The 67,035-nt window shown below is 46.4% G+C and overlaps 13 non-coding genes across 13 annotated transcripts; all 13 read left to right on the forward strand.

The window, feature by feature from the left end:
* Nucleotides 1–32,893: 32,893 nt before the first annotated feature.
* trnae-uuc (transfer RNA glutamic acid (anticodon UUC)) lies at nt 32,894–32,965 on the forward strand. Its single transcript has one exon. It is a non-coding gene; the product is annotated as a tRNA-Glu (tRNA).
* Nucleotides 32,966–36,194: 3,229 nt separating this feature from the next.
* On the forward strand, nt 36,195–36,266 carry trnad-guc (transfer RNA aspartic acid (anticodon GUC)). The gene has a single exon. It is a non-coding gene; the product is annotated as a tRNA-Asp (tRNA).
* Nucleotides 36,267–38,229: 1,963 nt separating this feature from the next.
* trnad-guc (transfer RNA aspartic acid (anticodon GUC)) lies at nt 38,230–38,301 on the forward strand. The gene has a single exon. It is a non-coding gene; the product is annotated as a tRNA-Asp (tRNA).
* A 704-nt stretch (nt 38,302–39,005) lies between these two features.
* On the forward strand, nt 39,006–39,077 carry trnae-uuc (transfer RNA glutamic acid (anticodon UUC)). The gene has a single exon. It is a non-coding gene; the product is annotated as a tRNA-Glu (tRNA).
* Nucleotides 39,078–40,271: 1,194 nt separating this feature from the next.
* trnad-guc (transfer RNA aspartic acid (anticodon GUC)) lies at nt 40,272–40,343 on the forward strand. The gene has a single exon. It is a non-coding gene; the product is annotated as a tRNA-Asp (tRNA).
* Nucleotides 40,344–41,036: 693 nt separating this feature from the next.
* Nucleotides 41,037–41,108, forward strand: trnae-uuc (transfer RNA glutamic acid (anticodon UUC)). Its single transcript has one exon. It is a non-coding gene; the product is annotated as a tRNA-Glu (tRNA).
* Nucleotides 41,109–43,065: 1,957 nt separating this feature from the next.
* On the forward strand, nt 43,066–43,137 carry trnae-cuc (transfer RNA glutamic acid (anticodon CUC)). Its single transcript has one exon. It is a non-coding gene; the product is annotated as a tRNA-Glu (tRNA).
* A 1,188-nt stretch (nt 43,138–44,325) lies between these two features.
* Nucleotides 44,326–44,397, forward strand: trnad-guc (transfer RNA aspartic acid (anticodon GUC)). Its single transcript has one exon. It is a non-coding gene; the product is annotated as a tRNA-Asp (tRNA).
* Nucleotides 44,398–45,101: 704 nt separating this feature from the next.
* On the forward strand, nt 45,102–45,174 carry trnae-uuc (transfer RNA glutamic acid (anticodon UUC)). Its single transcript has one exon. It is a non-coding gene; the product is annotated as a tRNA-Glu (tRNA).
* A 1,194-nt stretch (nt 45,175–46,368) lies between these two features.
* trnad-guc (transfer RNA aspartic acid (anticodon GUC)) lies at nt 46,369–46,440 on the forward strand. Its single transcript has one exon. It is a non-coding gene; the product is annotated as a tRNA-Asp (tRNA).
* A 3,978-nt stretch (nt 46,441–50,418) lies between these two features.
* On the forward strand, nt 50,419–50,490 carry trnad-guc (transfer RNA aspartic acid (anticodon GUC)). Its single transcript has one exon. It is a non-coding gene; the product is annotated as a tRNA-Asp (tRNA).
* Nucleotides 50,491–52,436: 1,946 nt separating this feature from the next.
* trnad-guc (transfer RNA aspartic acid (anticodon GUC)) lies at nt 52,437–52,508 on the forward strand. Its single transcript has one exon. It is a non-coding gene; the product is annotated as a tRNA-Asp (tRNA).
* A 2,726-nt stretch (nt 52,509–55,234) lies between these two features.
* trnae-uuc (transfer RNA glutamic acid (anticodon UUC)) lies at nt 55,235–55,306 on the forward strand. Its single transcript has one exon. It is a non-coding gene; the product is annotated as a tRNA-Glu (tRNA).
* The last annotated feature ends 11,729 nt before the right edge of the window (nt 55,307–67,035 follow it).

A 67,035-nucleotide genomic window follows, 5' to 3' on the forward strand; every position in this document is an offset into this window, starting at 1 on the left:
ATCGGCCACAACTGGAGTATTGTGTCCAATTCTGGGCACCGCACTTTAGGAAGTGCATGACGGCTTTAGAGAGGGTGCAGAAAAGATTTACAAGAATGGTTCCAGGGATAAGGAACTTCAGTTACGTAGATATACTAGAGAAGCTGGGGTTGTTTTTCTTAAAGCAGAGATGATTGACAGGAGATTTGCTAGATGTGATCAAAATCATGAGGGGTCTAGACAGAGTAGATTGAGAGAAGCTGTTCCAATTGGCAGAACGTTCGAAAACCAGAGGACACAGGTTTTAGGTAATGTACAGAACATCCAAAGGCGACATGAGGAAAAACTTTTTAATGCAGTGATGCACTATCAATTACTCATAAAAGACAGAGAGTTAGGAGAGTAACTAAAAGGCTTTTATTAGCAAAGAACAGAGCATGCCTCTCGTGGTTGACTGGGTTCCAAGAAGGCAGGGGGCTGCAGAGCAGTCACCTTTATACCTGGGCCTGTGGGTGGAGCCAGGGGCGGAGCCAGCAGAGACATGCTGAGGCATGCATAGGTACAACAGTGTGCAACAACAACAACAACGGTGAACAACAATAAAAGTGGTTTACCACATTCACCCCTTGTTTAAAATTGAGTCCGGCGGGGTGAAGTGTACTAAAGGTTCGTGTAAGTAAGTCTATCAGGTGGCCTTGTATGCCGTCCTGATCGTCGTGGTGGTGGCGGTGATGGTGCAGCATCCAACGTTGAATCAGGCGTCTCATTGAGTGGTTGGGTGGTCAATGACGGGTCCTGGGGCTGCGGCATGCCGTCTAGCGGGGTTGGGTTGTGGGTAGTGGTGGATGGCAATGGTAGTGTTTCAGGGGCACCCGAAGGTGCGAGATCTCGTGTGGAGGCTGTGTCCTCCCGCCCGTCCGGGTACGCTACATAAGCGTACTGGGGGTAGGCGTGGGTAGTGGTGGGTGGCGAAGGAGGTGTCTCGGGAGCACCTGAAGGTGCGAGGTCTCGTATGGCGACTGTGTCCTCCCGCCCGTCCGGGTACACCATGTAAGCATACTGAGGATTGGCATGGAGGAGGCTCACCCTCTCGACCAGGGGGTCTGTCTTATGGGACCTCACGTGCTTCCGCAGTAGGACGGGTCCTGGAGAAGTCAGCCATGTCGGTAACGAGATCCCCGATGTGGACTTCCTGGGGAAGGAGAACATTCTCTCATGAGGGGTGGCATTGGTGGCTGTACAGAGCAGTGACCGAATGGAATGGAGCACCGCAGGGAGGACCTCCTGCCAGCGAGAGGTTGGAAGGCCCTTAGATTTCAAGTTTAAAAGGACTGCCTTCCAGACCGTCGCATTCTCCCTTTCCACCTGGCCATTCCCCCGGGGGTTGTAGCTGGTGGTCCTGCTTGTAGCAATACCTCTCGCGAGCAGGTACTGACGAAGTTCGTCGCTCATAAAGGATGAGCCGCTGTCGCTATGAATATAGCTAGGGAAACCGAACAAGGCGAAGAGGTCATTCAGACATTTAATGACCGCGGTACTTCTCATGTCTGAGCAAGGGATGGCAAACGGGAAACGGGAGTACTCGTCAATTATGTTGAGGAAGTACACATTGCAGTCAGAGGAGGGGAGGGGCCCTTTAAAATCGACGCTCAGCCGTTCAAAGGGGCGCGTGGCTTTGATCAGGCTTGCTCTGTCTGGCCTATAAAAATGCGGTTTGCACTCGGCACAGATTTGGCAGTTCCTGGTCATGGTCCTGAACTCCTCGATGGAGTAGAGCAGGTTACGGGATTTGATGAAGTGAAAACACCTGGTGACCCCCGGGTGGCAGAGGTCATTGTGGAGGGTCTTCAGTCTATCAACCTGCGCGTTGGCGCATGTTCCACGTGATAGGGCATCTGGGGGCTCATTGAGTTTCCCAGGCCGTTACAAGATATCGTAATTGTAGGTGCAGAGTTCGATTCTCCACCTCAAGATCTTGTCATTCTTGATTTTGCCCCTCTGCTTATTATTATACATAAAAGCTACTGAACGCTGGTCAGTGAGCAGGGTAAATCGTTTTCCGGCCAGGTAATGCCTCCAATGTCGCACAGCTTCCACAATGGCCTGGGTCTCCTTTTCGACAGAGCAGTGTCGAATCTCGGGGCCCTGGAGGGTCCTTGAGAAAAAGGCCATGGAACTTCCCGCCTGGTTAAGGGTTGCAGCTAGGGCAAAGTCGGATGCGTCGCTCTCCACTTGGAAAGTGATGGACTCATCCACTGCGTGGATCGTGGCCCTCGCAATATCTCTTTTTATGAGAGTGAAGGCTGCACAGGCCTCTGCTGTCAGGGGGAAGGAGGTGGACCTGATGAGGGGTCTGGCTTTGTCCGCATAGTTGGGCACCCACTGAGCATAGTACGAGAAAAACCCTAGGCATCTCTTCAGTGCTTTTTGGCAGTGGGGGAGGGGGAGCTCCATAAGGGGGCGCATCCTGTCGGGGTCGGGGCCAATGACTCCGTTCTCCACTACACAGCCAAGAATGGCAAGGCGCGTGGTACGAAACATACATTTGTCCTTGTTGTATGTTAGGTTCAGCCGCTGGGCAGTACGGAGGAATTTCTCTAGATTAACATCATGGTCCTGCTGGTCGTGTCCGCAGATGGTGACGTTGTCTAGATAGGGGAAAGTGGCCTGGAGCGCGTTCTGGTCAACCATCCGGTCCATCTCCCGTTGGAAGACTGAAACCCCGTTGGTGACGCCGAAGGGAACTCTGAGGAAGTGGTCGAGACGACCGTCAGCTTCAAAAGCTGTGTACTGGCGGTCCTCACCCCTGATGAGGAGCTAGTGGTATGCCGACTTCAGATCAATCGTCGAGAACTCCCGGTATTGTGCTATCTGATTGACCATGTCAGATATGCGGGGGAGTGGATATGCATCTAGCTGGGTGTAGCGATTGATCGTCTGTCTGTAGTCAATAACTAGGCGCTGTTTTTCGCCAGTCTTCACTACCACCACTTGTGCTCGCCTTGTGCTGGTGCTACTTTCAATAATCCCTTCCTTCAGGAGTCTCGCTACCTCAGATTTAATGAAGCTCCTATCCCCGGCACTGTAACGCCTGCTTTTGGTAGCGATGGGCTTACAGTCGCGGGTGAGGTTAGCGAACAAGGAGGGGGGGGGAATTTAAGGGTGGAGAGGCTGCAAATGGTGCGCAGCGGGCGATTTAAAAGCTGCTGGCTGCAGACTGTGTGTTGGGGGAGGGTTCCGTCGTACGCTAATGTGACACTCTTAATGTGGCACTGAAAATCCAACCCCAGTAGAATGGCAGCGCAGAGATGTGGCATGACCAGAAGTTTAAAATTGTTGTATTCTGTGCCCCGTACTGAAAGCGTCACTACACAGTAGCCACCGATGTCCGTTGACTGGGCTTTGGAAGACAAAGAGATCCAATGGCGCGTCGGCAGGACCGGGAGAGAGTAACTGCGCACCATGTCGGGGTGGATAAAGCTCTCCATGCTCCCGCTGTCAAAACGGCAGGTAGTGGCGCGGCCGTTTACCGTAATGTCCATCATGGACCTGGACAGTTGATGAGGGAGAGATTGGTCCAGCATCACGGAGGCCAGCGTATGGTCGAGCGAGTCGATGTGGTCGTCAGATGAGGCGGTGGTTGAGTCCGGGTCCCCTGTGGTTGAAGTTGGAGACGTCCAAGATGGCGGACAAAATGGCGGCGCCCATGATGCCGAAACCCACGCGGCTGGGGGAGCCCAAGATGGCGGACAAGATGGCTGCCCCCACGGTTCGCACGCGGCGCTGCTGGTGTTAGCAGTTTTACCTTTGCAGGCGCTGACATAGTGTCCTTTCTTCCCGCAGCCAGAGCAGGTAGCGTTTCTCGCCGGGCAGCGTGCTCTGGGGTGTTTTGCCTGGCCACAGAAATAACATTTATGTGCCTTGGAGATCATAGCAGCAGTTGAAGGTGGCGGTCCCATGACCCAAGGTTGTGGCGTCCATGTTGCGGAGCGGTTAGGGGAGAAGGCGTCCATATTCCTGTGGGCCGCGTCGAGCGAGAGCACGAGGGACACTGCCTTTCTCAGGTCCATTTCTCCCTTTTCCAACAGTCTCTGCAGGGAGTAGTCGGACCTTAGTCCAACAACGAAAGCATCTCGGATCAGTCCCTCCGTGTGTGCTGCGGCTGATACTTCTTTGCAAGCGCAGCCTCAGCCGAGTATCCGTAGTGCCCGTAGGAAGGCCTCCACCGATTCCCCGGGCTGCTGTCTGCGGGATCTTAAGAGGTGCCTGGCATAGACCGTATTTACCAGGCGTGCGTATTGCCCTTTTAGCAGATCGATAGCCGCCGCGTAGGTCGTCGCGTCCTGGATTATTGTATAAACTTGGTAGCTCACCTTTGAGGCCAGGATTTCCAGCTTGTTTTCGTCCAGGGTCACAGTTGAGGCTTGCAGGTAAGCCTCGAAGCAAAACAGCCAATGCGCAAATTTGGTAGCCGAACCCGCTTCTTGGGGGTCTAGGTCCAGGCATGTTGGTCTGAGGGCTCGCAGCAGCTCCTGCTGCTCAGCGTTTGGTGCAGCAGCCTGCTGCTCAGCGTTTGTTGCCGACATTTTGTTTTTGCTAATAAAATTGATTCGCTATCAATTACTCATAAAAGACGGAGAGTTAGGAGAGTAACTAAAAGGCTTTTATTAGCAAAGAACAGAGCATGCCTCTCGTGGTTGACTGGGTTCCAAGAAATCAGGGGGCTGCAGAGCAGTCACCTTTATACCTGGGCATGTGGGTGGAGCCAGGGGCGGAGCCAGCAGAGACATGCTGAGGCATGCATAGGTACAACAGTGTGCAACAACAACAACAACAACGGTGAACAACAATAACAGTGGTTTACCACAGGCAGCGAATGGTTACGACCTGGAATGCATTGTCTTAACACGTGGTGGAGGCAGATTCAATCGTGGCATTCAAAAGGAAATGGGATAAGTAACTGAAGGAAAATCATTGCAGGGCTTCGGAGAAAGGGTGGGGGGTTGGGACTAGCTGAAGTGCATGTGCAGAGAGTGAGCACGGGCTCGACGGGCCGATTGGCCTCCTTCTGTGCTGTAACCATTCTATGGTTCCATTTTGGAAAACCTACTGACTACTTGTTATTATATTTTGTGTTTCTAGATATTTTTCTGTTACACCTTTGAGTAGGGATTCAATTACCTTTCCTACCATCGACGTTATGCTAACTGGTCTGTAGATCCTTGGAATTGTTCTATCTTCCATTTTAAACACAGGAATAACGTGTAAATGGTGAACCACAGAGGCCTTCCCTTCCCTTCCTCGAATTCTCGATCTTCATTTCAAGGGCTAGGCCGTCCACCAATATCTACTTTAAGCCCACCGACTCTCGCAGGAATCTTGAGTAGACTTCCTCCCACCCGGCTTCCTGGAAGGGCACTATTCTATTCTCACAGTTTTCCAACTCGGTTGCATATGTTCTGACGATGCCACCTTCCACACCCGTGCTTCTGAAATGTCTTCATATTTCCTCAGCCGAGTAATCACCTGCATTGTGATTGACAGGGCCCTCGACCATGTCAATCCTCTGTTGCTGCCATCACCCCTTGCCCTCCCTGCTAGAACCTAGTCAGGGTTCCACTTGTCCTCAGCTTCCTCTGCAACAGCCTTCACATTCAACGGATCATCCTCTGCCATTTCCGCCATGTCTAGCTAAGTCCAACAACAAACATATCTTCCCCGGCCCTCCCGTCGCCCCGGCCTTCGCAACACCCTTGGCCCACTCTTCCTTCACCCCTAACATCTGCCTTCTCCAGCACCTTCCTATGCAAGCGCAGGAGATGGAACAGCTGCCCTTTCCCCTCGTTCGTTCCCACCATCCCGGACCCCAAACATTCCAACCACGTGAAAGACTAACGTACTTGTACTTCTTCCAATTTAACACGTCATATTCGCTGCCCACGATCCAGTCTCCTGTACATTGGGTGGACTAAATGTAGATTGAATAATTGCTTTGCTGAACGCCTCCATTCAGTCCACAAGTGTGACCCTGAGCTTCAGGTCAATTGACACTTTAATTCTACATCGCACTCACAATCTGAATTCTCTGTTCTCGGCCTTCTGCACTGTTCCCCTTTTAAACTCATTGAGGAACAGCACTGTATTTTTCGATTCGGCATTTTATTGCCTTCCAGCCTCAACACTCAGTTTACAAACTTCAGATCATAAACTCCGCTCCAGTTTTCTCGGACGACATGCGCAGATAATGGAGGATGGCTCCACCAGAACCACTGAGAGTGGAGGAGGTGTAGGCTGGGGCTTGGGTGGCGATCCCGGTACACGGCCACTGCGAGTGGAGGATGTGTGGGCTGGGGCTTGGGGTGGTGATCCCGGTACACGGCCACTGCGAGTGGAGGATGTGTGGGCTGGGGCTTGGGGTGGTGATCCCGGTACATGGCCAGTGGGAGTGGAGGAGGTGTGGGCTGGGCCTTGGGGTGGCGATTTTGATACATGGCCATCGGGCTAGTCCAAATACCTGCCGTCTACCCAAATTTCTCTTCCACGTGTGCTACCCCTCCCCCTTGTTATTCTGCTGTAACCATTTACACCTCCTCTAGAACCATCTTCTGTTTCTTTAATTGTCCCATTCGCTTTGCACCAGCAGTCATTTTGTCATTCAATCACTCCTGCCCTCCACTGATCTCAATCCTTCATCGTTGTTCTTTCTTGATGCTACCGCACATGTCTCTGAATCTAGCATTGCTTTAATACTGTTCATCTCTGATATCTTCCACTTCTGATGAAACGTCATCGACCTGAAATGATCAGGCTGTCTCTCTCTGCACAGATGCTGCCTTAGCTACTGAGTATTTTCAGCAATGTGTTTTTTATCAGACTTACAGCAGTCGCAGTACTTTGCTTTTGATCAAATACTTATGCATAGTTAATAAGAGGGGTGGGTTACATAGGCGATGACACGCATGGTTTGGGGTGGATATGTAATATCAGCAAGGTGGGGGACGCCGGAGCAGGACCAGGTAGGTCTGATGCACAAATCTGGAGGGGAATGGAGCCTCCAATCCGCTGGTGTGTCCGATCACAGACCAGGGGGTTTCACTGGTCCCAGGTGTTAGACTGAGACCGGGGGTTTGACCAGTCCCGGGGGTTTGACTGGTCCAGGGTTTTGACTGGTCCCGGGGGTTTGACTGGTCCCAGGGGTTTGACCGGTCCCGGGAGTTTGAATGCACCCGGGGGGTTGACTGGTCCCGGTGGTTTTACTGTTCCCAGTGGTTTGACTGGTCCCGGGGGTTTGACCGGTCCTGGGGGTTTGACTGGCCCCGGGGGTTTGACCGGTCCCAGGGGTTTGAACAGTCCTGGGGGTATGACAGGTTCGGAGGGATTGACTGGTCCCATGGGTTTGACTGGTCCCGGGGGTTTGACTGGTCCCGGGGGTTTGACCGGTCCCAGGGGTTTGAACAGTCCTGGGGGTTTGACAGGTTCGGAGGGATTGACTGGTCCCATGGGTTTGACTGGTCCCGGGGGTTTGACTTTTCCTGGGGGTTTGATTGGACCCGGGGGTTTGACAGGTTTGGAGGAATGGACATGTCCCGGGTGTTTGACCGGTCCTGGGGTTTGGTTGGACCCGGGGTTTTGACCGGTCACAGGGGTTAGATCATTCCCGGTGGTGTGTCCAATTCCCAGTCTTGGGGATGTGGGAACCCGGGGTTCTATCCATGGGAGTCGGGCGATGGGTAGAACTTGGGGGAGCGTGGTGAAAGCATTCCAGAAGCCCAGCAAGCCCGGCCAGCCGTAGTTAAACAGGTAAAACAGGTTAAATCCGAAGCTGCCCGCCTCATTAAAAAATGTATATTGTGTACCCGCCTCTTGGGCGCGCTTCATTGCCCCACCCACCCCCAGCTTCCGTCTCCTTTAAACTCGGAAGCGGGCGGGTTGGAGGTGGGTTGGTTCGGGAGGATGTTGTTCAATTTTCACCTCAGACCCGACCCGAACCCAACTGTTTTTGGTGCGTTAAAATCCAGCCCTTACTGTCTGGGCTCATACACGGAGAATGTGTGATCAGTAATTACCAGTCTCTTTTCCCTTCTGTGTTTTACAGTGAATTTGCTGGCGATTGTGATCCTGTCCTGGGGAAAGTGCGGGCTCTCCACCTGCACCACTCGCTACCTGGTGGCCATGGCAGCGGCCGATCTCCTGGTCATTGTCACTGAGGTCATACTGCGGAGGATCAGCATATGTTATTTCCCATGGTCTTTCCAGTCCATCACACCTGTGTGTAGTGTAAACACTGTCCTGACCGCTGCAGCCACAGACTTTTCTGTCTGGTTCACCGTCACTTTCAACTTTGATCCATTTGCGGCCATTTGTTGCCAGAAGTTGAAATCTAAATATTGCACCGAGAAAACTGCGGCTGTGGTTCTAGCAACAACCGGCATTCTGCTCTGTTTTAAAAACGTTCCCTTCTACTTTGCAATTCAACCCAGATGTACAATTGACAACGTGCCGTGGTTCTGTGACTCAATCCTGAGCTATTATACTGAACCCGTGTGGGTGGGATTTACCTGGTTTGATCGGGCTTTAACCCCATTGCTCCCATTCGCTTTAATTCTGTCGCTCAACGCTCTGACAGTCAGACACATTTTAGTGGCCAGTCTGATCCGTAAGGGGCTGAAGGGTGAGAACAAGGGAGAGAAAGCCAGAGACCCAGAGATAGAGAGCAGAAAGAAGTCTGTAATTTTGCTCTTCACCATATCTGCCAGCTTCATACTGCTCTGGCTGGTCTATGTTATAAATTTCTTATATTATAACATTGCAGGAACAAGTCCCCATTATTACAATGGCTCTTTAATTATCTTCAGACAAGTCGGAGTTATGCTGCAGATTTTAAGTTGCTGCACAAACACATTTATTTATGGGGTGACCCAGTCCAAGTTCAGAGAGCAGCTGAAGAGCGCCGTGAAATATCCACTTACCTCAATTATTCAATACATTAATAATCAGAAATAACTGAATGCAGCCCAGAGGCGGCTCCCACTGTTTCCAGCCCAGGAATGTAATATTCAGCCCCAGACTGCCATCCACTGACTTACACCAGCAATCGCTGGAGATCTGAAGATACGGCCAGCGGCGGGGCGAGCACTGTATTTAGGACTCGGCGCTGTTTCTAACTGACATTTCCCACGTTGTCTTTCGGGCAGGAACACGAGTTTGCTGCTTTCACTCTGAGCTCTTCTGTAAAGAGTCCCTTCAGCGACTGAGGGCAGCAATTCATTTGCAGCTTCCAGAGCAACAGCCTGGTCAATAAATAGGCAGACAGAGCTGAGCTGCAGTTCAGAGGATTATATTACATGGAACATACAGCACACAAACAGGCCATTCGGCCCAATCAATCTGTGCTGGTGTTTATGCTCCACACCAGTCTCCTCTCATTGAATCTACCTCACCTCAGCCTCTCAGAATATCTTTATATACCACTTTCTAGCATTTACACGTCTAGTTTCCTTCTGAAAAAATCTAAAGTATTTTCCTCAAGCACTTCCTGTGCTAATATGTTCCACATTCTCAACACTCTCTGAGTACAGAAATTGCTCCTTATTTACCTATAGAATTTATTAGTAACTGTCTTGTATTTATGACCCCAAGTCTTGCATTCTCCCACAAGTGTAAAGAGTCTCTCCACATCCACCCTGTTCAACCCATTCATAATTTTCAAGATCTTTATCAGGCCTCATCAAAGTCGTCTCTCTTCTATAGCAGAAAGGCCCAACCTGTTTAATCGTTCCCGATAGCTGCAATCTTTCAGTTCTGGTGCCATCCAAATAAATATTTGTAAGACCGAAGCTATTCTTCCCGTTCACAAACTCCGTTGCCTAGGCAACGACTCCATCCCTCTCCTTAGCACCAGTTTGCTGTTTGCAACATTGGTGTCTTATTTGAGCACGGGATGATCTTCCGACCAGATATTCACTCCATCACCAGGACGGCATACTTCCAACTCCGTAATATCGCCGAAATTCGCCCCTGCCTCAGCTCATCTGCTGCTCAAACCATCATCCATGCTTTTGGTAGCTCTCGTCTTGATAACACCAACTCTCTCCTGGCCAGTTTCCCATCTCCCACCCTCCCTAACTTGAGCTCCTCCAAACCTGTGCTTCCTGTCACCTAAACCACACCAAATCCCGGTAAACCACCACCCCTGTGCTCCGCTGAATTACATTGGCTCCCGTTCCGGCAATTCCTCCATTTTAAAATGATCATTCTTGTTTTCAAATCCCTGCATGGCCTCGCCCTCCCTACATCTGCAAGCTCTATCAGCCCCTCAAAACTCCCGAGATCTCTGTGCTCCTCTAATTCTGGCCTATTGCACATCATTGATTTTAACTGCTCCACCATTGGCGGCTGTGCTTTCAGTTGCCTGGGCCCTCAACTCAGGAATCCCCTCCCTAAACCTCTCTGCTTCTCTAAATCGCCCTCCCTCTTTAAGATACTGCTTAAAACATACCACTTTGATTAAGCTTTTGGTCATCTTTCCTAATATCTTGCTTATGTGGCTCAGGGTAAGGTTTTGTTCAATAACGCTCGCATGAATCGCTTGGGCAATTTTGCTATGTTAAAGGCGCTATATAAATGAAATTGTTCTTGTTGTAAGTCTTTTTTTGCACGTTCTCCATTTGTTCTATTCCATTTTTATGTCATGGTGAGCATAACTATGCACAGTTCTCTAAGTGTGACCTGACCCGGGTCCTAGACATGTTTAATACTATTTACAAAGTATTTACAGCACAGATACAGGCCAGTCGACTCAAAATTCCACGTGGTGTCCATGCTCCACAGGACCCTCCTTCATCTAACCCAGTAAAAATATCGTTCCATTCCATTCCCCCTCATGTGCTTGTCTCACTCCCCTTTAAATATGTCTCTGCTATTCGCATCAACTGGTCCTTGTGTTAGCAAGTTGCACATTCTGACCAGTCATTTCTTAAACAGGTTTCTCCTGAATTCCCTATTAGGTTTATTAATGATTATCTTAAATCTATGACCCCAAGTTCTGGTCTCCCCTGCAAGTGCAAAAACCTTCATCAATCTACCCTATGAAACCCTTTCGTAATCTCAAAGAACATAAGAACATAAGAACATATAAAATAGGAGCAGGAGTAGGCCAATCGGCCCCTCGAGCCTGCTCCGCCATTCAATAAGATCATGGCTGATCTGATCCTAACCGCCAATCCACGATCCCAGAACCATCTCCTGAATCTAACAGAATCAGGCACACGAAATAATAGCAGGATCAGGCTACACGGCCCCTGGGCCCGCTCCACTACCCACAGGGCCATGACCGATCCGAACCTAGTCTCATGTCCAATTTCCTGCCCGCTCCCCGTAACCTTTAATTCCCTTTACTTCTAGGAAACTGTCCATTTCTGTTTTAAATTTATGTAATGATGTAGCTTCTACAGCTTTTTGGGGCAGCATATTCCATGGACCTGCCACCCTCTGAGTGAAGTAGTTCCTCCTCATCCCAGTTTTGAAAGAGCAGCCCCTTATTCTAAGACTATGCCCCCTAGTTCTAGTTTCACCCATCATCGGGAACATCTTCCCCGCATCCACCCGATCCAACCCCTTCACAATCTTATATGTTTCAATAAGATCGCCTCTCATTCTTCTGAACTCCAATGAGTAGTGTCCCAATCTACTCAACCTCTCCCCATATGTCCATCCCCTCATCCCCGGGATTAACTGAGTGAACCTTCTTTGTACTGACTCGATAGCAAGTATGTCCTCTCTTAAGTATGGACACCAAAACTGTACGCAGTATTCCAGGTGCGGTCTCACTAATAGCTTGTACAACTGAAGCAATACCTCCCTATTTTTATATTCTATCCCCCTAGCAATGAAAGCCAACATTCCATTGGCCTTCTTAATCACTTGCTGCACCTGCATACTAATCTTTTGAGTTTCGTGCACCAGGACCCCCAGATCCCTTTGTACTTCAGTACTTTCCAGTTTCTTGCCATTAAGATAATAACTTGCTCTACTATTTTTCCTGCCAAAGTGCATAATCTCGCACTTTCCAGTATTGTATTCCATCTGCCAAATCTCTGCCCACTTACTTAGCCTGCCTATGTCCCCTTGCAGTTTTTTTACGTCCTCCTCACTCACTACTTTCCCTCCCATCTTAGTATCATCTGCAAACTTTGATATGTTACACTCGGTCCCCTCCTCCAAATCGTTAATATAGATTGTAAAGAGTTGGGGACCCAGCACTGACCCCTGCGGAATACCACTAGTTACTGATTGCCAGTCTGAGAATGAACCATTTATCCCAACTCTCTGCCTTCTGTTAGATAGCCAATCATCTATCCATGCCAGAATATTACCCCCAATCCCGTGATTTTTTATCTTAAGCAATAATCTTTTGTGTGGCACCTTGTCAAATGCCTTTTTGAAGTCTAAATACACTACGTCCACTGGTTCCCCTTTATCCACCCTATACGTTACTTCCTCAAAGAACTCCAGCAAATTTGTCAAACATGACTTCCCCTTCATAAAACCATGCTGACTTTGTCCTATTAAATTATGATTTTCCAAATGTCCTGTTACTGTCTCCTTAATAATGGACTCCAAAATTTTGCCTACCACAGATGTTAGGCTAACCGGTCTATAGTTTCCAGCCTTCTGTCTACTGCCCTTTTTAAATAAGGGTGTTACATTTGCAGTTTTCCAGTCTGCCGGGACCTTTGCCGAGTCCAGGGAGTTTTGGAAAATGATTACCAACATCCACAATCCCTACCGCCACTTCCCTCAAGATCCTAGGATGTAAGCCATCAGGTCCAGGTGATTTATCCGCCTTGAGTCCCATTATTTTACCGAGTACCACTACCTTAGTGATTTTGATCGTGTTTAGCTCCTCCCCCCCTTTAGCCCCCTGTTTGTCCAGTGTTGGGGTATTCTTAGTGTCTTCTACTGTAAAGACTGATGTAAAATATTCATTCAGTGTTTTTGCCATCTCCATATTTCCCACCATTAATTTCCCGGTCTCATCCTCTAAGGGACCAACATTTACTTTAGCCACCCTTTTTCTTTTTATATAACTGTAAAAACTCTTACTATCTGTTTTTATATTTTTTGCTAATTTACTTTCATAATCTATCTTCCCTTTCTTAATCAATCTTTTTGTTATTTTTTGCTGTCTTGTAAAGTTTTCCCAATCCTCTATCTTCCCACTTGATTTGGCTACATTATATGCCCTTGTTTATAGTCGAATACTATCCTTAATTTCTTTACTTAGCCATGGATAGCTGTCTTTGCTTTCACACACTTTTCTTCTCAGTGGAATATATATTTTTGGAAGTTGTAAAATAACTCCTTAAATGTACACCACTGATCATGTATCGTCTTACCCTTTAATCTATTTTCCCAATCCACTCTACGCAATTCCGCTCTCATACCTTCATAGTCTCCTTTATTCAAGCTTAGCATGCTTGTTTGAGATCCAACCATCTCACCCTCTAATTGAATATGGAATTCAACCATGTTATGGTCACTCATTCCAAGGGGATCCTTTACTAGGACATTTTTAATTAATCCTGTCTCGTTACACAGGACCAGATCTAAGATGCTTGCCCCCTGGTCGATTCAGTTACATACTGCTCAAGAAACCCATCCCTAATACACTCAATGAACTCATCTCAAGGCAGCCCTGCCCAATTTGATTTGTCCAATTAATATGATAGTTAAAATCCCCCATAATTATAGATGTTCCCTTATTACAAGCCTCAACTATTTCCTGATTGATACTCCGTCCAACAGAGTTGCCACTGTTCGGCGGCCTATAGACTACGCCCACTAATGTTTTTTTCCCCTTATTATTCCTTACCTGCACCCAAACTGTTTCATTATCCAGATCTTTTGACCCAATATCATTTCTCTGTATTACATTATCTGAATATCCCTCAGTCTTCACTTCCCGAAAGAAAAGAGCCCCAGCCTGTTGAGTCTTTCCTGACAGGCATAACCTTTCATTTCTGGTATAATTCTAGTAAATACTTCGCCTTCGCCAGTCCCTCTGTGCCCTTTTTATAAGATGGAGACTATGCTCACAGTACACCAAGTGTGGTCTAACCAAGGTTCCATACAAGTTTAAAATAACTTCTATTTATTTACAAATCTATGCCTCTAGTAATGAACCCCAGTGCTTTCTTTGTTTTTATGGCCTTATCAACCTGCATTGCAACGTATACTGATTTATATAACTGTACCCTCTCATCCCTCTGTCCCTCAAACCCGTTTAGAACTTATTTTCGAAGGAGTATGTGACCTCTGTATACTTCCTATTAAAATGCACTACCTCACATTTTTCTATATGAGGTTCATTCACCCATTCTGCCAGTTGAATAAAGTCTTCCTGGATTTTGTCACAGTCCTCTGTATTAACTGTGAACCCTCATTTTAGGTGGCATCCACAATATTTGCAATTGCACTTCCGATTCCTGAGTCCGAATTGTTTAAGTAAATGGTGAACAAATGTGTTCCCAGCACCGATGCTTGTGAATCATCACTTCCCACCATTGGCCAACTTCGCTTCTTTTGAATTCTATCACCTTAGAAATAAACCCCAAATCATTGTTAGCATTTTAATTGCTTTGCTGTCCAGTGATACTGCTTTTAATTTTTTGTTCACCTGTAGCCCTACAGCCCTTTGCACTTCTGCCAGGTTCAGTTTCTTATTTTCTAACGTATCTGTGATTATAGAATCATGGAATGATACAGCACAAAAGGAGGCCATTCGGCCCACCATACCTGTTCCGGCTCTTTGGAAGAACTGTCCAATTAATCCCACTCCTCTGCTCTTACCCCTGTATTTTTTTTATCTCAAATATTTTTTCCAAATCCACATTGAAAGTTACTATTGAATCTGCTTCCACCGCCCTTTCAGGCAGCGCATTCCAGATCACAACAACTCGCTGTATATAACAAAAACTTCCTCATGTTGTCTCGGGTTCTTTTGTATTAAGTATGTGTCCTCTGGCGACCCCACTGCCACTGGAAACAGTTGCTCCTTAATTACTCTATTAACTCTATTTAGGCTTATGAACAGACCGTGCACTCAATCGTCTCCACACCTTCTGCGTCTCGCTTATTCAGATAGCCACCACTTTTACATTGTTGTTTCTTCCATTTTTTACAATCTATCGACTGCCCCCCCCATTGCTGCCACTCTCGCACCCACCATCTATCCGCCGTTAAGCCGTTCACCCTTCCAAACTTGCCGTTTGAACCGCACCTGCCATCTGCTCCTGTGATCCAATCCGATTAATATAACATGAATATTTTTTTTCCAATCTAACCTATCCAGACAGTGAAAATACATTAAGACAAGGATAAGCGAAGATCCGTTCTCTATAAGTAGGTGGTGAGCAGGAGTCTGTGTTCAGGATGCGGGTCAGATGTGTTTTTCATTCCATTAATCTGAGGAATGTTTGATTAGGAGGGCAAATATTCCCTTTTATTGTCTCCTCTTATAATTGTGGTAACTTTCACGCTCAATGCGTCAGGAATAGTTCAGTTCAGAGAGCTTTAGAAGGAAGGTCACAATGAGCCACCTCGGCTCAGAATTTTATTACCACAATTGGCACAATTCTCAAATATTTCTCTATGGAAATGGTTGTCGTTCTTTCTACCGTTGTTTTTTTCTTCCCTCAGGCTCGTTCTCTCCACTCTCACTGACTCTCTGCCGCCGGTTCTCCCGTTTTACTTGTTGTCCTCTTGCACTGTTTCCCATCAGGTTCACATTCTCCGCTCAAAATTGCACTTCCTTAGCGCCTTTCACCACCTCAGGGCATCCCAACGCTCTTTACAGCGAATGAAGTAATTTAAAGTGTATCAATATGAAAATAATACATTTTCAGCCTGACACAGAGAGAGGAATGGATTCGATTTTAGGCGTTGTTACTTTTCCAGAGAGCACGAACGATCAGAGACTCAGTAGGCACAACACCAGCCGGCAACTCATTTCTGCCACTGGGAACAGTTGCTCCTTAATTACCCTATTAAACCTATTTAGGCTATTGAACAGCTCTATCAAATCTCCTCTTAACATTCTCAGCTTTAATCTGAACAACCCCAGCTACTCCAGTCTCTTCACATAACTGAAGTCCCTTATCCCTGGTACCATTCTCCTAAATTTCCTCTTAACCTTCTCTGCTCTAATCGGAACAAACCCAGCTTCTCCAGTCTCTCCACATAACTGAAGTCCCTTATCCCTGATACCATTCTAGTAAACCTCCTCTTAACCTTCTCTGCTCTAATCAGAACAAATCCAGCTTCTCCAGTCTCTCCACATAACTGAAGTCCCTTATCCCTGGTACCATTCAAGTAAATCTCCTCTTAACCTTCCCAGCTCTAATCAGAACAACCCCAGCTTCTCCAGTCTCTCCACATAACTGAAGTCCCTTATCCCTGGTACCATTCAAGTAAATCTCCTCTTAACCTTCTCGGCTCTAATCAGAACAACGCCAGCTTCTCCATTCTCTCCACATAACTGAAGTCCCTTATCCCTGGAACAATTCCAGTAAATCTCATCTTAACCTTCTCTGCTCTAATCTGAACAACCCCAGCTTCTGCAGTCTCTCCACATAACTGAATTCCCTTATCCCTGGTACCATTCTAGCAAATCTCCTCTTAACCTTCTCAGCTCTAACCTGAACAACCCCAGCTACTCCAGTCTCTTCACATAACTGAAGTCCCTTATCCCTGGTACCATTCTAGTAAATCTCTTCTGCACACGCTCAAAGGCCTTAAAATTTTCCTAAAGTTTGGTGCCCAGAATGGGACACAATACTCCACCAGAAGCCTAATCAGCACTTTATAAAATGTTCTCATAACTACTGTGCTTTTGTACTTTACTGCTTATTAATAAAGCGAAGGATCCCATGTGCTTTATTAACATACTTATCAAATTGTCCGGCTGCCTTCAAAAATTAGTTCACATACATGCCTAGGTCCCTCTGTTCCTGCACTCCCTTTAAAGATGTGCCATTGAGATCACATTGTTTCTTCTCATTTTTCACTTCACAATTCTCTCTGTTAAATAGAATCTGCCAAGTGCCTGCCTAATTGAATCAGATTTCGGATTATGCTGCATGCAAAGTGATTGGATTCGGAAAGAAACGCCATCAGAGAAGAGCAGGATCATGTCAAGGACGTATCTGAAGCACTCAAAACCTCCAGCCTGAAGTACAGTTTATAAGGGTAAAGACACAGCAAACTTTTCTTGGCCTTTAGATTCTTGCTTTCGGCTCCAATTATATTTTATTCTGTTAATGCAAAATATGTCAGTAAACTGAGTAACGAGATAACTTTATATGCATGAATGAGGGTCAGTTAGAAGGTGTTGCATGAATGACATTTTAACCGAAGGTCAGCCATGATCATATTGAATGGTGGAGCAGGCTCGAAGTGCTGAATGGCCTACTCCTGCTCCTATTTCTTATGCACTCTTGTTGACCAGTCAGTCTGCATCCCCTTGAAGTATGTTACTATCCTCCTCGTTGTGTGCTGCTTTTCTGAGTTTCGATGCCCTATATACTTCCCTCCAGTATGAAAAAGAACCCGTCACCATGACTCTCTGCTTTCTGACCCTTAGCCAATTTGGTATCCATGCTGCCCTGTCCCATTAATCCCATGGGCTATAATTTTGTGACCAGGTATGTCATGTGGTACTTTGTCAAACGCCTTTTCAAAGTCCATATACACAACATCAACCACACTACCCTCATGATGCTTCTATTTTCCTACCAAAGTGCATCGCCTTGCATTAATCGATGTTAAACTTCACTTGCCACTTAACTGCGCAGTCTGTACGTTTTCTAATGTCTATTGTGAGAAGTCATATAGAGAAATGACTTTTCAATATTTGAAGCAAAGCATCAGTGTATTGAATATAAAACAATAATCCATATATATAAAAGGATTGTGGTGTCTGTCTGCGTGTCTGTGTGTCTGTCTGTCTGTGTGTATGTCCGGGCATAACTCAAAAGTTATAGAGCCTACCTACACATATCCTATAACAAAAGAAAGCTTATGATTAGGGGAGTGTCATAGATGTATTTACTTTTTGGCCAGACAAACGTTGTTCGGACAGTATACAAAAAACTTTCACAAAACGGACAAAATCCACTCATTAGCTGTTGACCAATCCTACGGGGGAATCTGCTCATTAGCATTGACTGACGTGAAGGTTGACCAATCCTACGGGGGGAGCGCGCTGCGTCACGGGGGGCGTTTCATGGTGTGTGTGGGCGTGGCCTAATGCTTCAAACTGCCGTTAGTGCCTCACAAAATGGCAGCCACCCATCTTCACCCACAAAATCTGCCTCCGCTCTCACCTTTTACCGGGGGAGAGGCTGGTTTAAATTAGATTCACTCAGTGGCGTCTCTCTTTATCTGTTTTGATGCGGCCCGAGAGACAGCGTGTGGGAGTGCAGCGCCGGTGGGGTGTTTGTTATGGATAAACTCTGCCTCTGTCCGACCATGGGCCCCAGTCCCACCCTCTGTCTCCTCCTCCTCCTTCTCGCCGCTTTCTCCCCTCTCTCCTGTGACCCCGGCCTCTCCGCTCTGCAGGATGTCACTGCCGAGCTCGTCGGGTCAGGGTCCCGGGGAACCATGGCCGCTTTCGGAGACTTCAACTCGGTGACAGGTGAGGAGGGTGTTTGTTATTCACGTTAGGTGGCGGGCCGAAGTGGGAGCTCACCTCAGGTGACTCGGGCCGGGCCTCAGGTGCTACGCCGCCCATGGGGGCTCCGTGACAGCGGGCCACAGTGGGAGCTCAGCTCGGGTGACTCGGGCCTGGACTCAGGCACTACGCTGCCCACTGGGGCTCCGTGGCAGCGGGCCACAGTGGGAGCTTAGCTGCGGTGACTCAGGCCGGGCCTGAGGTGCTACGTCGTGCACGGGTGCTCTGGTCTATCTCCTTCCCTCACTCTCTCCTGCTCTCTCTCTCTCTGTCTCTCGCACCTTCCCTCTCTCTCTCTCTCCTTCCCTCTCTCTCTCTCTCTCCTTCCCTCTCTCTCTCTCTCTCCTTCCCTCTCTCTCTCTCTCATCTCCCTCCCTCTCTCTCTCTCCTTCCCTCTCTCTCTCTGTCTCTCTCCCCTTCCCTCTCTCTCTCTCTCTCTCTCCTTAGCACTCCCTCTCTCTCCTTCCCCGCAATGTCAATCAACAAGGCACAGGGGCAGACTTTGCACAGGCACCGCCGGGCACTCCAGCTAGTAATTAATAAAGGTTGCCATCTAAAACAATGTGTGGTTTTGGAATTTTATCCAAAAATCTGAGGATTTATTGCAGAGAAACCTCATGGCTTCTCACTTTGTACCACTGCATTTCGAAGAAGTTGGTGAAGATATTATTTATATCAAATAACAGAATTGCCCTCCTGTATGCTTCAGCCTCACTTTGTGACTTTCGAAATCTATGTATGCATCGAACATACTAAACTCCTTCCCACCCCAGCTAATATCCGCAGCTCCTCACCACCCCACCTAATATCCTCAGCTCTGCCCCACCACACCTAATATCCTCAGCGCCTCCCCACCCCATCTAATATCCTCAGCTCTGCCCCACCCCATCTAATATCCGCAGCTCCTCCCCACCCCACCTAATATCGTCAGCTCTGCCCCACCACACCTAATATCCTCAGCGCCTCCCCACCCCATCTAATATCCTCAGCTCTACCCCACCACGCCTAATGTCTTCAGCGCCTCCCCACCCCACCTAATATCATCAGCGCCTCCCCATCCCACCTAATATCCTCAGCTCTGCCCCACCACAACTAATATCCTCAGCACCTCCCCACCCCATCTAATATCCTCAGCGCCTCCCCACCCCACCTAATATCCTCAGCTCTGCCCCACCCCACCTAATATCCTCAGCTTTGCCCCACCCCACCTAATATCCTCAGCTCTGCCCCACCACACCTAATATCCTCAGCTCCTCCTCACCCCATCTAATATATTCAGCTCTGCCCCACTCCACCAAATATCCTCAGCTACTCCCGACCCCACCTAATATCCTCAGCTCCGCCCAACCTCAGCTCATATCGTCAGCTCCTCCCCACTCCAGCTAATGTCCTCAGCTCATCCCCACGCCATCTAATATAATCAGCTCCTCCCCACCCCATCTAATACCCTCTGCTCCTCCCCAGCCCACATAATATCTGCAGCTCCTCCCCACTCCACCTAATATCCTCAGCTCCTCCCCACCCCATCTAATATCCTCTGCTCCGCCCAACTTCAGCTCATATCTTCAGCTCCTCCCCATGCCACCTAATGTCCTCAGCTCATCCCCACGCCACTTAATATACTCAGCTCCTCCCCACCCCTTCTAATACCCTCAGCTCCTTCTCACCCCACCTAATATCCTCAGATCCTTCCCACCCCACCACCATCCAGAGCTCCTCCACACGCCACGAAATATCCTCAGCTCCTCCACACCCCACCGAATATCCTCAGCTCCGCCCTACCACACCAATATCCTCAGCTCCTCCCAACCCCACCTAACATCCTTAGCTCCTCCCCAACGCACCTAATATCCTCAGAAGCTCCTGCACCCACCGAATATCCTCAGCTCCTCTCCACCCCACCTAATATCTTCAGCTCCTCCTGAACCCATCTAATATCCTGAACACCTCCCCACACCACCTAATATGCTCAGCTCCTCCCCGCCCTACGTAATCTCCTCAGCTCATCCCCACCCAACCTATTGTCCTTAGCTCCTCCCCACCCCACCTAATATCCTCAGCTGATCCCCACACCACCTAATATCCTCAGCTCCTCCCCACCCTACCTAAAATCCTCAGCTCATCCTCCACAGACCTAATATCCTCAGCTCCTCCCCATCCCAACTAATATCCTCAGCTCCTCCCCAACCCAGCTAATATCATTTGCTACTCCTGAACCCACTTAATATCCTCAGCTCCTCCCCATCCAAACTAATATTCTCAGCTCCTCCCCAACCCAGCTAATATCCTCAGCTCCTCCCCACCCCAACTAGTATCCTCAGCTCCTCTCCACCCCAACTAATATCCTCAGCTCCTCCCCACTAATGTTCCATCGAATCTTTTTGTACTCAGCGGCTGCAATCTCTTTTGAGCTCGACCTTTTCTTCCATGGGCAAATTTTAAAACAACAAATATTAGAGCAACTTTTAGAAAAGCAACTTACCCAACAACGAGGGCAGCAACAACCAGTTAAAATCATATATACAGTAATGAGATATTGCCACCCCACCACCTCAAATCATGAGGCAATCAGATAAGTTTCTGCAGGTTAAACATAACTTCCCTGCTTTTGAAATCTATTCCTCTAGAAATGAGCCCGTGCTTTATTTGCAACTTCATGGAGTTTTAACCTGCGTTGCTACTTCTGATGATTTGTGAATCTATACCCCGAGATACCTTTGCACCTCTACTCCATTTAGACTCTTATTTTCCAAGGAGTAGCTAGGCTCCTTAAACCTGCTACCACAATGCTCCACCTCACACTTACGGATATTGAAATTCATTTGTAATTTACATGCCCATTCTGCTATTTTGTTTATGGTAGAATTAATTAAAAGCTTTTAGTTCGTCATGTACAAATTCTATTTAAATAAAAACTTGTCAGAAATGACTGGGATATAAAAGAACTGCAGAATAATAAATTAACACTTCAGCAACGTCACTCAGTTACACATCGACAAACAATCCAAAAGCTCAACTTGAGCTGAATGAGGCAAATCCATTCGTGCAATTTGTATTAATTTTAAGGTTTTCAACTTATTAGCCCATCCCTCTTGTCACTATAGTAAAGGCTGCACAAGCAGCAGGCGCAATGACTTTCCCATGGCGCTGACGTGCTGTACGTCCTGATATGTAATCAGAATAATAATTACAATGCAACCAGGCAACCAACAAATATGAAGTGCTGTAGTTCTTTAGTACACAATATTAAAAATAATTGAACAAAAACTGGTATCCATATTTCCAAATTCAATCAATCCCATTAATAAACATGGTCTTGTTGAACCGACACACCCCACATGTAACATGACAGAAATGCAGAACTTATTCACAAGTGCAGAAAAACATATACACATTTTGCGTCGCTGAATTAAAAATAAAATGCAGGGAAAGCTATGATTTAGCACAAATAAATATTCATCACTCCTCCTGGACAAGAGAACCATTCAGACTGACTTCGAAATATTTACTAATATGTTGATGTAAAGATGTTAATTTACAAATTTTGCTTCCAATGTTTTTTCTCTCAAACATTCTCCACAATATTAATCCCTGCTCTTATCACGAAAAGTGTTGAATTATTTTAGGTACTTCCCAAGTAAACAGCAGGAAACAAACTTTATTGTTGTCTCAATTTTCAATCTCCTAAATCAAAAATGTATACCTAATCAAAATGACAGATTAGCTGTTTAATCAAAGTATTTTGCGTTTCTTTCTCAATAAACAAGTAATGGTTTCTTCTAAAGTAGCTGCCTCCATTTTTCATACATCAATACAGAGTTCTTGTTTCTATTAACACTCCACTAATCATTTAAGAAGGAATCTATAGTTACGTTATCTCTGGGATTGTTCAGACTATAGAACGACAGACAAAATAAAATCGTTCACAATAGCAAAATACAGCGGATGCTGGAATCTGAAATATACACAGAAAAAGCTGGTAATACGCAGCAGGCCCGGCAGCATCTGTGGAGAGCGAGAGATGAACAAAGTTAAGGCTTCAGGTCTGTGGCCTGTTGTCGCAACTGGATAAAGTTAGAGATTTAACCAGATGCAGAGGCCGGATTTAACCACTGCTGCCTTCCACCATATCACAGACCATCCCCTTTGTTCCTTCCGCCCGCCCGCATTTCGCTGACTCTGCACCTGGTTAAAATCTGTAACAACTCTAACATTTTTCATTTCTGAAGAAAGGTCACAGACCTGAAACGTTAAATCTGTTTTTCTCTCTCTCCACCGATGCTGCCTGGCCTGCTGAGTATATCCAGCATTTTCTCTTTTTATATTATGTAAAATAAAATTGATTGTGTTTTTCCCCATTTTTGGTTCTCTTCCTAAACGTCTTAATTATATTATTATAAAATCAATAAAAAGTAATAAGTTACTCCTCCAAAACCTCCACTACTCTCCCCGAATTCAACTGCATGTTTCTGTGAAGCTACTCACTTCATTCCATTGTTGAAAATCAAATTTTGAGCAATTTCCAATTTAAAAAGTTTTAAGCAATTTAGCGCCTGCTTAAAATAATTCCGACTTCAAGACGCGCTTGAAACTTGTTTAGATGCGGGGAACACTGATGTTTGCTTATTTCTTCCAAAATCATATTCGAAACGTAGGGGTAAAGAAGTGTTTATAACATTTATTTTTTGAGAACATTTCTTTAAAAATCTTTAAATTCTTTCTAGTCACATCGCAGCTATGACAGAAGAAGTTGCTCCAAGTTTCTCTTTCCCTCTTGAAAGCTGTCTTTAAACATGCTGCAATAATATAAAATAAACTCTAATTACAAACGGAGCTCAAATAAGAAAGTGAATAAAGTGGTTAAACTTCCTAAGAAGGCGGTGAGGTTATCTTTCCCCAGTACCATCGTGAACCATCGTCAGAGCTGGAAACAGTTGGAGATGCAACAGGTTTGAAGCAGGTGTAAAGGCAGGGAAAGTGGGGGAGCGGAGGAAGGAAATAAAGGGACAGTCTGTGCTAGGATTGAAGGCAGGAGAGATGAAATGTTGCAAATGGGGATGGCAGAATGATCAACAGCTGCGACCTGCAAAAATAAGTTCAGGGGTTATAGTCTGAAATTGATGAACTCAGTGTTGAGTCCAGAAGGCTGTAAAGTGCCTAATCGAAAGAGGAGGTGCTGTTCCTCCAGCTTGCATTGAGCTTCATTGGATCAGTGTAACAGGCCTAGGACAGACTGGCCTGTGTTGGAGTGGAGCGGCGAATTAAAGTGACAGGCGACCAGATGCTCGAGGTCACCATTACGGACGAAATGGACGTGTTCTGCAAAGTGGTATTCCCAATCTGGCTTTGGTCTCCCCAATGAAGAGGAGACCGCATCATGAGCAGTGAATACAGTATACTAAATTGGAAGAAGTACAAGTAAATCGCTGTTTCACCTGGAAGGGTTGCTTGAAGCCCTGGACAGTGGGAAGGTAGGAAGTAAAAGGGCATGTATTGCTACTCCTGCACTTACACGGGAAGGTGCCGGGCGAACGGGAAGGAGTGTTGGGGTGATAGAGGATTGGACCAGGGTGTTGTGGAGGGAGCGGCCCCTTCAGAATGCTGAAAGTGGAGGTGAGGGCAAGATGTGCTTGGCGGTGGTATCACGCTGGAAGTGGCAGAAATGGCGGAAGATTTTTGCAGGTGGCAGCTGTTGATCCTTCTGCAATCCCCATTTGCAACATTTCATCTCTCCTGCCTTCAATCCTAGCACAGACTGCCCCATTATTTCTTTGAATGTGGAGACTGGTGGGGTGAAAGCTGATGACAAGGGGAACCCTATTGTGGTTCCGCGAGGGAGGGGAAAAGGTGAGAGCAGAAGTGCGGGAAATAGAATGGACACAGTCAAGAGCCGTGTCAGCCACGGTAGAGGGGAATCCTAGGTTGAGGAAAGAGGAAGACATGTCTGAAGCACTGGAATGGAATGAGGCATCGTCAGGGCAGAAGCGGCGGAGATGGAGCAACTGGGAGAATGGAATAAAATCCTTACAGGAAGCAGAGTGGGAGGAAGTGCAGTCCAGACATCTGTGGGAGTCCGTGGGCTTATAGTGAATATAATAGAAAAATACTTCGGATATTGGACATCTTACATAACAACAAAAAACGCTGGAAATACTCAGCAGGCCAGGCAGAATATGTGGAGAGCCGAACAGAGTTAATGTTTCAGGTCTTGGACCCTTCATCAGAACTGGAGAAAGCTGGAGATGTAACAGATATTAAGCAGGTGCATGGACGGGGGAGGGGGCGTGGGTGGGAGGAATGTATTGAAGGAAAATACTGTGCTTATGTAGGAAGCGACTCATGCCCTCATTTGTTTAAAGTAATAAGCAGACAAAAACACAGGTATTTGATCAAAATGAACCCGCAGATGACCACGCACAAATAAACAACCAGAGAGGCAGACAGAGTTGGGAAACACCAGGAAATCGACAAGAAATATTGACAAGGAGTAAAGTGCTTTGCCATCAGAAAATTGCTGGATTTTGATGCTTGTTGAACGGCATCTCCCTAACAAATTTAGCTGATCACAGCATGGCTATCAATCAATTCATTGCCAGTGTGAAAAATGCAACTCTTGATACTTAGCAACGTGTGCAAGACTGGAATGAGAGAGTGCCTGGGCCGTGGTCAGTGATAGCTTATCCTGAGCATCAAGATATTCATTAGGCCTGAGCCCTTGCTGCGTAAGAAAATTCTCCTCATCTCCCCTCTGGGCCTTTTGCCAGTTATGTCCTTCGGTTACCGACCCTCCTGCCACTGCAAACGGTTTCTCCTTATTTATTCTTTCAATGCACCTTGCAATTATGAAAAACTCTATTAAATTTCCTCTTAAACTTCTGAGGAAAGCAATCTCAGCTTCTCCAGTCTCTCAACATAACTGAAGTCCTTCACCCCTCGGACCACTCTGTGAGACGTGAAACCGAGGCTCTCGCTCTCTGTGTGTCTCTCTCTATCTTTGTCTCTGTCTCTCTCTTTGTCTCTGTATACATTTCTGAGGGGGATTGACAGGGTAGATGCACGAAGGATGCTTCCCCTCTTGGGGGAATCTAGAACTAGGGGGCAAAGATTCAGGCTAAGGGGTCGTCCATTTAAAACGGAGGAATTTCTTCTCTCAGAGGGTCGTGAATCTTTGGTAATCTCTAACCCAGAGAGCTGTGGAGGCGGAGTCATTGGATATAATCAAGTCGGAGATTGACAAATATTTGAGCTGCATAGAAACGTAGAAGATAGGATCAGGAGAAGTCCATTCGGCCCCTCGAGCCTGCTCCTCCGATCAATGCGGTCATGGCTGATCATCCAGATTCAGCATTCTGTCCCTGCTTTCTCCCCATATCCCTTGATCCCCTTATCCTTAAGAAATATTTCTAACGCCTTCTTGAATGTATTTAATGAATTTGGCCTCAACTGTCTTCTGTGGTAGAGAATTCCACAGGTTCACCACTCTGGGTGAAGCAATTCCTCCTAATCTCAGCCCTAAATGGCTTACCCCTTATCCTTAGACAGTGACCCCTGGTTCTGGACTCCCGCACCATCGGGAACAGCCTTCCTGCATCTAATATGTCTAGTCCTGTTAGAATTTTATAAGTTTCAATGAGATCCCCTCTCATTCTTATAAACTCTAGCGAATATAAGACTAATCAATCCAATCTCTCTTCATACGTCATTCCTGCCATTCCAGGTATCAATCTGGTGAATCTTCGCTGCACTCCCTCCAGGGCAAGATCATCCTTCGTCAGATAAGGCGACCAAAGCTGCACACAATACTCAAGGTATGGTTTCACCAAGGCCCTGTAGAATTCCATCAACACATTCTTGTTCCTGTACACGAATGTTCTCGCTGTGAAGGACAGCATACCATTTGCCTTCTTAACCGCCCGCTGCACCTGCATGCTTGCCTTCAGCGACTGGTGCACAAGGACACCCACGTCTCGTTGCACTTCCCCTTTTCCCAATCTATTGCCGTTCAGTTAATAATCTGCCTTCCTGTTTTTGCCACCAAAGTGGATAACCTCGCATTTATTTACATTATACTGCATCTCCCATGCATCTGCCCAATCGCCCAACCTATCCAAATCGTACACGCCCACCCAGCTTTGTGTCGTCTGCAAACTTGCTGATATTACATCTAGTTCCCCCGTCTAGATCATTAGTATATATTGTGAATAACTGGGGTCCTAGCCCCGATCCCTCTGCTACCCCACTAGTCAGTGCCGTCAACTCGGAAAAAGACCCATTTATTCTAAATCTTTGCTTCCTGTCTGCCAACCAGTTTTCTATCCAAGTCAGTACATTACCCCCAATCCCATGTGCTTTAACTTTGCATGCTAGTCTCTTATGCAGGACCTTTTCGAAGGCCTTCTGAAATTCCAAATACACCACATCCACTTGTTCTCCCTTTTCTATTCTACCAGTTACATCTTCAAATAATTCCAGTAGATTAGTCAAGCACGATTTACCTTGTGTAAATCCATTTTGACTTTGTCCAACATAACAACAGAAAATGCTGGAAAAATCAGCAGGCCAGGCAACATCCTTGGAGAGAAAATAGAGTCTACGTTGAAAATAGACCCGAAACGTTGACTCTATTTTCTCTCCACGGATGTTGCCTGGCCTGCTGAGCTTTTCCAGCATTTCCTGTTGTTATTTCGGATTTCCAGCATCTGCAGCATTTTGCTTTTGACTTTGTCCGATCCTGTCATTGTTTTCCAAGTGCTGTGCTATTACATCTTTTATAATGGACAATAGCATTTTCCCCACTACCGATGTCATGCTTACCGGCCTATAATGCCCCGTTTTTGCTCTACCACCTTTTTTAAATAGTGGTGTTACATTACCTTCCCTCCAATCCATGGGAATTGTTCCAGAATTTATAGAATTTTGGAAGATGACCAGCATTGCATCTATTCTTTCTAGGGCTACTTCCTTAAGTACCCTAGGATGTAGATTGTCAGGCGCTGAGGATTTATCGGCCCTCAATCCCGTCAATTTCCCTAACATCATTTCCCTACAAATACTGATTTCATTCAGTTACTCCCTTTCATTAAACCTTATGTTCCCCGACATCTCTGGGAGTTTATTCGTGTCCTCCTTTGTGAAGACAGAACCAAAGTATGGATTTAATTTGTCTGCCATGTCTTTGTTCCCCATTATAAATTCCCCTGTTTCTGAATGCAAGGGACCTGCGCTTCACTTTAACAATCTCTTTCTATTCACATATCTATAGATGCTTTTACTGTCAGTTTTTATGTTCCCTGATAGCTTACTCTCATACTCTATATTCCCCCTCTTAATTAATACCTTTGTCCTCCTTTGCTGGATCCTAAACATAGAAAGATAGAAACATAGAAGATAGGAGCAGGAGTCGGCCATTCAGCCCCTCGAGCCTGCTCCACCATTCAATGAAATCATGGCTGATCATCCAAATTCAGTACCCTGTCCCTGCCTTCTCCCCATATCCCTTGATCCCATTGGCCTGAAGAAATAGATCTAACTCCTACTTGAACATATTTAATGAATTTGCCTCCACTGCCTTCTGGTGTAGAGAATTCCACAGGTTCACCATACTGTGGCTTACCCCTTATCCTTAAACTCTGACACCTGGGTCTGGACTCGCTGGCCATCTGGAACATCCTTCCTGCATCTAGTCTGTCTAGTCCTGTTAGAATATTATAAGTTTCAATGAGACCCCCTCTCATTCTTCTAAACTCCAGCGAGTAAAAGCCCAGTCGACACAACCTCTCCTCATACATCATTCCTGCCATCCCAGGCATCAGTCTGGGAAACTGCTCCCAATCGTCAGATAGCAAAATTTTCGATAGTTATATAAAAAGAAAGAGGGTGGCTAAAGTAAATGTTGGTCCCTTAGAGAATGAGACTGGGAAATTAATGCTGGGACACATGGATATGGCAAAAAAGCTGAACAATTATTTTGTATCAGTCTTTACGGCGGAGGACACTAAGAATATCCCAACACTGGACAAACAGTGGGCTCTAGGGGGGGGGAGGAGAAGCTAAATACGATTAAAATCACTAAGGAAGTGGTACTTGGTAAAATAATGGGACTCAAGGCGGATAAATCCCCTGGACCTGATGGCTTACATCCTAGGGTCTTGAGGGAAGTGGCGGTAGGGATTGTGGATGCATTGGTAATAATTTTCCAAAACTCTCTGGACTCAGCAAAGGTCCCAGCAGATTGGAAAACTGCTAATGCAACACCCTTATTTAAAAAAGGTAGTAGGCAGAAGGCTGAAAACTACAGACCTGTTAGCCTAACATCTGTGGTTTGTAAAATTTTAGAGTCCATTATTAAGGAGACAGTAACGGGACATTTGGATAAACATAATTTAATAGGACAAAGTCAGCATGGTTTTATGAAGGGGAAGTCATGTTTGACAAATTTGCTTGTGTACTTTGAGGAACTAACATACAGGGTGGATAAAGGGGGACCAGTGGATGTATTGTATTTAGACTTCCAAAAGGCATTTGACAAGGTGCCACACAAAAGATTATTACTCAAGATAAAAAATCATGGGATTAGGGGTAATATTCTGGCATGGGTGCAGGATTGGCTATCTAACAGAAAGCAGAGAGTTAGGATAAATGGTTCGTTCTCAGACTGGCAATCAGTAACTATTGGTGTCCCGCAGGGGCCAGTGCTGGGTCCCCAACACTTTGCAATCTATATTAATGATTTGGAGGAGGGGACCGAGTGTAACATATCAAAGTTTGCAGATGATACAAAGATGGGAAGGAAAGTAGTGAATGAGGAGGACATAAAAAACCTGCAAAGGGAGATAGACAGGCTACGTTAGTGGGCAGCGATTTGCCAGATGGAATACAATCCTGGAAAGTGTGAGGTTATGCACTTTGGCAGAAAAAAATCATAGAGCAAGTTATTATCTTAATGGCAAGAAACTGGAAAGTACTGTAATACAAAGGGATCTGGGGGTCCTGGTGCACGAAACACAAAAAGTTAGTATGCAGGTGTAGCAAGTGATCAAGAAGGCCAATGGAATGTTGGCTTTTATTGCTTGGGGGACAGAATATAAAAACAGGGAGGTATTGTTGCAGTTGTATAAGGTATTGGTGAGCCCGCACCTGGAATACTGCATACTGTTTTGTTGTCCATACTTAAGAAAATACATACTTGCTCTCGAGTCAGTACAAAGAAGGTTCACTCGGTTAATCCCAGGGATCAGGGGCTGGTCATATGAGAGAGGTTGAGTAGATTGGGACACTACTCAATGGAGTTCAGAAGAATGAGAGGCGATCTTATTGAAATATATAAGATTGTGAAGGGGCTTGATCGGGTGGATGTGGTGAGGATGTTCCCAATGATGGCTGAAACTAGAACTAGGGGGCATAATCTTAGACTAAGGGGCTGCTCTTTCAAACTGAGATGAGGAGAAACTTCTTCAATCAGAGGGTAGTAGGTCTGTGGAATTTGCTGCCCCAGAAAGCTGTGGAAGCTACATATTTAAATAAATTTAAAACAGAAATTGACAGTTTCTTAGAATTAACGGGAATTAGGTGTTACGGGGAGCCGGCAGGAAATTGAACATGAGTCTATGTTCGGAACGGTCATGGCCCTGTGGGTAAAGGAGCGGGCTCAGTGGCCATGTAGCCTGGTTCTGCTCCTACTTCTTATGTTCTAATTATGTGTTAGATTGCAGGAGATGTATCTATTCCTGTTCCTGGCTGGGGTGGAAATCAACTTTTACAGAATGTAAGTACTGTAGAAAATATAGGGACAGTGATCTCCTGGACGAGTTGCGATCGCCCAGATGGGTCGGAGAGGAATTTCCCAGATTTTTATCTCCCAAATTGGCCATTGGGTTTTTTATCAGGTTTTTCGCCTCTCCCAGGAGATCACATGGGTTCGGGAGGGATGTAGAGTAACAGTAGATTTGAGGTTAGGATCAGATCAGCCATGATCTATTGAATGCTGGAGCAGGCTCGAGGGGCCGATTAGCCTACTCCTGCTCCTATTTCTTATGTTCTTTTGTTTGCTGCTTTATCTGTCCAATTGATATGTCCTCTCCTTGGAACTTATGCTATCATTAATTTCCCTTGTTAGCCAATGTTGAGGGAGTCAAGGGTTATGGGGTGCGGACGTTGAGCCGAAGATCTGATCAGCCATGATCTTATTGAATGGCGGGGCATGCTGGAGTGTCCGAATGGCATACTCCTGCTCCAATTTCTTCTGTACTTGTTTTTATTTCTGTCCCTTCTGCCACTTTGTCCCTCTGTTCCCAGGTCGATTATTGCTCTGACAGATTCTGCATCTTTCAGTTCCTCATTAGCATAGTGGTGAGTATCCCCGCCTGTCATGATAACTTAACCTGAGCAGTAAGAAAAACATTACGCCTGAGCCCTTGCTGCGTAAGCCAATTCTCCCCATACTGATTATTTTGTTGGTTATCTTCAATCGGTGTCCTCTGGTTACCGTCACTCCTGCCACTGGCAAGCGTTTCTCCTTATTGCCTCTATCTGATCCCCTTATAATTTTGAAGGCCCCTTATTAAATTTCCTCTTAACTTCTGAGGAAAACAATCCCAGACTCGCAACATAACTAAAGTCCCTTAAATCTCGGGCCAATCAGCAAGACGTCAAACTGAGGGTCTCGCTCTGTATGTCTATTTTTGTCTACCTCTTTGCCCCTGTCTCTCTCTGTATAGGATTCTGAGGATGCTTGACAGGATAGATGCAGGGAGGATATTTCTCCTCCTGGGGGAATCGATAACTTGGGGGCAGAGCTCAGAATCAGTGGTCGCCCAATTAAAACAGAGATGAGGAGGAATTTCTTCTCTCAGAGTGTAGCGAAACTTTGGAATCCTCTACCCCAGAGAGCTGTGCAGGCGGAGTCATTGAATATAATCAAGGCGGAGACAGACATATGCTTGAGATACCGTGGAGTCACGGGTTTTGTGGAGTGGGCGGAAAAGTGGCGTTGATTCGAAGATCTGATCAGCCATGACATTATTGAATGGCGTGGCAGGCGCGACGAGGCGAATGGCACACCCCTGCTACAATTTCTTCTGTTCTTATTCTTATCTCTGTCCCTTCTGCCTCTTGTCCCTCTGTTCACAGGTCGATTTTTGCTCTGACAGATTCGGTATGTTTTAGTTCCTCGTTAGTATAGCGGTGAGTATCCCTGCCTGTAATGTGGAGACAGGGGTTCATCCCCCAAATTTAATCCTTTGGGCAGCTCCTTAAAATGCTCCTGGGAGAAGTTGAACCAGGACAAAATGAACTAAAATAATTTAAAATATGTACTGGCATAAGAAGAACTGTATAACAATTCCCCCATATTAAATTTCCTCCTAACCGTCGCAGGAAAACAATTCCAGACTCTCAACATAACTGAAGTCCGTTATCCCTCGGACCACTCTGCAAGACGTCAAACTGAGTCTGTCACGCGGGGGAACGGGGTTCAATTCCCCGACGGGGAGGATTATTAACATTCCCAATTTTAAACCTTCAGGCAGCTGCTTAAAATTACCCTGGGAAAAGTTGAATAGAACAAAGTGAACTACAATAATTTTAAAATAGAAACTGGCATATGTAGAACTGTATAACAACTCCCAGCACCAGTTCCTCGCTAGTAGCGTGTTCTCCTTCTGATTGCCTTTTGTGTGGGGCACTGAGGAGGGAGACTGAAAATGAGATAACAGCGGGAGAAAGCACGAATGCTCTTTCAAAGAGACAGCACAGGCACGATTGGCCGAATGGCCTCCCACCGTGCTGCCAGCCTCTATGAATGCATGACACTGAGATGGATATCTGAGACATACCCACACAAAGAGAGCACATACGGGTATTTTGTGTGTGTTTGCTGCTTTGTTTCAAGCACTGCATAACCATTTCCTCTACAATGTCGTGGATATTATCATGTTCAGTTTTCAATTCCCCGACGGCTTCTCTCTGACTTTATGCCTCTGACTCTGAGAAAAGCATAGAAGGAAATATATGGCAAATGGACGCCTGTGGCTTAGTGAACATGTCCTTTGTGTTCTCGTCTAAAAGATGTCATCTTGTACGAAAAGTTTGCCTGGCGTGAAAGTGATCTGAATTTCAAAGCAGCAAGGAGGAAAGTCTGCGTTGCTCTGCTTGCTGGCAGGCAGCTTCTTGCAGCTTCCTGCAGCTTCCCTGGTGGTCTAGTGGTTAGGATTCGGCGCTTTCACCGCCGCGGCCCGGGTTCGATTCCCGGTTAGGAAACAGTGCGTTTTGAGGCTGTTTGAAATGCCTCCAATCAATGCACCCGCGCGAAGCAATGCCTGCTCCTGATCAACCTTAGCAATTTCAACACTGCTGCTGCCTCAACAGGTACACAATGCACTTCCTTGCCTTTTGTAAAATGCCTGCTGTTTCAAATTCAGCAGGAAATTACATTTGGGACGAGACAATTTAAACGTGTACATGCCCACATTTAACTGCAGCTGACAGTGTCAGAACAGTCACGGTTATTATCAAACTTCCATGTATTTTCTTGCAGGCTGCACCCCCCTAACAAACTTAGCTTATCACAGCACGGCTATCAATCAACTCAACGCCAGTTTGAAGAATGCAACATTTGAAAGTTAGCAACGTGTGCAAGACTTTAGTGAGAGAGAGTTGGGCCGTGATAACATTTCTAAGCAGTAAGATATTCAGTAGGCCTGAGCCCTTGCTGCGTAATACAATTCTCCCCATACTGATTCTGCTATCTTCAATTGGTCTCCTCTGGTTACCGTCATACCTGCCACTGGCAAGCGTTTCTCCTTATTACCTCAATCAAATCCCCTTGTAATTTTGAAAGCCTCTTATTAAATTTCCTCTTAACCGTCTGAGGAAAACAATCACAAACTCTCAACATAACTGAAGTTCCTTATCCCTCGGACCACTCTGCAAGACGTCAAACTGACTGTCTCGCTCTGTATGTCTATCTTTGTCTCCCTCTTTGTCCCTGTCTCTCTCTGTATAGGATTCTGAGGATGCTTGACAGGATAGATGCAGGGAGGATGTTTCCCCTCCTGGGGGAATCTACAACTAGGGGGCAAAGCTCCAGGATATCCGGTCGCACATTTAAAACGGAGATGAGGAGGAATTTCTTCTCTCAGAATGTCGTGAATCTTTGGAATCCTCTACCCCAGAGAGCTGTGGAGGCGGAGCCACTGAATATATTCAAGGTGGAGGTAGACATATATTTGAGCTGCAGTGGAGTCAAGGGTTATGGGGATCGGGCAGGAAAGTGGCGTTGAGTAGAAGATCTGATCAGCCATGATCTTATTGAATGGCGGGGCAGGTTCGAGGGGCCGAATGGCCCACTCCTGCTCCTATTCCTTCTATTCTTATTTCTGTCCCTTCTGCCTCTGTCCCTCTGTTCACAGGTCGATTTTTGCTCTGACAGATTCGGCACTTTTCAGTTCCTCGGTAGTATAGTGGTGAGTATCCCCGCCTGTCACGCGGGCGACCGGGGTTCAATTCCCCGACGGGGAGAATTTTTAACATCCCCAATTTTAAACCTTTGGGCAGCTCCTTAAAAAGACCCTGGGAAAAGTTGAATAGAACAAAATGAACGAAAATAATTTTAAAATATGAACATGACGAAATTTATAACAACTCCCTGCACCAGTTCCTCGTTAGTAGAGTGTTCTCCTTCTGTTTGCCTGTTGTGTGGTGCACTGAGGAAGGAGAGAGAAAATGAGATAACAGCGGGAGAAAGCACGACTGCTCTTTCAAAGAGACAGCACAGGCACGATTGGCCGAATGGCCTCCCACCGTGCTGCCAGCCTCCATGAATGCATGACACTGAGATGGATATCTGAGACATACCCACACAAAGAGAGCACATACGGGTATTTTGTGTGTGTTTGCTGCTTTGTCTCAAGCACTGCATAACCATTTCCTGGACAATGTCGTGGATATTATGATGTTCAGTTTTCACTTCCCCGACGGCTTCTCTCTGACTTTATGCCTCTGTCTCTGAGAAAAGCATAGAAGGAAATATATGGCAAATGGACCCCTTCCCGCACTTGATGCTGTGGCTTAGTGAACATGTCCTTTGTGTTCTCGTCTAAAAGATGTCATCTTGTACGAAAAGTTTGCCTGGCGTGAAAGTGATCTGAATTTCAAAGCAGCAAGGAGGAAAGTCTGCGTTGCTCTGCTTGCTGGCAGGCAGCTTCTTGCAACTTCTTGCAGCTTCCCTGGTGGTCCAGTGGTTAGGATTCGGCGCTTTCACCGCCGCAGCCTGGGTTCGATTCCCGGTTAGGGAACAGTGCGTTTTGAGGCTGTTTGAAATGCCTCCAATCAATGCACCCGCGCGAAGCAATGTCTGCTCCTGATCAACCTTTGCAATTTCAACACTGCTGATGTCTCAACAGGTACACAATGCACTTCCTTGCCTTTTGTAAAATGCCTGCTGTTTCAAAGTCAGCAGGAAATTACATTTGCGACGAGACAATTTAAACGTGTACATGCCCACATTTAACTGCAGCTGACAGTGTCAGAACAGTCACTGTTATTATCAAACTTCCATGTATTTTCTTGCAGGCTGCACCCCCCTAACAAACATAGCTTATCACAGCACGGCTATCAATCAACTCAACGCCAGTTTGAAGAATGCAACATTTGAAAGTTAGCAACGTGTGCAAGACTTTAGTGAGAGAGAGTTGGGCCGTGATAACATTTCTAAGCAGTAAGATATTCAGTAGGCCTGAGCCCTTGCTGCGTAATACAATTCTCCCCATACTGATTCTGCTATCTTCAATTGGTCTCCTCTGGTAACCTCATACCTGCCACTGGCAAGCGTTTCTCCTTATTACCTCAATCAAATCCCCTTGTAATTTTGAAAGCCTCTTATTAAATATCCTCTTAACCGTCTGAGGAAAACAATCACAAACTCTCAACATAACTGAAGTTCCTTATCCCTCGGACCACTCTGCAAGACGTCAAACTGACTGTCTCGCTCTGTATGTCTATCTTTGTCTCCCTCTTTGTCCCTGTCTCTCTCTGTATAGGATTCTGAGGGTGCTTGACAGGATAGATGCAGGGAGGATGTTTCCCCTCCTGGGGGAATCTACAACTAGGGGGCAAAGCTCCAGGATATCCGGTCGCCCATTTAAAACGGAGATGAGGAGGAATTTCTTCTCTCAGAATGTCGTGAATCTTTGGAATCCTCTACCCCAGAGAGCTGTGGAGGCGGAGCCACTGAATATATTCAAGGTGGAGATAGACATATATTTGAGCTGCAGTGGAGTCAAGGGTTATGGGGAGCGGGCAGGAAAGTGGCGTTGAGTAGAAGATCTGATCAGCCATGATCTTATTGAATGGCGGGGCAGGCTCGAGGGGCCGAATGGCCCACTCCTGCTCCTATTCCTTCTGTTCTTATTCTTATTTCTGTCCCTTCTGCCTCTGTCCCTCTGTTCACAGGTCGATTTTTGCTCTGACAGATTCTGCACCTTTCAGTTCCTCGTTAGTATAGTGGTGAGTATCCCCGCCTGTCACGCGGGAGACCGGGGTTCAATTCCCCGACGGGGAGGATTTTTAACATCCCCAATTTTAAACCTTTGGGCAGCTCCTTAAAAAGACCCTGGGAAAAGTTGAATAGAACAAAATGAACGAAAATAATTTTAAAATATGTACATGACGAAATTTATAACAACTCCCTGCACCAGTTCCTCGTTAGTAGAGTGTTCTCCTTCTGTTTGCCTGTTGTGTGGGGCTCTGAGGAGGGAGAGAGAAAATGAGATAACAGCGGGAGAAAGCACGACTGCTCTTTCAAAGAGACAGCACAGGCACGATTGGCCGAATGGCCTCCCACCGTGCTGCCAGCCTCCATGAATGCATGACACTGAGATGGATATCTGAGACATACCCACACAAAGAGAGCACATACGGGTATTTTGTGTGTGTTTGCTGCTTTGTCTCAAGCACTGCATAACCATTTCCTCGACAATGTCGTGGATATTATGATGTCAGTTTTCACTTCCCCGACGGCTTCTCTCTGACTTTATGCCTCTGTCTCTGAGAAAAGCATAGAAGGAAATATATGGCAAATGGACGCCTTCCCGCACTTGATGCTGTGGCTTAGTGAACATGTCCTTTGTGTTCTCGTCTGAAAGATGTCATCTTGTACGAAAAGTTTGCCTGGCGTTAAAGTGATCTGAATTTCAAAGCAGCAAGGAGGAAAGTCTGCGTTGCTCTGCTTGCTGGCAGGCAGCTTCTTGCAGCTTTTTGCAGCTTCCCTGGTGATCTAGTGGTTAGGATTCGGCGCTTTCACCGCCGCGGCCCGGGTTCGATTCCCGGTTAGAAAACAGTGCGTTTTGAGGCTGTTTGAAATGCCTCCAATCAATGCACCCGCGCGAAGCAATGTCTGCTCCTGATCAACCTTTAGCAATTTCAACACTGCTGATGCCTCAACAGGTACACAATGCACTTCCTTGCCTTTTGTAAAATGCCTGCTGTTTCAAAGTCAGCAGGAAATTACATTTGGGACGAGACAATTTAAACGCGTATATGCCCACATTTAACTGCAGCTGACAGTGTCAGAACAGTCACGGTTATTATCAAACTTCCATGTATTTTCTTGCAGGCTGCACCCCCAAACAAACTTAGCTTATCACAGCACGGCTATCAATCAACTCAACGCCAGTTTGAAGAATGCAACATTTGAAAGTTAGCAAAGTGTGCAAGACTTTAGTGAGAGAGAGTTGGGCCGTGATAACATTTCTAAGCAGTAAGATATTCAGTAGGCCTGAGCCCTTGCTGCGTAATACAATTCTCCCCATACTGATTCTGCTATCTTCAATTGGTCTCCTCTGGTTACCGTCATACCTGCCACTGGCAAGCGTTTCTCCTTATTACCTCAATCAAATCCCCTTGTAATTTTGAAAGCCTCTTATTAAATTTCCTCTTAACCGTCTGAGGAAAACAATCACAAACTCTCAACATAACTGAAGTTCCTTATCCCTCGGACCACTCTGCAAGACGTCAAACTGACTGTCTCGCTCTGTATGTCTATCTTTGTCTCCCTCTTTGTCCCTGTCTCTCTCTGTATAGGATTCTGAGGTTGCTTGACAGGATAGATGCAGGGAGGATGTTTCCCCTCCTGGGGGAATCTACAACTAGGGGGCAAAGCTCCAGGATATCCGGTCGCCCATTTAAAACGGAGATGAGGAGGAATTTCTTCTCTCAGAATGTCGTGAATCTTTGGAATCCTCTACCCCAGAGAGCTGTGGAGGCGGAGTCACTGAATATATTCAAGGTGGAGATAGACATATATTTGAGCTGCAGTGGAGTCAAGGGTTATGGGGAGCGGGCAGGAAAGTGGCGTTGAGTAGAAGATCTGATCAGCCATGATCTTATTGAATGGCGGGGCAGGTTCGAGGGGCCGAATGGCCCACTCCTGCTCCTATTCCTTCTATTCTTATTTCTGTCCCTTCTGCCTCTGTCCCTCTGTTCACAGGTCGATTTTTGCTCTGACAGATTCGGCACCTTTCAATTCCTCGTTAGTATAGTGGTGAGTATCCCCGCCTGTCACGCGGGAGACCGGGGTTCAATTCCCCGACGGGGAGAATTTTTAACATCCCCAATTTTAAACTTTTGGGCAGCTCCTTAAAAAGACCCTGGGAAAAGTTGAATAGAACAAAATGAACGAAAATAATTTTAAAATATGAACATGACGAAATTTATAACAACTCCCTGCACCAGTTCCTCGTTAGTAGAGTGTTCTCCTTCTGTTTGCCTGTTGTGTGGGGCACTGAGGAGGGAGAGAGAAAATGAGATAACAGCGGGAGAAAGCACGACTGCTCTTTCAAAGAGACAGCACAGGCACGATTGGCCGAATGGCCTCCCACCGTGCTGCCAGCCTCCATGAATGCATGACACTGAGATGGATATCTGAGACATACCCACACAAAGAGAGCACATACGGGTATTTTGTGTGTGTTTGCTGCTTTTTCTCAAGCATTGCATAACCATTTCCTGGACAATGTCGTGGATATTATGATGTTCAGTTTTCACTTCCCCGACGGCTTCTCTATGACTTTATGCCTCTGTCTCTGAGAAAAGCATAGAAGGAAATATATGGCAAATGGACCCCTTCCCGCACTTGATGCTGTGGCTTAGTGAACATGTCCTTTGTGTTCTCGTCTAAAAGATGTCATCTTGTACGAAAAGTTTGCCTGGCGTGAAAGTGATCTGAATTTCAAAGCAGCAAGGAGGAAAGTCTGCGTTGCTCTGCTTGCTGGCAGGCAGCTTCTTGCAGCTTCTTGCAGCTTCCCTGGTGGTCTAGTGGTTAGGATTCGGCGCTTTCACCGCCGCGGCCCGGGTTCGATTCCCGGTTAGGGAACAGTGCGTTTTGAGGCTGTTTGAAATGCCTCCAATCAATGCACCCGCGCGAAGCAATGTCTGCTCCTGATCAACCTTTGCAATTTCAACGCTGCTGATGCCTCAACAGGTGCGCAATGCACTTCCTTGCCTTTTGTAAAATGCCTGCTGTTTCAAAGTCAGCAGGAAATTACATTTGGGACGAGACAATTTAAACGTGTACATGCCCACATTTAACTGCAGCTGACAGTGTCAGAACAGTCACTGTTATTATCAAACTTCCATGTATTTTCTTGCAGGCTGCACCCCCCTAACAAACATAGCTTATCACAGCACGGCTATCAATCAACTCAACGCCAGTTTGAAGAATGCAACATTTGAAAGTTAGCAACGTGTGCAAGACTTTAGTGAGAGAGAGTTGGGCCGTGATAACATTTCTAAGCAGTAAGATATTCAGTAGGCCTGAGCCCTTGCTGCGTAATACAATTCTCCCCATACTGATTCTGCTATCTTCAATTGGTCTCCTCTGGTTACCGTCATACCTGCCACTGGCAAGCGTTTCTCCTTATTACCTCAATCAAATCCCCTTGTAATTTTGAAAGCCTCTTATTAAATTTCCTCTTAACCGTCTGAGGAAAACAATCACAAACTCTCAACATAACTGAAGTTCCTTATCCCTCGGACCACTCTGCAAGACGTCAAACTGACTGTCTCGCTCTGTATGTCTATCTTTGTCTCCCTCTTTGTCCCTGTCTCTCTCTGTATAGGATTCTGAGGGTGCTTGACAGGATAGATGCAGGGAGGATGTTTCCCCTCCTGGGGGAATCTACAACTAGGGGGCAAAGCTCCAGGATATCCGGTCGCCCATTTAAAACGGAGATGAGGAGGAATTTGTTCTCTCAGAATGTCGTGAATCTTTGGAATCCTCTACCCCAGAGAGCTGTGGAGGCGGAGCCACTGAATATATTCAAGGTGGAGATAGACATATATTTGAGCTGCAGTGGAGTCAAGGGTTATGGGGAGCGGGCAGGAAAGTGGCGTTGAGTACAAGATCTGATCAGCCATGATCTTATTGAATGGCGGGGCAGGCTCGAGGGGCCGAATGGCCCACTCCTGCTCCTATTCCTTCTGTTCTTATTCTTATTTCTGTCCCTTCTGCCTCTGTCCCTCTGTTCACAGGTCGATTTTTGCTCTGACAGATTCGGCACCTTTCAGTTCCTCGTTAGTATAGTGGTGAGTATCCCCGCCTGTCACGCGGGAGACCGGGGTTCAATTCCCCGACGGGGAGAATTTTTAACATCCCCAATTTTAAACCTTTGGGCAGCTCCTTAAAAAGATCCTGGGAAAAGTTGAATAGAACAAAATGAACGAAAATAATTTTAAAATATGTACATGACGAAATTTATAACAACTCCCTGCACCAGTTCCTCGTTAGTAGAGTGTTCTCCTTCTGTTTGCCTGTTGTGTGGGGCTCTGAGGAGGGAGAGAGAAAATGAGATAACAGCGGGAGAAAGCACGACTGCTCTTTCAAAGAGACAGCACAGGCACGATTGGCCGAATGGCCTCCCACCGTGCTGCCAGCCTCCATGAATGCATGAAACTGAGATGGATATCTGAGACATACCCACACAAAGAGAGCACATACGGGTATTTTGTGTGTGTTTGCTGCTTTGTCTCAAGCACTGCATAACCATTTCCTCGACAATGTCGTGGATATTATGATGTCAGTTTTCACTTCCCCGACGGCTTCTCTATGACTTTATGCCTCTGTCTCTGAGAAAAGCATAGAAGGAAATATATGGCAAATGGACGCCTTCCCGCACTTGATGCTGTGGCTTAGTGAACATGTCCTTTGTGTTCTCGTCTAAAAGATGTCATCTTGTACGAAAAGTTTGCCTGGCGTTAAAGTGATCTGAATTTCAAAGCAGCAAGGACGAAAGTCTGCGTTGCTCTGCTTGCTGGCAGGCAGTTTCTTGCAGCTTCCCTGGTGGTCTAGTGGTTAGGATTCGGCGCTTTCACCGCCGCGGCCCGGGTTCGATTCCCGGTTAGGGAACAGTGCGTTTTGAGGCTGTTTGAAATGCCTCCAATCAATGCACCCGCGCGAAGCAATGTCTGCTCCTGATCAACCTTTAGCAATTTCAACACTGCTGATGCCTCAACAGGTACACAATGCACTTCCTTGCCTTTTGTAAAATGCCTGCTGTTTCAAAGTCAGCAGGAAATTACATTTGGGACGAGACAATTTAAACGCGTATATGCCCACATTTAACTGCAGTTGACAGTGTCAGAACAGTCACGGTTATTATCAAACTTCCATGTATATTCTTGCAGGCTGCACCCCTAACAAACTTAGCTTATCACAGCACGGTTATCAATCAACTCAACGCCAGTTTGAAGAATGCAACATTTGAAAGTTAGCAACGTGTGCAAGACTTTAGTGAGAGAGAGTTGGGCCGTGATAACATTTCTAAGCAGTAAGATATTCAGTAGGCCTGAGCCCTTGCTGCGTAATACAATTCTCCCCATACTGATTCTGCTATCTTCAATTGGTCTCCTCTGGTTACCGTCATACCTGCCACTGGCAAGCGTTTCTCCTTATTACCTCAATCAAATCCCCTTGTAATTTTGAAAGCCTCTTATTAAATTTCCTCTTAACCGTCTGAGGAAAACAATCACAAACTCTCAACATAACTGAAGTTCCTTATCCCTCGGACCACTCTGCAAGACGTCAAACTGAGTGTCTCGCTCTGTATGTCTATCTTTGTCTCCCTCTTTGTCCCTGTCTCTCTCTGTATAGGATTCTGAGGTGGCTTGACTGGATAGATGCAGGGAGGATGTTTCCCCTCCTGGGGGAATCTACAACTCGGGGGCAAAGCTCCAGGATATCCGGTCGCCCATTTAAAACGGAGATGAGGAGGAATTTCTTCTCTCAGAATGTCGTGAATCTTTGGAATCCTCTACCCCAGAGAGCTGTGGAGGCGGAGCCACTGAATATATTCAAGGTGGAGGTAGACATATATTTGAGCTGCAGTGGAGTCAAGGGTTATGGGGAGCGGGCAGGAAAGTGGCGTTGAGTAGAAGATCTGATCAGCCATGATCTTATTGAATGGCGGGGCAGGTTCGAGGGGCCGAATGGCCTGCTCCTGTTCCTTCTATTCTTATTTCTGTCCCTTCTGCCTCTGTCCCTCTGTTCAAAGGTCGATTTTTGCTTTGACCGATTCGGCACCTTTCAGTTTCTCGTTAGTATAGTGGTGAGTATCCCCGCCTGTCACGCGGGAGACCGGGGTTCAATTCCCCGACGGGGAGAATTTTTAACATCCCCAATTTTAAACTTTTGGGCAGCTCCTTAAAAAGACCCTGGGAAAAGTTGAATAGAACAAAATGAACGAAAATAATTTTAAAATATGAACATGACGAAATTTATAACAACTCCCTGCACCAGTTCCTCGTTAGTAGAGTGTTCTCCTTCTGTTTGCCTGTTGTGTGGGGCACTGAGGAGGGAGAGAGAAAATGAGATAACAGCGGGAGAAAGCACGACTGCTCTTTCAAAGAGACAGCACAGGCACGATTGGCCGAATGGCCTCCCACCGTGCTGCCAGCCTCCATGAATGCATGACACTGAGATGGATATCTGAGACATACCCACACAAAGAGAGCACATACGGGTATTTTGTGTGTGTTTGCTGCTTTTTCTCAAGCACTGCATAACCATTTCCTGGACAATGTCGTGGATATTATGATGTTCAGTTTTCACTTCCCCGACGGCTTCTCTATGACTTTATGCCTCTGTCTCTGAGAAAAGCATAGAAGGAAATATATGGCAAATGGACCCCTTCCCGCACTTGATGCTGTGGCTTAGTGAACATGTCCTTTGTGTTCTCGTCTAAAAGATGTCATCTTGTACGAAAAGTTTGCCTGGCGTGAAAGTGATCTGAATTTCAAAGCAGCAAGGAGGAAAGTCTGCGTTGCTCTGCTTGCTGGCAGGCAGCTTCTTGCAGCTTCTTGCAGCTTCCCTGGTGGTCTAGTGGTTAGGATTCGGCGCTCTCACCGCCGCGGCCCGGGTTCGATTCCCGGTTAGGGAACAGTGCGTTTTGAGGCTGTTTGAAATGCCTCCAATCAATGCACCCGCGCGAAGCAATGTCTGCTCCTGATCAACCTTTGCAATTTCAACACTGCTGATGCCTCAACAGGTGCGCAATGCACTTCCTTGCCTTTTGTAAAATGCCTGCTGTTTCAAAGTCAGCAGGAAATTACATTTGGGACGAGACAATTTAAACGTGTACATGCCCACATTTAACTGCAGCTGACAGTGTCAGAACAGTCACTGTTATTATCAAACTTCCATGTATTTTCTTGCAGGCTGCACCCCCCTTACAAACATAGCTTATCACAGCACGGCTATCAATCAACTCAACGCCAGTTTGAAGAATGCAACATTTGAAAGTTAGCAACGTGTGCAAGACTTTAGTGAGAGAGAGTTGGGCCGTGATAACATTTCTAAGCAGTAAGATATTCAGTAGGCCTGAGCCCTTGCTGCGTAATACAATTCTCCCCATACTGATTCTGCTATCTTCAATTGGTCTCCTCTGGTTACCGTCATTCCTGCCACTGGCAAGCGTTTCTCCTTATTACCTCAATCAAATCCCCTTGTAATTTTGAAAGCCTCTTATTAAATTTCCTCTTAACCGTCTGAGGAAAACAATCACAAACTCTCAACATAACTGAAGTTCCTTATCCCTCGGACCACTCTGCAAGACGTCAAACTGACTGTCTCGCTCTGTATGTCTATCTTTGTCTCCCTCTTTGTCCCTGTCTCTCTCTGTATAGGATTCTGAGGGTGCTTGACAGGATAGATGCAGGGAGGATGTTTCCCCTCCTAGGGGAATCTACAACTAGGGGGCAAAGCTCCAGGATATCCGGTCGCCCATTTAAAACGGAGATGAGGAGGAATTTCTTCTCTCAGAATGTCGTGAATCTTTGGAATCCTCTACCCCAGAGAGCTGTGGAGGCGGAGCCACTGAATATATTCAAGGTGGAGATAGACATATATTTGAGCTGCAGTGGAGTCAAGGGTTATGGGGAGCGGGCAGGAAAGTGGCGTTGAGTAGAAGATCTGATCAGCCATGATCTTATTGAATGGCGGGGCAGGTTCGAGGGGCCGAATGGCCCACTCCTGCTCCTGTTCCTTCTATTCTTATTTCTGTCCCTTCTGCCTCTGTCCCTCTGTTCAAAGGTCGATTTTTGCTTTGACAGATTCGGCACCTTTCAGTTCCTCGTTAGTATAGTGGTGAGTATCCCCGCCTGTCACGCGGGAGACCGGGGTTCAATTCCCCGACGGGGAGAATTTTTAACATCCCCAATTTTAAACCTTTGGGCAGCTCCTTAAAAAGACCCTGGGAAAAGTTGAATAGAACAAAATGAACGAAAATAATTTTAAAATATGAACGTGACGAAATTTATAACAACTCCCTGCACCAGTTCCTCGTTAGTAGAGTGTTCTCCTTCTGTTTGCCTGTTGTGTGGGGCACTGAGGAGGGAGAGAGAAAATGAGATAACAGCGGGAGAAAGCACGACTGCTCTTTCAAAGAGACAGCACAGGCACGATTGGCAGAATGGCCTCCCACCGTGCTGCCAGCCTCCATGAATGCATGACACTGAGATGGATATCTGAGACATACCCACACAAAGAGAGCACATACGGGTATTTTGTGTGTGTTTGCTGCTTTTTCTCAAGCACTGCATAACCATTTCCTGGACAATGTCGTGGATATTATGATGTTCAGTTTTCACTTCCCCGACGGCTTCTCTATGACTTTATGCCTCTGTCTCTGAGAAAAGCATAGAAGGAAATATATGGCAAATGGACGCCTTCCCGCACTTGATGCTGTGGCTTAGTGAACATGTCCTTTGTGTTCTCGTCTAAAAGATGTCATCTTGTACGAAAAGTTTGCCTGGCGTGAAAGTGATCTGAATTTCAAAGCAGCAAGGAGGAAAGTCTGCGTTGCTCTGCTTGCTGGCAGGCAGCTTCTTGCAGCTTCTTGCAGCTTCCCTGGTGGTCTAGTGGTTAGGATTCGGCGCTTTCACCGCCGTCGGCCCGGGTTCGATTCCCGGTTAGGGAACAGTGCGTTTTGAGGCTGTTTGAAATGCCTCCAATCAATGCACCCGCGCGAAGCAATGTCTGCTCCTGATCAACCTTTGCAATTTCAACACTGCTGATGCCTCAACAGGTGCGCAATGCACTTCCTTGCCTTTTGTAAAATGCCTGCTGTTTCAAAGTCAGCAGGAAATTACATTTGGGACGAGACAATTTAAACGTGTACATGCCCACATTTAACTGCAGCTGACAGTGTCAGAACAGTCACTGTTATTATCAAACTTCCATGTATTTTCTTGCAGGCTGCACCCCCCTAACAAACATAGCTTATCACAGCACGGCTATCAATCAACTCAACGCCAGTTTGAAGAATGCAACATTTGAAAGTTAGCAACGTGTGCAAGACTTTAGTGAGAGAGAGTTGGGCCGTGATAACATTTCTAAGCAGTAAGATATTCAGTAGGCCTGAGCCCTTGCTGCGTAATACAATTCTCCCCATACTGATTCTGCTATCTTCAATTGGTCTCCTCTGGTTACCGTCATACCTGCCACTGGCAAGCGTTTCTCCTTATTACCTCAATCAAATCCCCTTGTAATTTTGAAAGCCTCTTATTAAATTTCCTCTTAACCGTCTGAGGAAAACAATCACAAACTCTCAACATAACTGAAGTTCCTTATCCCTCGGACCACTCTGCAAGACGTCAAACCGACTGTCTCGCTCTGTATGTCTATCTTTGTCTCCCTCTTTGTCCCTGTCTCTCTCTGTATAGGATTCTGAGGGTGCTTGACAGGATAGATGCAGGGAGGATGTTTCCCCTCCTAGGGGAATCTACAACTAGGGGGCAAAGCTCCAGGATATCCGGTCGCCCATTTAAAACGGAGATGAGGAGGAATTTCTTCTCTCAGAATGTCGTGAATCTTTGGAATCCTCTACCCCAGTGAGCTGTGGAGGCGGAGCCACTGAATATATTCAAGGTGGAGATAGACATATATTTGAGCTGCAGTGGAGTCAAGGGTTATGGGGAGCGGGCAGGAAAGTGGCGTTGAGTAGAAGATCTGATCAGCCATGATCTTATTGAATGGCGGGGCAGGCTCGAGGGGCCGAATGGCCCACTCCTGCTCCTATTCCTTCTGTTCTTACTCTTATTTCTGTCCCTTCTGCCTCTGTCCCTCTGTTCACAGGTCGATTTTTGCTCTGACAGATTCGGCACCTTTCAGTTCCTCGTTAGTATAGTGGTGAGTATCCCCGCCTGTCACGCGGGAGACCGGGGTTCAATTCCCCGACGGGGAGAATTTTTAACATCCCCAATTTTAAACCTTTGAGCAGCTCCTCAAAAAGACCCTGGGAAAAGTTGAATAGAACAAAATGAACGAAAATAATTTTAAAATAGGTACATGACGAAATTTATAACAACTCCCTGCACCAGTTCCTCGTTAGTAGAGTGTTCTCCTTCTGTTTGCCTGTTGTGTGGGGCTCTGAGGAGGGAGAGAGAAAATGAGATAACAGCGGGAGAAAGCACGACTGCTCTATCAAAGAGACAGCACAGGCACGATTGGCCGAAAGGCCTCCCACCGTGCTGCCAGCCTCCATGAATGCATGACACTGAGATGGATATCTGAGACATACCCACACAAAGAGAGCACATACGGGTATTTTGTGTGTGTTTGCTGCTTTGTCTCAAGCACTGCATAAACATTTGCTCGACAATGTCGTGGATATTATGATGTCAGTTTTCACTTCCCCGACGGCTTCTCTCTGACTTTATGCCTCTGTCTCTGAGAAAAGCATAGAAGGAAATATATGGCAAATGGACGCCTTCCCGCACTTGATGCTGTGGCTTAGTGAACATGTCCTTTGTGTTCTCGTCTAAAAGATGTCATCTTGTACGAAAGGTTTGCCTGGCGTTGAAGTGATCTGAATTTCAAAGCAGCAAGGAGGAAAGTCTGCGTTGCTCTGCTTGCTGGCAGGCAGTTTCTTGCAGCTTCCCTGGTGGTCTAGTGGTTTGGATTCGGCGCTTTCACCGCCGCGGCCCGGGTTCGATTCCCGGTTAGAGAACAGTGCGTTTTGAGGCTGTTTGAAATGCCTCCAATCAATGCACCCGCGCGAAGCAATGTCTGCTCCTGATCAACCTTTAGCAATTTCAACACTGCTGATGCCTCAACAGGCACACAATGCACTTCCTTGCCTTTTGTAAAATGCCTGCTATTTCAAAGTCAGCAGGAAATTACATTTGGGACGAGACAATTTAAACGCGTATATGCCCACATTTAACTGCAGCTGACAGTGTCAGAACAGTCACGGTTATTATCAAACTTCCATGTATATTCTTGCAGGCTGCACCCCTAACAAACTTAGCTTATCACAGCACGGCTATCAATCAACTCAACGCTAGTTTGAAGAATGCAACATTTGAAAGTTAGCAACGTGTGCAAGACTTTAGTGAGAGAGAGTTGGGCCGTGATAACATTTCTAAGCAGTAAGATATTCAGTAGGCCTGAGCCCTTGCTGCGTAATACAATTCTCCCCATACTGATTCTGCTATCTTCAATTGGTCTCCTCTGGTTACCGTCATACCTGCCACTGGCAAGCGTTTCTCCTTATTACCTCAATCAAATCCCCTTGTAATTTTGAAAGCCTCTTATTAAATTTCCTCTTAACCGTCTGAGGAAAACAATCACAAACTCTCAACATAACTGAAGTTCCTTATCCCTCGGACCACTCTGCAAGACGTCAAACTGACTGTCTCGCTCTGTATGTCTATCTTTGTCTCCCTCTTTGTCCCTGTCTCTCTCTGTATAGGATTCTGAGGGTGCTTGACAGGATAGATGCAGGGAGGATGTTTCCCCTCCTAGGGGAATCTACAACTAGGGGGCAAAGCTCCAGGATATCCGGTCGCCCATTTAAAACGGAGATGAGGAGGAATTTCTTCTCTCAGAATGTCGTGAATCTTTGGAATCCTCTACCCCAGTGAGCTGTGGAGGCGGAGCCACTGAATATATTCAAGGTGGAGATAGACATATATTTGAGCTGCAGTGGAGTCAAGGGTTATGGGGAGCGGGCAGGAAAGTGGCGTTGAGTAGAAGATCTGATCAGCCATGATCTTATTGAATGGCGGGGCAGGTTCGAGGGGCCGAATGGCCTGCTCCTGTTCCTTCTATTCTTATTTCTGTCCCTTCTGCCTCTGTCCCTCTGTTCAAAGGTCGATTTTTGCTTTGATAGATTCGGCACCTTTCAGTTCCTCGTTAGTATAGTGGTGAGTATCCCCGCATGTCACGCGGGAGACCGGGGTTCAATTCCCCGACGGGGAGAATTTTTAACATCCCCAATTTTAAACCTTTGGGCAGCTCCTTAAAAAGACCCTGGGAAAAGTTGAATAGAACAAAATGATCGAAAATAATTTTAAAATATGAACATGACGAAATTTATAACAACTCCCTGCACCAGTTCCTCGTTAGTAGAGTGTTCTCCTTCTGTTTGCCTGTTGTGTGGGGCACTGAGGAGGGAGAGAGAAAATGAGATAACAGCGGGAGAAAGCACGACTGCTCTTTCAAAGAGACAGCACAGGCACGATTGGCCGAATGGCCTCCCACCGTGCTGCCAGCCTCCATGAATGCATGACACTGAGATGGATATCTGAGACATACCCACACAAAGAGAGCACATACGGGTATTTTGTGTGTGTTTGCTGCTTTGTCTCAAGCACTGCATAACCATTTCCTGGACAATGTCGTGGATATTATGATGTTCAGTTTTCACTTCCCCGACGGCTTCTCTATGACTTTATGCCTCTGTCTCTGAGAAAAGCATAGAAGGTAATATATGGCAAATGGACCCCTTCCCGCACTTGATGCTGTGGCTTAGTGAACATGTCCTTTGTGTTCTCGTCTAAAAGATGTCATCTTGTACGAAAAGTTTGCCTGGCGTTAAAGTGATCTGAATTTCAAAGCAGCAAGGAGGAAGGTCTGCGTTGCTCTGCTTGCTGGCAGGCAGCTTCTTGCAGCTTCCCTGGTGGTCTAGTGGTTAAGATTCGGCGCTTTCACTGCCGCGGCCCGGGTTCGATTCCCGATTAGAGAACAGTGCGTTTTGAGGCTGTTTGAAATGCCTCCAATCAATGCACCCGCGCGAAGCAATGCCTGCTCCTGATCAACCTTTGCAATTTCAACACTGCTGCTGCCTCAACAGGTACACAATGCACTTCCTTGCCTTTTGTAAAATGCCTGCTGTTTCAAAGTCAGCAGGAAATTACATTTGGGACGAGACAATTTAAACGTGTACATGCCCACATTTAACTGCAGCTGACAGTGTCAGAACAGTCACGGTTATTATCAAACTTCCATGTATTTTCTTGCAGGCTGCACCCCCCTAACAAACTTAGCTTATCACAGCACGGCTATCAATCAACTCAACGCCAGTTTGAAGAATGCAACATTTGAAAGTCAGCAAAGTGTGCAAGACTTTAGTGAGAGAGAGTTGGGCCGTGATAACATTTCTAAGCAGTAAGATATTCAGTAGGCCTGAGCCCTTGCTGCATAATACAATTCTCCCCATACTGATTCTGCTATCTTCAATTGGTCTCCTCTGGTTACCGTCATACCTGCCACTGGCAAGCGTTTCTCCTTATTACCTCAATCAAATCCCCTTGTAATTTTGAAAGCCTCTTATTAAATTTCCTCTTAACCGTCTGAGGAAAACAATCACAAACTCTCAACATAACTGAAGTTCCTTATCCCTCGGACCACTCTGCAAGACGTCAAACTGACTGTCTCGCTCTGTATGTCTATCTTTGTCTCCCTCTTTGTCCCTGTCTCTCTCTGTATAGGATTCTGAGGGTGCTTGACAGGATAGATGCAGGGAGGATGTTTCCCCTCCTAGGGGAATCTACAACTAGGGGGCAAAGCTCCAGGATATCCGGTCGCCCATTTAAAACGGAGATGAGGAGGAATTTCTTCTCTCAGAATGTCGTGAATCTTTGGAATCCTCTACCCCAGAGAGCTGTGGAGGCGGAGCCACTGAATATATTCAAGGTGGAGATAGACATATATTTGAGCTGCAGTGGAGTCAAGGGTTATGGGGAGCGGGCAGGAAAGTGGCGTTGAGTAGAAGATCTGATCAGCCATGATCTTATTGAATGGCGGGGCAGGCTCGAGGGGCCGAATGGCCCACTCCTGCTCCTATTCCTTCTGTTCTTATTCTTATTTCTGTCCCTTCTGCCTCTGTCCCTCTGTTCACAGGTCGATTTTTGCTCTGACCGATTCGGCACCTTTCAGTTCCTCGTTAGTATAGTGGTGAGTATCCCCGCCTGTCACGCGGGAGACCGGGGTTCAATTCCCCGACGGGGAGAATTTTTAACATCCCCAATTTTAAACCTTTGAGCAGCTCCTCAAAAAGACCCTGGGAAAAGTTGAATAGAACAAAATGAACGAAAATAATTTTAAAATAGGTACATGACGAAATTTATAACAACTCCCTGCACCAGTTCCTCGTTAGTAGAGTGTTCTCCTTCTGTTTGCCTGTTGTGTGGGGCTCTGAGGAGGGAGAGAGAAAATGAGATAACAGCGGGAGAAAGCACGACTGCTCTTTCAAAGAGACAGCACAGGCACGATTGGCCGAAAGGCCTCCCACCGTGCTGCCAGCCTCCATGAATGCATGACACTCAGATGGATATCTGAGACATACCCACACAAAGAGAGCACATACGGGTATTTTGTGTGTGTTTGCTGCTTTGTCTCAAGCACTGCATAAACATTTGCTCGACAATGTCGTGGATATTATGATGTCAGTTTTCACTTCCCCGACGGCTTCTCTCTGACTTTATGCCTCTGTCTCTGAGAAAAGCATAGAAGGAAATATATGGCAAATGGACGCCTTCCCGCACTTGATGCTGTGGCTTAGTGAACATGTCCTTTGTGTTCTCGTCTAAAATATGTCATCTTGTACGAAAGGTTTGCCTGGCGTTAAAGTGATCTGAATTTCAAAGCAGCAAGGAGGAAAGTCTGCGTTGCTCTGCTTGCTGGCAGGCAGTTTCTTGCAGCTTCCCTGGTGGTCTAGTGGTTTGGATTCGGCGCATTCACCGCCGCGGCCCGGGTTCGATTCCCGGTTAGGGAACAGTGCGTTTTGAGGCTGTTTGAAATGCCTCCAATCAATGCACCCGCGCGAAGCAATGTCTGCTCCTGATCAACCTTTAGCAATTTCAACACTGCTGATGCCTCAACAGGCACACAATGCACTTCCTTGCCTTTTGTAAAATGCCTGCTGTTTCAAAGTCAGCAGGAAATTACATTTGGGACGAGACAATTTAAACGCGTATATGCCCACATTTAACTGCAGCTGACAGTGTCAGAACAGTCACGGTTATTATCAAACTTCCATGTATATTCTTGCAGGCTGCACCCCTAACAAACTTAGCTTATCACAGCACGGCTATCAATCAACTCAACGCCAGTTTGAAGAATGCAACATTTGAAAGTTAGCAACGTGTGCAAGACTTTAGTGAGAGAGAGTTGGGCCGTGATAACATTTCTAAGCAGTAAGATATTCAGTAGGCCTGAGCCCTTGCTGCGTAATACAATTCTCCCCATACTGATTCTGCTATCTTCAATTGGTCTCCTCTGGTTACCGTCATACCTGCCACTGGCAAGCGTTTCTCCTTATTACCTCAATCAAATCCCCTTGTAATTTTGAAAGCCTCTTATTAAATTTCCTCTTAACCGTCTGAGGAAAACAATCACAAACTCTCAACATCACTGAAGTTCCTTATCCCTCGGACCACTCTGCAAGACGTCAAACTGAGTGTCTCGCTATGTATGTCTATCTTTGTCTCCCTCTTTGTCCCTGTCTCTCTCTGTATAGGATTCTGAGGTGGCTTGACTGGATAGATGCAGGGAGGATGTTTCCCCTCCTGGGGGAATCTACAACTAGGGGGCAAAGCTCCAGGATATCCGGTCGCCCATTTAAAACGGAGATGAGGAGGAATTTCTTCTCTCAGAATGTCGTGAATCTTTGGAATCCTCTACCCCAGAGAGCTGTGGAGGCGGAGCCACTGAATATATTCAAGGTGGAGGTAGACATATATTTGAGCTGCAGTGGAGTCAAGGGTTATGGGGAGCGGGCAGGAAAGTGGCGTTGAGTAGAAGATCTGATCAGCCATGATCTTATTGAATGGCGGGGCAGGTTCGAGGGGCCGAATGGCCTGCTCCTGTTCCTTCTATTCTTATTTCTGTCCCTTCTGCCTCTGTCCCTCTGTTCAAAGGTCGATTTTTGCTTTGACAGATTCGGCACCTTTCAGTTCCTCGTTAGTATAGTGGTGAGTATCCCCGCCTGTCACGCGGGAGACCGGGGTTCAATTCCCCGACGGGGAGAATTTTTAACATCCCCAATTTTAAACCTTTGGGCAGCTCCTTAAAAAGACCCTGGGAAAAGTTGAATAAAACAAAATGAACGAAAATAATTTTAAAATATGAACATGACGAAATTTATAACAACTCCCTGCACCAGTTCCTCGTTAGTAGAGTGTTCTCCTTCTGTTTGCCTGTTGTGTGGGGCACTGAGGAGGGAGAGAGAAAATGAGATAACAGCGGGAGAAAGCACGACTGCTCTTTCAAAGAGACAGCACAGGCACGATTGGCCGAATGGCCTCCCACCGTGCTGCCAGCCTCCATGAATGCATGACACTGAGATGGATATCTGAGACATACCCACACAAAGAGAGCACATACGGGTATTTTGTGTGTGTTTGCTGCTTTGTCTCAAGCACTGCATAACCATTTCCTGGACAATGTCGTGGATATTATGATGTTCAGTTTTCACTTCCCCGACGGCTTCTCTATGACTTGATGCCTCTGTCTCTGAGAAAAGCATAGAAGGTAATATATGGCAAATGGACCCCTTCCCGCACTTGATGCTGTGGCTTAGTGAACATGTCCTTTGTGTTCTCGTCTAAAAGATGTCATCTTGTACGAAAAGTTTGCCTGGCGTTAAAGTGATCTGAATTTCAAAGCAGCAAGGAGGAAAGTCTGCGTTGCTCTGCTTGCTGGCAGGCAGCTTTTTGCAGCTTCCCTGGTGGTCTAGTGGTTAAGATTCGGCGCTTTCACTGCAGCGGCCCGGGTTCGATTCCCGATTAGAGAACAGTGCGTTTTGAGGCTGTTTGAAATGCCTCCAATCAATGCACCCGCGCGAAGCAATGCCTGCTCCTGATCAACCTTTGCAATTTCAACACTGCTGCTGCCTCAACAGGTACACAATGCACTTCCTTGCCTTTTGTAAAATGCCTGCTGTTTCAAAGTCAGCAGGAAATTACATTTGGGACGAGACAATTTAAACGTGTACATGCCCACATTTAACTGCAGCTGACAGTGTCAGAACAGTCACGGTTATTATCAAACTTCCATGTATTTTCTTGCAGGCTGCACCCCCCTAACAAACTTAGCTTATCACAGCACGGCTATCAATCAACTCAACGCCAGTTTGAAGAATGCAACATTTGAAAGTCAGCAAAGTGTGCAAGACTTTAGTGAGAGAGAGTTGGGCCGTGATAACATTTCTAAGCAGTAAGATATTCAGTAGGCCTGAGCCCTTGCTGCATAATACAATTCTCCCCATACTGATTCTGCTATCTTCAATTGGTCTCCTCTGGTTACCGTCATACCTGCCACTGGCAAGCGTTTCTCCTTATTACCTCAATCAAATCCCCTTGTAATTTTGAAAGCCTCTTATTAAATTTCCTCTTAACCGTCTGAGGAAAACAATCACAAACTCTCAACATAACTGAAGTTCCTTATCCCTCGGACCACTCTGCAAGACGTCAAACTGACTGTCTCGCTCTGTATGTCTATCTTTGTCTCCCTCTTTGTCCCTGTCTCTCTCTGTATAGGATTCTGAGGGTGCTTGACAGGATAGATGCAGGGAGGATGTTTCCCCTCCTAGGGGAATCTACAACTAGGGGGCAAAGCTCCAGGATATCCGGTCGCCCATTTAAAACGGAGATGAGGAGGAATTTCTTCTCTCAGAATGTCGTGAATCTTTGGAATCCTCTACCCCAGAGAGCTGTGGAGGCGGAGCCACTGAATATATTCAAGGTGGAGATAGACATATATTTGAGCTGCAGTGGAGTCAAGGGTTATGGGGAGCGGTCAGGAAAGTGGCGTTGAGTAGAAGATCTGATCAGCCATGATCTTATTGAATGGCGGGGCAGGCTCGAGGGGCCGAATGGCCCACTCCTGCTCCTATTCCTTCTGTTCTTATTCTTATTTCTGTCCCTTCTGCCTCTGTCCCTCTGTTCACAGGTCGATTTTTGCTCTGACAGATTCGGCACCTTTCAGTTCCTCGTTAGTATAGTGGTGAGTATCACCGCCTGTCACGCGGGAGACCGGGGTTCAATTCCCCGACGGGGAGAATTTTTAACATCCCCAATTTTAAACCTTTGAGCAGCTCCTTAAAAAGACCCTGGGAAAAGTTGAATAGAACAAAATGAACGAAAATAATTTTAAAATATGTACATGACGAAATTTATAACAACGCCCTGCACCAGTTCCTCGTTAGTAGAGTGTTCTCCTTCTGTTTGCCTGTTGTGTGGGGCTCTGAGGAGGGAGAGAGAAAATGAGATAACAGCGGGAGAAAGCACGACTGCTCTTTCAAAGAGACAGCACAGGCACGATTGGCCGAAAGGCCTCCCACCGTGCTGCCAGCCTCCATGAATGCATGACACTGAGATGGATATCTGAGACATACCCACACAAAGAGAGCACATACGGGTATTTTGTGTGTGTTTGCTGCTTTGTCTCAAGCACTGCATAACCATTTCCTGGACAATGTCGTGGATATTATGATGTTCAGTTTTCACTTCCCCGACGGCTTCTCTCTGACTTTATGCCTCTGTCTCTGAGAAAAGCATAGAAGGAAATATATGGCAAATGGACGCCTTCCCGCACTTGATGCTGTGGCTTAGTGAACATGTCCTTTGTGTTCTCGTCTAAAAGATGTCATCTTGTACGAAAGGTTTGCCTGGCGTTAAAGTGATCTGAATTTCAAAGCAGCAAGGAGGAAAGTCTGCGTTGCTCTGCTTGCTGGCAGGCAGTTTTTTGCAGCTTCCCTGGTGGTCTAGTGGTTTGGATTCGGCGCTTTCACCGCCGCGGCCCGGGTTCGATTCCCGGTTAGGGAACAGTGCGTTTTGAGGCTGTTTGAAATGCCTCCAATCAATGCACCCGCGCGAAGCAATGTCTGCTCCTGATCAACCTTTAGCAATTTCAACACTGCTGATGCCTCAACAGGCACACAATGCACTTCCTTGCCTTTTGTAAAATGCCTGCTGTTTCAAAGTCAGCAGGAAATTACATTTGGGACGAGACAATTTAAACGCGTATATGCCCACATTTAACTGCAGCTGACAGTGTCAGAACAGTCACGGTTATTATCAAACTTCCATGTATATTCTTGCAGGCTGCACCCCTAACAAACTTAGCTTATCACAGCACGGCTATCAATCAACTCAACGCCAGTTTGAAGAATGCAACATTTGAAAGTTAGCAACGTGTGCAAGACTTTAGTGAGAGAGAGTTGGGCCGTGATAACATTTCTAAGCAGTAAGATATTCAGTAGGCCTGAGCCCTTGCTGCGTAATACAATTCTCCCCATACTGATTCTGCTATCTTCAATTGGTCTCCTCTGGTTACCGTCATACCTGCCACTGGCAAGCGTTTCTCCTTATTACCTCAATCAAATCCCCTTGTAATTTTGAAAGCCTCTTATTAAATTTCCTCTTAACCGTCTGAGGAAAACAATCACAAACTCTCAACATCACTGAAGTTCCTTATCCCTCGGACCACTCTGCCAGACGTCAAACTGAGTGTCTCGCTCTGTATGTCTATCTTTGTCTCCCTCTTTGTCCCTGTCTCTCTCTGTATAGGATTCTGAGGTGGCTTGACTGGATAGATGCAGGGAGGATGTTTCCCCTCCTGGGGGAATCTACAACTCGGGGGCAAAGCTCCAGGATATCCGGTCGCCCATTTAAAACGGAGATGAGGAGGAATTTCTTCTCTCAGAATGTCGTGAATCTTTGGAATCCTCTACCCCAGAGAGCTGTGGAGGCGGAGCCACTGAATATATTCAAGGTGGAGATAGACATATATTTGAGCTGCAGTGGAGTCAAGGGTTATGGGGAGCGGGCAGGAAAGTGGCGTTGAGTAGAAGATCTGATCAGCCATGATCTTATTGAATGGCGGGGCAGGCTCGAGGGGCCGAATGGCCCACTCCTGCTCCTATTCCTTCTGTTCTTATTCTTATTTCTGTCCCTTCTGCCTCTGTCCCTCTGTTCACAGGTCGATTTTTGCTCTGACAGATTCGGCACCTTTCAGTTCCTCCTTAGTATAGTGGTGAGTATCCCCGCCTGTCACGCGGGAGACCGGGGTTTAATTCCCCGACGGGGAGAATTTTTAACATCCCCAATTTTAAACCTTTGGGCAGCTCCTTAAAAAGACCCTGGGAAAAGTTGAATAGAACAAAATGAACGAAAATAATTTAAAAATATGTACATGACGAAATTTATAACAACTCCCTGCACCAGTTCCTCGTTAGTAGAGTGTTCTCCTTCTGTTTGCCTGTTGCGTGGGGCACTGAGGAGGGAGAGAGAAAATGAGATAACAGCGGGAGAAAGCACGACTGCTCTTTCAAAGAGACAGCACAGGCACGATTGGCCGAATGGCCTCCCACCGTGCTGCCAGCCTCCATGAATGCATGACACTGAGATGGATATCTGAGACATACCCACACAAAGAGAGCACATACGGGTATTTTGTGTGTGTTTGCTGCTTTGTCTCAAGCACTGCATAACCATTTCCTGGACAATGTCGTGGATATTATGATGTCAGTTTTCACTTCCCCGACGGCTTCTCTCTGACTTTATGCCTCTGTCTCTGAGAAAAGCATAGAAGGTAATATATGGCAAATGGACGCCTTCCCGCACTTGATGCTGTGGCTTAGTGAACATGTCCTTTGTGTTCTCGTCTAAAAGATGTCATCTTGTACGAAAAGTTTGCCTGGCGTGAAAGTGATCTGAATTTCAAAGCAGCAAGGAGGAAAGTCTGCGTTGCTCTGCTTGCTGGCAGGCAGCTTCTTGCAGCTTCTTGCAGCTTTCCTGGTGGTCTAGTGGTTAAGATTCGGCGCTTTCACCGCCGCGGCCCGCGTTCGATTCCCGGTTAGGGAACAGTGCGTTTTGAGGCTGTTTGAAATGCCTCCAATCAATGACCCGCGCGAAGCAATGCCTGCTCTTGATCAACATGTGCAATTTCAACACTGCTGCTGCCTCAACAGGTACACAATGCACTTCCTTGCCTTTTGTAAAATGCCTGCTGTTTCAAAGTCAGCAGGAAATTACATTTGGGACGAGACAATTTAAACGTGTACTTGCCCACATTTAACTGCAGCTGACAGTGTCAGAACAGTCACGGTTATTATCAAACTTCCATGTATTTTCTTGCAGGCTGCACCCCCCCAAACAAACTTAGCTTATCACAGCACGGCTATCAATCAACTCAACGCCAGTTTGAAGAATGCAACATTTGAAAGTTAGCAACGTGTGCAAGACTTTAGTGAGAGAGAGTTGGGCCGTGATAACATTTCTAAGCAGTAAGATATTCAGTAGGCCTGAGCCCTTGCTGCGTAATACAATTCTCCCCATACTGATTCTGTTATCTTCAATTGGTCTCCTCTGGTTACCGTCATACCTGCCACTGGCAAGCGTTTCTCTTTATTAACTCAATCAAATCCCCTTGTAATTTTGAAAGCCTCTTATTAAATTTCCTCTTAACCGTCTGAGGAAAACAATCACAAACTCTCAACATAACTGAAGTTCCTTATCCCTCGGACCACTCTGCAAGGCGTCAAACTGAGTGTCTCGCTCTGTATGTCTATCTTTGTCTCCCTCTTTGTCCCTGTCTCTCTCTGTATAGGATTCTGAGGGTGCTTGACAGGATAGATGCAGAGAGGATGTTTCCCCTCCTGGGGGAATCTACAACTCGGGGGCAAAGCTCCAGGATATCCGGTCGCCCATTTAAAACGGAGATGAGGAGGAATTTCTTCTCTCAGAATGTCGTGAGTCTTTGGAATCCTCTGCCCCAGAGAGCTGTGGAGGCGGAGTCACTGAATATATTCAAGGTGGAGATAGACATATATTTGAGCTGCAGTGGAGTCAAGGGTTATGGGGAGCGGGCAGGAAAGTGGCGTTGAGTAGAAGATCTGATCAGCCATGATCTTATTGAATGGCGGGGCAGGCTCGAGGGGCCGAATGGCCCACTCCTGCTCCTATTCCTTCTGTTCTTATTCTTATTTCTGTCCCTTCTGCCTCTGTCCCTCTGTTCACAGGTCGATTTTTGCTCTGACAGATTCGGCACCTTTCAGTTCCTCGTTAGTTTTGTGGTGAGTATCCCCGCCTGTCACGCGGGAGACCGGGGTTCAATTTCCCGACGGGGAGAATTTTTAACATCCCCAATTTTAAACCTTTGGGCAGCTCCTTAAAAAGACCCTGGGAAAAGTTGAATAGAACAAAATGAACGAAAATAATTTTAAAATATGTACATGAGGAAATTTATAACAACTCCCTGCACCAGTTCCTCGTTAGTAGAGTGTTCTCCTTCTGTTTGCCTGTTGTGTGGGGCACTGAGGAGGGAGAGAGAAAATGAGATAACAGCGGGAGAAAGCACGACTGCTCTTTCAAAGAGACAGCACAGGCACGATTGGCCGAATGGCCTCCCACCGTGCTGCCAGCCTCCATGAATGCATGACACTGAGATGGATATCTGAGACATACCCACACAAAGAGAGCACATACGGGTATTTTGTGTGTGTTTGCTGCTTTGTCTCAAGCACTGCATAACCATTTCCTCTACAATGTCGTGGATATTATCATGTTCAGTATTCAATTCCCCGACGGCTTCTCTCTGACTTTATGCCTCTGTCTCTGAGAAAAGCATAGAAGGAAATATATGCCAAATGGTCGCCTTCCCGCACTTGATGCTGTGGCTTAGTGAACATGTCCTTTGTGTTCTCGTCTAAAAGATGTCATCTTGTACGAAAAGTTTGCCTGGCATGAAAGTGATTTGAATTTCAAAGCAGCAAGGAGGAATAACTGCGTTGCCCTGCTTCTTGGCAGGAAGTTTTTCGCAGCTTTTCTGCTGGACTAGTGGTTAGGATTCGGCGCGTTCACCACGGCTGCTCGGGATCGTTTCCTGCCCAGAGAACAGTGCATTTTGGGGCTGTTTGAAATGCCACCAATCAAAACACCCGCGCGAAGCAATGCTTGCACCTCATCAACCTTTCAACTTTCCGCAGCGCTGCTGCTTCAACAGTCAGCAGCTTATCATTAGGCATTCTGTGAAATGGCTGCTCTTTCAAAGCCAGCCGGAAATTACATTGTGAACGAGACACTTTAAATGTTTACATGCCCACATTTAACTGTAGCTCACAGTATCAGAACAGTCACGGTTATTATCCGTATTCCATGTATTTTCTTGTCAACTGCATCTCCCGAACAAACTTAGCTGATCACAGCACGGCTATCAATCAACTCATTGCCAGTGTGAAAAATGCAACATTTGAGACTTATAAACGGTTGCAATCCTGGAATGAGAGAGTGCCTGGGCCGTGATAACTTATCCTGAGCAGTAAGATATTCATTAGTCCTGAGCCCTTGCTGCGTAAGACAATTCTCCCCATACTGATTCTTTTGCTGGTTATCTTCAATCGGTGTCCTCTGGTTGCCGTCACTCCTGCCACTGGAAAGCGTTTCTCCTTATTACCTCAATCAAAGCCACTTTAGTTTTGAAAGCCTCAATTAAATTTCCTCTTAACCTTCTGAGGAAAACAATCGCAGCTTCTCCACACTCTCAACATATCTGAAGTCCCTTTTCCCTCGGACCAGTCTGTAAGACGTCAAACTGAGGCTCTCGCTCTATATGTCTATCTTTGTCTCTGTCTCCCTCTTTGTCTCTTTATATGATTCTGTGGGGGATTGACAGTGTAGATGCAGGGAGGATGTTCCCCTCCTGCGAGAATCTATAACATGGGGGCAGCGTTTCAGGATAAGAGGTAGCCCATTTAAAACGGAGATGAGGAGGAATTTCTTCTCTCAAACGGTCGTGAATCTTTGGAATCCTCTAGCCCAGAGAGCTGTGGAAGCGGAGTCATTGATTATATTCAAGGCGGAGATAGACATACATTTGAGCTACAAGGGAGTCAAGCGTTAGGGGAAGCGGGTGCGAAAGTGGCGTTGAGTCGAACATCTGATCAGCCATGATCTTATTGAATGGCGGAGCAGGCTCGAGGAACGCATGGCCAAATCCTGCTCCTATTTCTTACGTTCTCATATTCCGATCTTGGCCAGCGGGGTTGCGAACTGTGGCTCGTCTGGCTTAGTTCATTAAATAAGCATCGCAGTAGGAAGCAGCATCAACTTGAAGATGGCTGCGCGGACGACGTGCATTTTCTTCAATGGGTGGCAAAATAAATATATTCGACGTTTAAAATTGCTTTCACGGTTTCAAGAGCATTAATCAATGTAGTATTTCTCCTGTGGCCTAGGCCTCTCGTGATGTCGTGATGTAATAATGGGGTGAAGTGCTTGTTTAACTTTCTGCTTGAATCCTTGTTTGATTGTAGCTTTGAATGTGTCTCGGCACAGGAACCGAAAGGCAGCGGTTAAAATGCAGTAAAAATGACTCATTGGGGACGATGTCCTCATTTCTGTTTGAAATTTATGTAATGATGTAGTTTCTACAGCTTTTTGCGGCAGCATATTCCATGGACCTATCACCCTCTGAGTGAAGTAGTTCCTCCTCATCTCAGTTTTGAAAGAGCAGCCCCTTATTCTAAGACTATGCCCCCTAGTTCTAGTTTCACCCATCATCAGGAACATCTTACCCGCATCCACCCGATCCAACCCCTTCACATACTTATATGTTTTACGTGTTTAAAACTGTTATTTTTGCCATGGACAGTTAATTAAAGTGAGGCTGGCTCGAGGATAAAGGAGCTTGCAATGTCGGGAAGACGAGATGGCGTATAATGTTCTAACGACTTGAAAAAGGGGAGTAAAAGCAGTGATTAAATCGGGAAGGACACTTATTCGACTGTGAAACGACCTGTGAATTGAAGCACTAAATAACTGATAGTGATGTTCGTTGAGTTCAACATTGGAAGGATCCTTAGTGAATGATAATTAGGATCCTGAGAGAAGGAAAATGGCTGGAATTGTCGTTAACACTGGACCATTTGATGAGAATGTCGAACAATGGAGCTCATACACAGAACGATTTGAATACTTCACACAAGCAAATGACATTGGAGGGAACAAAGTAGTACCTACATTGTTAAGTGTGATGGGACCAAAGACTTTCAATCTTTTGCGTACTTTAGTGCATCCAGATAAACCAGGGACTAAACAATATAGCGAAATTGTGGAGATACTAAAAGGGCATTTTTCACCCAAACCCCTAGTCGTAGCTGAAATGTTTAGGTTCCACAGGCGTAACCAGGAAGAAGGAGAAACAGTGACCATGTTTGTAGCTGCACTAAAAAGACTATCAGAGCACTGTGAGTTTAATGACGTGCTAAATGATACTATAAGAGATAGGCTAGTGTATGGTATGAGAACTGACTGAAGCCTTACAGAAGAGACTATTAATGGAGATTAATCTGACACTACAAAGGGCCATTGAAATCAGTATTTCCACGGAGTTGGCAGCTAAGGAAGCTCAACATTTGGGTACAAAAGAAAAAGTGCACAAAGTAAGAACAGAGAGCCAAGGGCCATGCTTCCGTTGTGGCAAAACGGGGCATCTTGCGTCTGCATGCTGTTGAGTGGACATGGATTGCCACAGTTGTGGTAAAAAGGGACATTGTCAGCGCACATGCAGAAATAAAAAGGACACAGAGATAACGTCAAAGACGGAAGGAAGAAAAGAAACATTCAGACAAAAGACAAAGAAGCATGTCGGCTCTGTAGAACAGGACAAAACAGAGGCAAGTGACACGTCAGAGGAGGAATGATCACTGAGCGTGCTGACTGTAGCTGGGGATTCGCATGGCTACTGGCTATCACCCTTGTTAGAGGGGCAGCCTGTGCGAATGCAGATCGATACCGGGGCAGCAGTATCTCTTATGTCAGAGACAGTCTACAAAAATACATTAAAGCACCTTCCACTTCAGCTAGCTAACATAGCATTAAAGACATATTCTGGTGAAAGAGTAACCGTGAGAGATATCACTGAGGTCACAGTTTAGTTGAATGAACAAACTAGGAAGTTACCACTCTACATAGTTAAAGGAGACTAACCCTCCCTGCTGGGACGTTCGTGGATGGAGGAAATAAAATTAGACTGGTCATCAGTCTATATGATGTCACACAATGATCCAGGCTTACCCGCCATCTTAAAGAAACATGCAGAATTCTTTATTGGAGAACTGGGTAGCATGAAAGATATTATTGTGAAGCTCCCTATTAAGCAGGATAGCAAACCCAAGTTCATGAAGGTCCGACCTGTACCCTATGCCATCAGACCAAAAGTCGAGGGTGACTTAGAAGCCCTAGTTGAAAGCTGAGTACTAGAACCATGCAGCATGAGTGAATGGGCAACGCCCATCTTACCAGTGCTCAAGAAAGGGGGTGGAGTTAGGATATTTGGAGATTTTAAAGTATCTGTTAACCCTGTATTGTCCGTGGAGCAATATCCACTTTCCCATATTGATGATTTGTTTGCGGGACTTGCTGGGGGCCAGTCGACCTCTGTCAAGCCTACCTGCAAATGCATGTGGATGAACAGTCACGAGAAATGCTGACTATTGTGATGCACAAGGGCCTATTTAGGTATCGTCGACTACCTTTCGAATTTACTTTAGCTCCATCGCATTTCCAACATGCTATGGACCAGATCGTTAGTGGATTGCCTGGAGTCCACTGCTATTTAGATGATATCTTAGTTACTGGGTGTGATGACCAAGACCATCTGCGTAACTTGGACGCAATGCTACAGAGACTGAGGGATTGCGGACTCAGAGTTCGCAGGGATAAATGCGATTTTATTCAGGCATCAGTTGAGTACCTCGGTCATGTGATCGATGCCACAGGCCTTCACAAGGCACCGTCCAAGACCAAGGCAATCGAGGATGCCCCAGCACCTGAAAATATCAGCCAGCTGCGTTCTTTTCTATTGTTACTGAACTACTATGACGGTTCATACCGAAACTAGCTTCGATGCTGAGGCCGCTGCATTGGTTTCTATGTAAAGGCAAGAAGTGGGAATTGACTAACAAGTGTCAGGAGGCGTTCATGACAGCAAAGGACACGCTCCTGAATTCAGAGCCTTTGACGCATTTTAGCCTTTCATTACCAATACAGTTAGCTTGCAATGCATTGTCATATGTTGTTGGAGCGGTCGTTTCTCATATCATGCCAAATGGAGAATAGAAGCCGACAGCATTCGCATCTAGGACTTTGAACAGAGCTGAAACTAACTACGCCCAAATAGAACGAGAAGCACTGAGCATCGTTTATGGCGTTCGCAAGTTTCTCCAATATTTGTACGGGAGACAGTTCACCCCACTAACAGATCACCGCCCTCTCACGACCATCCTCGGGCCCCATACAGGGATTCAGTCACTTGCTGCGAGCAGAATGCAAAGGTGGGCGCTGCTGTTGTCTGTACACACATTTGACATTAGATATCGCAAATCTGACATGCACGGCAATCCCGACGGTCTTTCCAGGTTGCCGCTGCCTGTCACCAAGCCTATGATGCGTAGCTTGGACATCTGCTATTTTAGGCAGGTGGAGAACGTGCCTGCTACACAGGTCCGACGAAACACCAGAAACGACCCAGTGTTGTCTGCACTGCTGGACATTATCATCAGGGGCAAGCTTGTCAGCGATGACCCAAACCTGAAACCATATCTCTTACGGTGAAACGAACTGTTGGTGCAGTCTGGATGTTTCCTGTGGGGGAGGAGAGTGGTTATTCCACCATCACTACGGAAACCAGTGTTACAGCCACTACACTCCAGACACTGCGGAATGGTTCGTATGAAAGAAATGGCGAAGAGCTACTTCTGGTGGCTGGGTATGAATGGATAGGTTGAGGACAAAGCTAAAACCTGTTCCTCATGTCAGAGAGTTCGTAATGTGCCACAGCTTGCACCTCTTCACCCCTGGGACTTTCTAGAGGAAGCATGGCACCTCATTCATGTAGACTTTGCAGGTCCATTCGAGGAGAGAATGTTCCTGGTGGCTGTTGACGCGCACAGTAAGTGGCCAAAGGTTGTTATAATGAGGTTCACCACCGCTGAGAAGACCATCGAGAAGTTAGGTGAGGTGTTCAGCCGATGTGGATCTCCGATGCAACTTGTCTCAGACTACGGTCCACAATGGGTGTCACAAGAAATGGCTACATTCCTGCAGGTGAATGGCATACAACATATCAGGGCTGCACTATACCACCCTGCGACCAATGGTCTAGCTGAGAGGTTTGTTCAGACCATGGAGCACTCTCTAAGGCCAGGCAATGCTTCATCAGCGCCTGTATAGTTTCCTGTTGAGTTACAGGAACACACCACAAACGACCACAAAAGCATCACCTGCCAATCTACTGCTCAAAAGATAGCTACGAACCAACTTCGACCGACTGAAACCGCCAAAGGTGAAAGACGTGGTACAGTATCAGCAGGATAAGCACAGCAAACGACGTGAAGAACGCTCCAAAGACAGAGTCTTCAGTCCAGGTGAACATGGGTTGGCACGGAACTACAGTGCTGGACCTAAGTGGGTTCCTGCTACTGTCATTGCAAAGACTGGTCCAGTACCCTACACTGGACAGACACCTGAGGACATTGTCTGGAAGTGACACACCGATCAGCTTCTTCAAAGTGCAGCAACACCCACTGAACCACCAACAGCAGTTTATCTGCCATTGGGTGATGCTGTGGGTCATCCGCCTTCTGCACCGAGAGGCTCAACTTCTGAGAAAGCAGCCGCTTGAGCCCCTATCTCATCAGCAAGGGAGGCCTGTATATAGGCACCTCAGCCGCCTACAACTGTGTTGACGTCACCTGTGAGAGACAATGAACTGGAGAGTCAGGTTGACCGCCGGTATCCTACCAGAGAACGGCGGGCAGCTATACGTTTGAACTTAAAGTTCAGAGGCTTACCATTTATCTGGGGCAGTATAATCCCCATGGCTATAGCCATGGTGGGAGGAAGTCTACCCCCACCCAGGTTATTGTGTTTTAAAATGTTGTGGTTCTATTGGGACATCTAATGTAAGAGGGGAGGAGATGTTGTGTATTTTGAATGTTGTATTTGAATTGTTCCACATAGGTTACCGTAGTTGTGATGTGCAATGCACTATGGGAATGAGAGTGCATCGAGTTGAGAAGACTCTCTTGAAAGTGATGGCTGTTAACTGAACTCTGTCTCCTGCGTACTCTTTTAATTGTTATACAAGCAAGGTAATTAAACTCTTGAGATTTAACTTTCACCAGGTTTTACTTATTGAAAACATATCTATTGTATAAAAATTGAGTCTTTCATTCCGTGAAATGAACAGTGGTGAGCAAACTGCTGCTGCCTTCCTGCTTCCAATGGGAACAATCGCTTCAGCGATCAGTCTTCTGCCAGGCAGCCTGGATATACTACTTCCCTTATAGCAATATTCCAAGTGCAGAGTTCTTGCCGTGAAAATCCAGCAGGAAAATCGGCCACAGTAGATAATCCATTCTGAAAACCCTTATCTACACTTTCCTCCGTTTTACACTTACATGGACAAGAACGGAAAGCTTGAAACAATAACAATTGCCAGACAACTTCAGCTTCCTTGCATCGCCCCGCAACCTGATCACGAGTCAACAACGATTCAATCACATACAACGTCGCGAGAACGCCCCCATTTGAATGTGTCCAATCAGGGCCTGAGGATTGAGCTGCTCCATCACAATCAGCTCCAGTACGTTGGAGGACTCGGTTGTGAGCGGGTGATTTGTTCCTGTCGCTGGCGGCATGGCCGAGAAACGAGCAGCCCCTGCAATCTCCTGTTTTCAGCCAAATGCTAGAGGTATGAATTTCTAATCATCAAATCTTTGACCCGAGATGACTTGATTATTGTGTTTGAATGCGGTTTAGTGACTCGCACGGGCCTTGTGCTTTTCTTTTCGCGTGCGGTTTGCAGTGTGTGACCGCTTAACGTTTTGAGACTGAAATGAAGTGTAATGTCTGATTCAAATTGCTGCTCCATATGGCGTTCGGCCAAATTGAGGAATTCAACACAACGAACGGGATTCAAATCGCCATTTCTCTCGTGTGCTGCTTTTGTCCCTTTATACGGCCGCGTGCGTGTCAGAGAATGTGATTGGAGAATAAATCTGCGGCTGCATTGTTTTCAGTGGTGAAATGAAATCAGCAGACTGTACGAAGGAAGAACATATAAATTCTTTCAGGGCTTGACTGTGCGGATGCTGAGAGGCTGTTAACCCTGGCTGTGGAGTCCCGAACTCGGGGTCAATGTTTCAGAATAAGGGGCCGGCCATTAACAATTGAGATGAGGAGAAATTGCTTAATTGTAAGGATTGCGGTTCTTTGGAATTCTCTACCGCAGACGGTTGTGGTGTTCAGTCGTTGAGTACATTCCTAACCGAGATGGATTTGCCCATTACAGAAATCAAGGTACATGGGGCTAGGTCGGTAATTTTCAGTTGAGGTAGAGCCATGAACTTATTGAACGGCGGAGCAGGATCGAGGGCCACATGGCCAAATCCTGCTCCTATTTCTTATGTTATCATGTACCGATGATCTTGGCCGGCAGGTTTGAGAACAGTGGCTGGTCTGGCTTAGTTCATTAATAAGCATCGCAGAAG

The sequence above is a fragment of the Somniosus microcephalus genome, unplaced genomic scaffold (assembly GCF_052327205.1).
Source record: "Somniosus microcephalus isolate GS21.2 unplaced genomic scaffold, FLI_Smic_1.0 unresolved_chr5, whole genome shotgun sequence".
Taxonomy (NCBI): domain Eukaryota; kingdom Metazoa; phylum Chordata; class Chondrichthyes; order Squaliformes; family Somniosidae; genus Somniosus; species Somniosus microcephalus.